The sequence below is a fragment of the Pithys albifrons genome, chromosome 20, assembly GCF_047495875.1.
Source record: "Pithys albifrons albifrons isolate INPA30051 chromosome 20, PitAlb_v1, whole genome shotgun sequence".
NCBI lineage: Eukaryota > Metazoa > Chordata > Aves > Passeriformes > Thamnophilidae > Pithys > Pithys albifrons.
The window spans coordinates 10653001-10713948 of NC_092477.1; the positions used below are offsets into that span (position 1 = coordinate 10653001).

Below are 60948 nucleotides of genomic sequence, written 5' to 3' on the forward strand. Positions count from 1 at the left end.
AATCTTGGCACACTTTGGCTTTTCCTCCCAAGGACCCATTAGTCACTCCCCTGAATATAAACCAGGCTTGCGTGTAGCAAACCAGCCAGTTCCCTCAGTCTTGCAAAGATCCCCCACATTGTAATTCCAAAATAACACCACACTTCTTTAATGATCAATAGCAATTACTAAGTCATTTATATCCAATAAAGGCAGCAGCAGGAGGTCTGTGTGATACATTACTGTATAAATTCACACCATGAAGCAGATTAACAAAGCATTATGAAAAGCAAGCTTATTATTTGCATGAACACGAGGCTCAAGAGCTAATTGAAGCAATCCAGCAAAATGTCAATGAGTCCTTTTGTATATGAAATATTCATTAAAGGCGAGCACTTATTCGTGAGCGATTGTTTATTTATACCTTTTCATTTGCATTCTGCTATAAAACTGCCTGTCCTTCCATTAGGGCACAGCCAGCGTCGCTTTTCCGTGGAATCACCAGGACTTTGAAATTGCCTCCTGTCTAGTGAGAGCAACGGAGGATTTTTCTTAAGCAATGGTTGCATCAAATGCGTCAGGGCTGATGGGGAGAGAAGGGGAGCAGCCACAGGAGTGATGAGTCTCTTTGTGCTTCCTCATCCTCCCTCTGTCCTCTTCCCAAGAGCTTCATTTGGTGGCAGGTTGGACACTCAGACCCTCTACGGAAAGCCCTGGGGGAGCTGCCAGCCTTGCAATGTTCACTGCACGTTGATTTCATGTTTTTATGCATTTATTAATGTTAATGAGCATCGTTTGACCCACACAACAGCAAGCAAAAACTTGGTGAGGGACCCACCTGCTCCCTTCAGACCCTCCCTGAGCACAACCCACAGTGATGGATGGACATCCAGGCTCTGCTGTGCTGCCCTCAGATCTGTGCCCACTGAGGGCCTCATGGTGTCACCCCTTCTTGTCACCTCCCTGCAGGGTGAGCCTGAGGCTGGTGTGGCACAGCTCAGAAAAAGAGCTGTTCCCCTTCCCTCTCCCTGTTTGGGTTTTTATTGCTCTTGGCATCGTGTCCAAGCACCACAATGCAAGCACTGAGTGGGGGGCAGCTGAACAGGGAAGCCCCTTAAAACTATAGGGAAAAGCTCCCAAAAAAGAGGGAGAGCTGGGGGCACATCCCTGTTTCACATCCCTTGTGCCACATGTCCCCAGGGAGGAGGTGCAGAGGGACACAGAGGGTCCAGCCACTGTGTCCCCTCCCCACACTCTCTGCTTTCTCCAATTTAAGTCACAAATGAAGTTTTTCCCAGCCCATCCATTTGCGAGGACAGCTCTCGGGCCACAAATCAATGCGCCACCGCATCTTATTTGCTCTGCAGCCAGCTGAGCAAAACAATGTAGCGCCAACAGAGACATGAATCTCCTTCATTTATCTTTGCACTAGAAAAATTTCAAGGCTGGAGCTTTTTTTTTGGCTATTTGGCAGCACTGTCAGGAGTGTGACGTGTTACAAATGGCTGGATGGGGGCGCAGTATTTGTTTTCTTCGTGATTTCCTTGGGCTAAATTGCAGTTTTACCAACACACGTCCCCAGGTACCAGAGACAAATGTTTGACCAACAGCTTAGGGCAGGATGTGGGGATCAATCTTGCATTGCTGCCCAGAGGGAGGCTGTGAAGGAGATGAAATTATAATTATCCCTAATAGCACCAAGGGGAAATGTCTGTGCAAGACCCCAGGGCTGAGGACTGGCTCTTGGGGACTCAGGGTGCCAGGGGGTGCAGGGGTGAGCAGCCCCAGGTGAAGTCCCTTTCCCTCCCCTGAGCAGAGTTGCTGAGCTGAAGCTTCACTCTCTTCCAGACCACAATCAGGACCTGTAGCACCTCACCCCAAAAATCCCATTGGAAAATCCCTTCCCAGCAGCAACTTTTAGGATTGCAGCTACACTCGTTTTGTGGAGTGTTTTGCTGCTCCCCTGAGCTCCCTTCCCCATGGAAGGGGTTTGCCCAGACCCCATCCCACCACTCATTCACCAACAGGAGAGAGCAGGCTCTTGGCTGGCCCTTCCCAAAGCTCTCAGCACTCAACCAGAGCAGTGGAACCCCCGGGGACCCCCCTCAGGGACCCCACAGCCATATTGCACAGATGTGTCTGGTACCTGCAGGTGGGAGCACAGCCTCCAGTCCTGGAGCATCCACAGGAAACACCAGACAAACCCAGGCTGCTGGTCCAGCAGCCCCCACACCTCCATCCTGCCACTGACAGCAGTGGTGTTGTTATTGCCACTTTATTAGCAGAGATACCATGCAGCAGAGACTTCATTTCATTTTTGAAAGTGCCCAGAGAGCCCTGCTCCATTCTCTCCACAGAAGTGACACTCAGGAAGGCAGAGAGTGATGGAAAAATACCTATTTCTGTCTTAGAAGCCAAGCCCTGGGTGCTCCAGCAAGCAGAGCCAGCATAAGGATGCATGGGATGAGCCTGCCTGAGGATGCATGGAATGCACATGCCCAGGCATGCAACAGGCTCTTCCCTGCATGGCCAGTTCATCTCATTCCAGACCTCTGGAATTTCCACATGGTGTCAGAGGCAGCACATTCCCCAGGGCTGTGGGAAGGAAAGGATGTGAGAGCTGCTGAAGCAGCGAGGAACGAGCAGCACCGGGAAACTGCTGACATCAGTGCACTGGCTGCGCCCTTAATGGCTTTTAAATCACGGAGGTTCAACAGGAAAAAAACAACCCCTAATGTTTACTCACACTTGTGCGGCTTCTTATTTGCATATAATTGCTTCCTGTCACCACCATCCAGAGCCACTTAGTCCCAGCAATCAGGCAGAGCCCTGAGCAGGGAATGCCAGCAGCAAGTCCTGTGATGCCTCAGGAGCCATGGCCATGTCCTGTGGCAGTGCAGGGGCCAGCGGGAACATCCCAGCAGGGGATCAATTATAGAGGAGCACAGAGAAAAAATGAGGCAGGTGAAAACAGGAGTTTTCCCTTTTGTTTTTTTATTGATACCTATCAATCCTCAGAATGCCAAAGAAACTCACTCCCAGAATCCAAGCACAGCTCACTTTCTGCAGCAGACCTTTCTTTTCCATTTAGTGTGTAAACCCCTATCACTTATCTTCAAAAGTGCATAAAAACTTCCCAATAATCATGGAATCCCAGAATCCCCTCACAGGGAAGAATATCCCATCTAACACTGCCCTCTGCCAGCATGAAGCCATTCCCCCTTGTCCTATCACTCCATACCCTTGTGAAAGTCCCTCTCCATCACTCTTTAGGTACTGGAAGGCTGTTAATTTAATAACCACATTAAACGGGGGTGATTTAATTGACCTGCTGCATGACCTTGCTCACACCCACTGCCCGGACCAGCACCAGCACCCTCCAGCCCAGAGATGGCTTTGATGCTTATTTACTGATGGGCTGGGCCAGCAAGAGGGCTCTCAGTTCCTCCTCTTTTACAAATTAAAAGATAATAAACACACTGCAATGCCTCCCAGGACTTTTGCAGGAGAAATAATCACTGGATTGCCCCTGAGGTTGGATTTGAGGTGAGGAATCGATGGCATGGGCCAGCTCAGAGGATCCAGGATGTCCCAGGCAGTCCCAGTGCCCAGCGCTGGGGGGAGGAAGTGCCTGTCCTACTTTCCTGCTCATGTGATGGTGCTCCTGATGCACTCACAATGCATTTTTTAAAAATCCAACTCTGTCTTGAGGATTTAACTCCAGAGACATTTTCTGAGGATGATGCCAGAGATGTTGGAAAACATTATTTCCAGGGAGGGCTGAGAACCAGCTGAAACCAGTCTTCTGTGGATCTCTGAAGCTCTTAATTAGACAAGAATTAACCACCTGGGAAACATTTGATTCCTAACAAGGGCAAATCTCTGTTTCACTGGGATTAGCATCACCTGCACTGCTCAGGCTCAGTAATATCCTTCAGTACATATATCTGCTTCCTCACTTGTCCTGTCACTACCTGCCCATGTAAAAAGTCTTTCTCCTTTCCTATAAGTACTGAAAGGCCTTATGAGGTTTTAGAGCATCTCTTGAATAAAGCTGTGAATATTGTGGTGCTCCGTGTATGGTTTCTTCCCATGTTCCTTCAGCTTGAGGGAGGAACCACAGTCCCCAGACTTCAGCTTTTTCCTGACAGGCCACTGATTATGCAGGGACCATGAAATTTTAACTGAGTTCTGTGTTTTGCCAAGGCAAGCTCTGGTTTGGCAGTGCAGGAGGAGGGCACGATGGATGGGCTGGTGAAAGACAAACAAGGGAGCAGATTTAGGCTGACATGTTATAGGAGATGGAGATCAGCTAATTATTTCCCTAAAAAAGCTCTTGGGGGCAAAATGTGCCCTGTATTTTGTTTTATTCCACTTTATTTCTCCTTTTTCCAAGTCCCACACTCTTCCCTCAAAGACGTCATTGCGGGCGAGCACATGTGTTGGCTCCCATGATTTATTCAGGAGCCACATCAGCTCTGCCTTCCACTCCAACAATCTCAGGATCTCAATATTTCATATGGAAATCTCCAGCTCTCTGTCCCTATTTCTGCCTAAAGCTGCTGGTTCCATGTGCTCCTCTCCGGGGTGCAAAGACGTAATATGTGCAGAGCTCCTCTGCTGCTCCAAAGTTTATTCTGAGTTCTCTGGATTCTTTTGAATCTTTCCCTCCCCTCGGTCTCTGCAGCAGCCTGGCCTGTCAGCAGTGTGACAGAGCATGTGACAAACCCGGGATGGCACTGAGTCCCCTGCCAGTGCCACCATCCCTGTCTGTGCCTGCGGTTCATCCACAAGCTGCTTCTCCGGTGACAGCCACAGCACGGCAGCAGGTCAGAGCCATCCGAGTTCATGCCTGGAATGAACCAGGATTTACCCGGGAGTGACCCTTGTTTCAGCTCCTGGGTAAAGAACATCTTTCCAGAAGCTGAAATCAAGGTCTTTTCCAGCATGGATGCAGGAGGAGGGCAGGGTTTGCCTTTTTCTGCCTGGGATTTGGGTTGTGTTGGGGGATGTCAAAACCACAGCATTCCTAGAGCTTCCAGAACCGCTGTCTGACTCCCACAGTCTGGCCAGCACCTTGGACAGAGAGCTGGGCTCTGATGCCACTGGCAGTGCCACTTCCCTGCCCAAAGGTGCAGCAGTTCCCACATGGTGCTTTGCACACTGGATTGAAAACTGCCCCAGGAAACACGACAGAGAAGCACATACAACCTGATTTCTCCTAAGGAGAGGGTAACAGCACATACAACCTGATTTCTCCTAGGGAGAGGGTAACAGTGTTGATTAATATTGTTCTCTGTGAGTGGTTTTAATCAGCCTCATGGAAATACTTGGCAGCGGCGCCACATCACCTGTTGCCAGGGATGAGTTGTCCCAACTCTGCCTAAACTTTGGGAAGAGAAGCGGGAATGGAGAGGTCAATGGGTGAAGAAGTTTGATGGAATGAACTGGTTCCTGCCCTGAAAACCATCACAGAGTTCAGCCCTGCTGCCCTGTGCTGATACAGAGCGAGCAGAGGGCCTGAGACAGTGTCTTAAGACCCTTCTTAAGGTGGAACTTGGGGACTTTTTAATTTTAAAGGCTACACGACTCCAAAGATTACTCTCTTTTCCAAGGCAGTTACAAGCCCACCCCAAATCCTTGTTTGCTCAAGTCACCTTTTAAGCTTCTTGGTACTTTTTCAAATTTTTCAACCCGAATTTGGGGTTTGGTTGAAAGGAATGGCGTCAAGAAGTTTGACCAGACCAAGAGGTTCAGCAAACTACTGTTCTCCCATGGAATGACTCAGGGATAAGGGGAAGAAGGATGTGCAAGGGGCAGGGATGCCCTGGCACTGTGTGCACACAGCTGATTCCTGCGCTATACTTACAGCCCACTGCATCTCACACCATCCATATGGAACAGAGCCACTAAGGAAACAGAAGAGAGACACCAGAAAGTTATGGTTCAATTGGAGAGAATAAAGGAAACAACCAAGATGATAAATTAATTTCAAGAGGGGGGGAAATTCATATCTTTTACTGCTCTCCCAACAAAAACATAAAACACAAACAAACCAAAAGGCTGAAAGTGCTTCCAGTCTGGGACATGACCTGACTGAACAACAGGCTTTAATGTGGAGGGAGCTCCCATGAGGATTAAACTGCTGATAATAAATTATTGAGAAATATTAAGCAGCGAATGGGCCTGACGCCAGATTGATTCACAGCGACGGCCATGAAGAACAAACGTAAAAATGCAAAAATAAACCGAAAGCAAAGCAAAGCTGTGGTGAGACTGTGAGCTCTGAGCTGAGAAAAAGGAAGCAAAAGCATCACCCAAAGGCCCTTCTGGGGTGCAAAAGTGACCTGGATGGAGGCTTGGATGCAAATGGGCAGCAGAGCCCAGATGGGAGAAAACTGGAGATTTTCCCACATCCTCATCATCTTCACCGTGGGCAGCCCCAGATTTTCCTCCAAGGGTGGCCATGCCCAGCCCTGGGCTCTGAGTTCTCCTCAATTTGTCTGGAAAATTTGCTGAGTGTCTGTGGTGCCACACACATCCTGGAGGCAGGAGCATCCCAGGCTTGACCCTGCCTGCTCACTGCCTGCCTGCTGTAATGAGGGGAACAAAGGAACCAGACACAGACATTAAAGGCAGCTCAATGAATTTAATTTAATATTTTCTTCTATTAATGCTGTTAATCACCGTAGGCACACGTCAGGAGCCTGATGCATATTTAAACTGGGCCAGGAGCCAGTGGTTTCTTCTATGCAATTTTCTAATGTTAATAATGTTTCCATTAGCCATATTCAGGAAATCTGCCATTTTTTGTCCCCTTCTGGCCTATACTTTTTGCTTTTAATTATGACCCAGTGTCAGCTATTGAATAGGTTGACGCATTTGAAGCGTCTGCAAAGATTTCTTTTTAATAATGCAATTTCTTGGCTGTAATAGCCTTATAACAGGAGTAATTAATGAACCACACAGGCAGTGTGCTCTCAGAAGCTGCCCATCCATTCACAGCAAAACTTACTGGTGGAAAAATGCTCCAAACCAGGAGAGATCCAGGAAAAATCCACAGGGACTGTTGCTATCCCCTTCTTTGGATGAGGAGGGCTGGGGACCACTGGAGCATCATTGCAGATGTTGCTCCAGCTGCAAAGAGGGGGGGGTCTTATCTATCTCCCCACCACTTACTGCCCCAGAGGATGGTCCTGCTTTGTCTGGAGGTGTCTCACCCACACAGCCCCCTGAGCCATCCTCATCTATTGATGGGACACTGGCAGCAGCGTCCCCTCGCTGGCAGTGCCAGGGGAATGGTGACAGCTGTGCCAGGGGAGCCAGCCTCTGGCACACAGTGTCCTTTCCTCCCCAGTCCCACATGACTGACTGAGGTGGAATCAAATGATGCCAACAGTCCCTCCTGGTTTTAAAACCCATGGATCTGGGCTTCAAGGGATTATTCCTCAGGAACTATGGGGAGCCATAGCTCCCTGTGGGATTACACATCACTTTCCTGCTTCTCCCATTTCTCTCCCTCCTGCTCAGCCGTGTGAGACAGCTCATTACAGTGGCTGCAGATTTGAGCAGTAGAGATGATCAAGTTGTATGGGGAAAAAACAAACCATTTAAAAAGTATCTGGTTTGGGTTCACAGCTCTCTGTGGCATTAATAATATCATTGCAACCCCTTCACAGTACCTGGAAATGCTGTCCTCTCCCAGGTGCCCCTCCTGCCAGTCTGCTCCCTGCTGATGGGTAGAAAAACTCTGACAAACCATGGTAGAAAAACTCTGATAAAACACATCAACCATAGGGAGAGGCAGCTCATGTGCAGGGCTTGTGCTGTGCTGAGCATCCCACTGGGTCCCACATCCCACTGAGTCCAACATCCCACTGGTCCCTGCATCCTATTGGGTCCCGCATCCCACTGGTCCCTGCATCCCATTGGGTCCCACATCCCACTGAGTCCAACATCCCACTGGTCCCTGCATCCCATTGGGTCCCACATCCCACTGGTCTCCACATCCCACCTGGCACCCGCATCCCACCATCCCCAGCACCCAACCCACTTCCGTGGGTCTGATGGAACATGACAGCAAACGTAAAATTAATCTTTGGGAAAGTAAATCGGGTTTTTGCAGTGAAGAGCCATGAATCAGCCTCCTTGTTTGGAGCTATTAGTGTCTCCCTCGCCCTACTTTCCAACACTCCATGCTGAACTCCATGGCAGGAAACACACTGGATGTGTGTTACTAAACCAAAAAGCACGTTAATAAATAAGCACCGATCCAGGTTCTCTGCCTGAGCTATGGCTTAAAAAGGAGCTGGGTTTGCAGGGCTGAGGTGTGTAACAAAAATACATCCCTGCCCCATGTCTTTCCTCCTCTGTCCCCTGAGCCAGAGCACCACCCCCAGCAGGGCCAGGACTCCTCTTGATGGCAAATTTGGATGAATCAGGAAATTAGCTTCAGCAGTGCTTCAGACACTCCACTGCTCTGCTGCTGCCCCAATGCACTTATCTAATAAATGTTTGCAGGAATTTAAGTGTCACTGGCAGCAATGGTAGAGCAGGGACAGCTGGGAAAGTGCCACAGGAAGCTGCTGCCTCTCCCCAATGCCACAGTGATGGGCACAGGGCTGGGGGAAAAGGTCTCCCGTGCCAGGGAGGATGGAGAGGCCAATTATGGGTAGGACAGGCTGGGGCATCCCATGCTTCACATTTGGTAAGAGGTTAATTTATCTGAAACATGGAAAAAATATAAGACACACTCTTCTTTTTAGCAACCAAATTTCCAGCAGGAAATGTTTAGCCATAAGATAAAAAATCCCCTCATTGTCCTGTCAGGATAGAGCCCAGGGAGCTGTCCATGCCTCAGGTACCCTCCTTTACCAGGGCAGCATCCAATGCACAAGGTGAGGAGAAGAGGGGGATAAACCCCACCTTGCCCCAGCATCTGGCTCTGCTCCTGGCTGATATTAAAAAGAGAGTGAGAAGGGAAATGAAGACAGCTTTGAGAAGCTTGAAAGGTAATTAAGGTAAAACTCGTTAATATTTCAAGCCAGTGCTGTGCCTATTACAGCAAAAGGCCTGGCTGAAGCCCGGGAAGTGACGGGAAGAGCTTGTCTCATTGCATAACAGCACATTATGGGATCAAAGCAATAAAACTTAAGAAACCTGCTGAAAGCTCTTGCAGGATGAGGGGGGAAAATCCTCTGGAAAAGCCTGAGAGAGCAGAAAATAAAAAAGCTGCCAGTTCTTGTTAGACATGAATATCACGGAGAAAAATTCCGCACGATCCTCTTAGGGCTCTGCTAAAGCTCCTCCAACCAAGAGGAGCCTGCACAAGGCTGCTGCTCCTGGGCTGTGATGGCTTTGTCAGGAAGGAGCTTGGGCCTGGTTGGTGCAGGGGGTCCTGGGTGTGGGCAGAGCCAGGGGAACAGGCCAGCAGCTCCTTGGGACCCTCTGTGCTGCCCATCATCCCATTCGGATGAGGAGCTTCTGGGGTAACCCCCATGCAGGTTTGGGGGGGCTCTGCTGAACATCAGGGTTGGAGGGGCTCAGTTGTTTTTTAGGGTTGGAGGGGCTTGGCTGATTATTGGGGTTGAAGGAACTCAATTACCAAGGTTGGAGGGGCTCAAGTTAATTATAAGGGTTGGAGGGGTTGAATTAATTGTCAGGATTGGAGAAGCTCAATTAATTATCTCTCGCAGTCATTGCTATTCCGGTGGTGGTGGCAAGGGCGGCTCAGCTCTCTGGAGCAGCTCAATCTTTGGTTTAATCTCCTCAAGGAGGGGAGGGGAAATGTGGCTTTTTCTCTGCTTTAAAATTTTCCAGCAATCTCCTGGGCACTGCTGTCAGTGCTGCCTGCTCAGCTTCTCTGACACCCTCGGGAGGGGAGATGGCAGCAAATCCTGGGGGTCCCCAGGCCCTGGTCTGGGTCCATTCCCAGGGCTGAGCCCATCCTTGTCTCTCCCCAGGGAAAGACCTCACTTTGCAGAGGAGTAGAAAAGCCCACAAAGACTCAGTGCCTTGGGCTTTCCAGGGCCACCACAAGGCTGAGGACAGCACAAAGTCCCATGGAAGGGTTGGGGCTGTAAACAGAGCCTGGCACCTCCTGGGATGGTGCTGCCCCACAGGCAGTCCCGAAGCTCCATCCAGCTCCCGTGCGATGCTCTGGATGTGGGCTGTCCTCCAAGTACTGGATTAGCAGATATGAGAGCAGGGACTTGCTGAGGTGTGGAGTGGATTACAGCACTCCAGTGCTCTGGTGCCCTGTAATTAATGTCCTAGATTTGCCAAGAACACATCAGCAAATGTTTGCCTCTTAAGCAAACAAACCAAATAAATATTAATCCGCCATTTCATGCACCTCCATGCAAGGGTCCCGCTGCAGATGGGCCAGGGATGAGGGATACCCACATCCATTCTGTGCCATACAAGGTGCTATGCAGAGCTGTGAAATTCCCAACATGTCATGATTTATTGATGCCAGAGATCTCCACTCTCCTCCTCTGCGGTTTCTCTGAGCAGAATGATTCCCAAATTAAATTGCAGCATTTTCTATAGCACCCGCTCCCCTGAATACACAAGGCACGTGGGTTTGGGAGCAAAATAACAGAGTTGCAGTGGAGGAATTACAGGATGGTGTGTTTATTGGTGCTTTATTTGTGCTCGTCTCTCTCAGCTCATGAAAGCAGCATGGAGTTACGAGGAACAGCCCGGCTTTCCCACAGGGAAAGAAATCTGGGAGGAAATCAGGCAACTTGGTAGGAGCTGTGGACAGGAGATCTTCTCAGGGAGCTTTTAAGATTGGGAAGAAATTTAAAATACACTGAAAACATATAATGCAGCTTTAAGGGCTGGCAAAGTGGAGCGTGAAGGAATTAAGTGATTGTTGGGAGCCAGCAGCAATCTGGGAGGGGAAGCCCTTTATTCAGGGTCTCCTTCCAACCCTTTCCAACAGGGCAAAGGATCCGACCTCACTGGCCTTGCCAAAAACAGGAAGCTCAGTTCCTGCTGCACTGGAGATGATACCTGGAATATTCTACTTGGATCCCTCCAGCCTCTGCTAAAACCAATTTCCCTTGCACCAGCAAAACTGTGTTTTATTAACAGCAATTTCAGCTCTCAGATAAATCTCAGCAAGCCATAATTCCTGCGCAAATGGCATGTCCACATTGTTACTGCCTCCATGCTCCTCATTCCCAACCAGTTAGGACAACAGTTTCTTCATGAAGTCTATTAAGCAGGATATTTTGGGATGCACAACTGCTGCTGTTAATCCTTACTGGGGCTGCTCATCTACTGGGAGATGGTGCTGCACAGCAGGAGCAGCACAGAGGATGCTCATCCACTATTTCAGGTGAAACCACCTTGCTTGAAGGCTGAATGTTGCTGCCACTGCCCCTTCATGTCCTGATCTCAAAGAAATGTAGTAAAATGGGAGGTGAGTTTAGTGGTGAGCATGGAATCAGAATCACAGAATGATTTGGGTTGAAAGGCACCTTAGAGATTATTTATTTTCAATCCCCTTCCATGGGCAGGGACACCTTCCACTAGACCAGGTTGTTCCAAGCCCTGTCCAGACTGACCTTGGACACTCCCAGGGATGGGGCAGGCACAGCTTCTCTGGGCAACCTGTGCCAGGGCCTGCCCACCCCTACAGGGAAGAATTTCATCCTAACATCCAATCTAAATTCCACTCTTTTAGTGTGAAGCATCACTGGGACTCTGTGGCACCACAAGCATCAGCCATGGGGATGTGGAAAAAGCACTTGGATCAGCTGAGATCCACCTCAAGGGTTCTTCAGGTGGAGAAGAACTGAGGCTAATGCAAAAGTGAAGATTTCCACCCATTTCTTTGCAACCTGGAGGTTTAGGGCAGGGGTTGCCTGCACAGGCAGGAGAGGCACTGCCTTGTGAAAGGGGGACACAGTCAGGGAAGGACTCTTCTAACTCCCATTCCACATCCAGACAGTTCTCCCTTCCCTTCCCATGGTGGGTGTGAGCCCCCTTGGATGAATCTGAGCCTGTGGGAGGCAACAACTGCTGCTGCTCGGCCCATCCCAGCAAACCCAGCACTTCCAGGAGAACACGCGGCCGCTCCAGCAGCGCCCATATATCTTTTTTTAATTTGAAGAACGAACAGTTTCCAGGAACTGCTCCAAAGTTAGAAACAATATGATGCTGCTGGTGAATAAGTCATGAGGGCTGGAGCCTGAATCTACATATTTATGTGCACACTCCCTCATCCAGGGGGATGATTTATATAATTTATACAAGTGAGAATACTCCGATGCCAAAGCACAGCAGTCAGAGCTGCTCTGCCAAGGGTGCCTCTCACCCCAGGCTGGGCTGGGCCCCACAAAAGCCAATCTGCCACCCCAAAGTCCCTCTGCAAGGCTGGCACTGACCCCCCAACTTCAACCCACTGCCCAGGTGGCTCTGGGGACACACAATCCCTGCACATCCTGCCCACAAATCAGAGCTTTCCACCCCCAGTGCTGCCAGAGCCACCAACTGGAGCTCTCTTATCAGACAAACTTAAAATACTGCCTGTTGACGATATCTCAGAGTGGGGAAGTCAGCAGAGATCTATTTTCATATACTTTCCATATCAACACTTAGTATTTTTTCCTTTTTGCTTTTTTAATTATTGAAAGTTTCTGCTTCAAGAAGCTCTCCCGTTCTCTGGGGGGGAGGAAAAATATATTAAAAAAGCCTTTTGCTAATCTCTGCCTTTTAATGTGTGGCAGAATTGCGCAGTTATCCTTGGGAAAGCTGGATCCCAGCAACATCAGAAAGTCCCGTGTGCCTCCGGGGTTTGCCTGCCACCTCCCCACTATGAGAGAAAGCGAACCTAATTAAATTGTAAAATTGCAACTGGCACTTTTCCTTTATTTTTCCTTTTTTCACTCAGCGCTCGGCTGTGCCTTTAATTACCACCTTCAATTATGTGTCACTTCAAGGCCTGAGTCCCACTTTTGAAAACGTTTTTGCTCCAGTGAAGGGAAAAAACTACAGAAAACATCAGAGGATGGGGGAGACCAGTTCGGGTGTGGAACAAACACCAGGCTCCAGCTTAACTTAAGCACATGCTTAAGTGCATGAGTGAAGTGTTTGCAAGGCTCAGATCATCTCTGGGCCTCAGTTTCCCCTGACCACGAGGAGCAGGCTCTACCCCTGGAGCTGGGTTGGTCCATTTTTCTAAGACTGGGACCACTGGCATTGTCACCATCCTGCAGGGACCTGCACAAGAACCTGGGACACTGAGTGGGGGGCACACAGAACCCCTCCAGCCCCTGATGCCCTTCCAGCAGTGCTGGAGCTGGTGGACGTCACCACTTCTGTCCTCTCATTCTGGTGCAAGCAGAAGAAATGCCCCCAGAGACTTTTCCCCCTCCAAGGGCTGCCCAGGAGCCCCCTGTGAAGGTCAGACTTCAAGAGGGGAGTTAAAAGCCTCCTCCTGGAGCAGAGATTCCCAAGCGGTGACTTCAAGGTGCCCCAGGAAGGAGAGGTCTCACCCCGACCACAAAAACATCGAGGACTTGGTTGAAGATCAAACACTTTCCCAGACTGCTTTCAAAGACCGCTGGGGCAACGCTAAGAGCCTGGGCTGTCTCTCCCAGCAAGAATCCTTCTCTCCTCCATCCTTCTGAAGCGCCTCCAGGCTTTCATGTCTCTGTCAGTGCCCCCTCCCTGGCCAGAACAATCCAAAAACGGAACTAACACCTCTCTGAGACACTTGTGCTCTTTGAGTCAAGCCCTGGCAGCTGCCAGACCTGCCGCAGGCTGCCTGTCCCTGCACGGAGGAGGCAGGGATGGGGAAAAGCACGATGGCACATTTGGGGGAGCTCTCACCACTCCCCACCAGCAGCAAAGCCAGTGTACAGGGACCATCAGGACCCCAAACTGCTACAATTCCCACCTTGGAAAGGTGCCAGAAGCTCCTGGGTGAGGTGTGTCTGTGCACGAGGAGCAGCCCCTGTGTTGGAAGTGGGGCTGAACACTGACAGTGCTCACTGTCCCTGATTCTCCTGATGCCTCCAGGCTTGGCTCCCTCTCAGCTCCAGTGTCTGTGGAAGTGGGAGGTGGACTCTCCATCCCAACCACCTTGCTGTGCTTCCTCCAGAAACTTAAACCCTCCCAAACCTAACTACCTGTCTTTGGGGAGTGTAAGGTGGCAGATTTTACCTGCTCTGTTTCTTTCTGGAAGACCTAGGGGGGAAAAGGAGAAAAAAGCTTGTGCAAGGAACAGAGAAGAGAAGGAAGAATTTCCTAGTAATGAGGCCTTTGCGTCAAGTGAGGAAGGGGAACTACAAGGATTAGCACAGACATGAAAATTAAGAGTCAGAAGTAATTAAAAGAACCTGGATTGCTGCTTAGCCCCAGAGGAACCCCTGATAACGGTGTGGGTGCTCATTAAAAAGATATAATTAGGACTCTGAAGTCACTGATGAGCCACTCTGCAGCCCCAGCACCACAGTCTCTGCACCAGCAGCTCCTGCTTCCCCCTCTCCTCTCACAGCACAGACAAATCCTTCCACAGCCCAAATCCTGCAAGAGCCTTGTCAGCCTCTCTGACAGAGAGTAGGTTTGACACAGGTATTAGGAAGAAATTCTTCCCTGTGAGAGCGGGCAGGCCCTGGCACACATTGCTCAGAGAAGCTGTGGCTGCCCCATCCCTGGAAGTGTCCAAGCTCAGGTTGAACTGGGCTTGGAACAACCTGGTCTAGTGGAAATTCTCCCTGGCTATGACAGAGCTTGGGAAGTAGATGACCTTTAAGGTCCTTTTCAACCCAAACCATTTCATGATTCTATGATTAACCCTGGGGGCAGCCCAGCCTTGCAGGAGCAGCCAACATGTGGCAGAAATAATTGCACAGGTCCCACTCATTCCCCAGCTGGACACGACCCTTGGGCTGCCAAAAACTGGCGCCACAAAGATGCAGTGAATTGTTGGAACACATGATGAAAACCCTTGGGTGAGCTTGAACTCAATGGGGTGTTGTGAGGCTTAATTAATTTATGTCCAAAAGCACTTTGAGGGAGTCAGATGAAAGAGGTTATTATAGAATTGCAGAGATCCTTTATCCCACAAGACGGAAGTGGGAACAGCCCCGGCCGTGCTCCTGCTTTAAAGAGCACGGGCTATTAGCACAAAGCCCGGTGATGAATAGGAGCTATTTAATTTTTTTACCTTATGGAAATGATCCTGCAGCTTCTCGTGATGACACATCATCCTGGCATGAGAGGGCATGGAGGGGGAGAAGTTCCTGGTGAGAAACAGGGAGCTAATTATTTCTTCCCCAAAGCCTGCAATGAGCAAATGAGCTTGGACCCAAATGGTCTTTTCCCTGCAATGTCCCCGGGGAGCACTCACTGAGCTGATTTGGGGTGTCCTGAGGGTCTCCCACCACTGCCAGATATTTGAGGAGGGAGAAAAGGATCCCTCAAAAGGCGAGGGGAGTCTGGGAGAGCTCTGCCTCACTGGCAGTGGGCAGCCCAAGGGACTCAAGCCCCTGTCTCACTCTGGAGGGTTCCAGAGTTCCCTGAGCTCCCACAGTCCCCCATTGCCACATGCTCCACTGACACCTCCCATCCCCATCTCCTCCTTTGGGGTTTTGGAGCAGAGAGACATTTTGGGTACCCTGGGCTGGGGACAGCAGATGTCACCAACTCAGGAGCTGTTAGTAGGTGTTTGCTGTGAGATGGCCAATGGTCAGAAATTGGGATTTTCCCACTGGGATGAGCAAATGGAGTAGGATCAGCCCTGGTCCCACACACACGGTTGTTTTCCCTCTGTCTCCTTCCTCAAACTGGTGGGTCTCTGACTGTCAGGGCAGGATCAGGCTCTTTTATATCTTACTTCATGGCTGTAGATCTAGGGAATTGCAACCTGAAGAACAGATTCCTTCCTAATCACCCTCAGAAAAACCCCCAGGGAATTAGAAGCACCCCCACACAGCAGCTGAAAACATGCACAATTCCCCCTTGCACTGCTCAGAGGGGTCAGCAGCACCATCCTGGAGGAGGAACAAGGAGCTCAGGAGACAGAGGAGCTGGCACAGGGACAAGGACAGGGACAGGACAGGGTGGGAGCTGCACAGGTTTCCCATCACACTGGAGGAGGTTTGTTTAATTGCAGCTCCACAGCACAGATAATTTGTAGGTATAAATGTCGTCCTCGTGGGCGTTCATTTTTGTTGGCTGTTTATGGGAACAGGGGGAGCTTCCACTCCCAGGTTGATGCTTCCTGACTGCCAAAACACCACAGTGAGGGCACACATCCAGCTGGGAACACTTCTCCTTTGCCATGGGGAGACTATCCCAGCCACCCCTGCACTGTGGAGCCCACCAAGGCAGCACAGGGCAGCTCAGGGATAGATCCTCCTGCTTCTGCTGTGCCAGCGAGAAAAGTCCCACTAAGGGCACAACTTGTTCATGCTCTGACCACATTCATTGTTAAATAAATCCCACCTACATCTAAGCTGGTCCATCTTCTTGCTGGGATGGGATTTTCTGAATATTGCTTTGCTTTCTGTAAAAAAATCAGGAATGATAGCTCCAGGTGGCAGTGACTCCACACAGAGAGAAAGCACAAGCACAGCCCTCTTCTGACCCAGGCTTGCAGGGCAGGTGGTGGTGGATCCTGGACTAGGAAGGGGAGCCCTTGCTGCTCCAGGATGAGCTCACAGGATGACGTGTTCATGTGGCTCCATGGGACCTTCAGCCACAGCTGGGACAGGGCATAGGGGAAGGTCCAAGCAGCTGAAAACTGGGGGGGACACTGGGAGAGAACACTGAAGGAGACACTGCATTGGTCTGGGACACTGTCCCTAAAGGACCAGATTTCAGAAATGATGAATATCCCGATAGCAAAAGGCTTCCACAATGACACAAACTGCCTCCCTGAGGGCACTGGCTGAACACCCCATTCCACAGTCACTCGAAGGCTTGTCTTCCACCCTGCCATGAAACCCAGCCCCAGATATATCTCTGCACCAATTTATGCAGCATCACAACGTGCTCCCTCCATCTCCCCGAGACACCATTTGGCAGATCTGTGCTGTGAATGTCACAGCAGTCTTTCATAATAACTTCTCCCACCATCCCATCAAGTGCACTGAGATGGCTGTACCATCTGCCGGGAGCCGCGGCGCCATGTGCTGCATCCCTCCCTCACCAGAGAAACCCAGAACCCCTTCCCTGGGTCCACTCAGCCTGTCTTGGGGTGTAATAAATCTGCACTCAAGTCATCCTTGTGTTTCTCCCTGGAGGGTACAAGTGGGTCTTTTTAGTTCGCCCCACAGATGCCCCTCAAGTCTGCAGTGATGATCCTGTGGGTGAGAGGGTGACCAGGTCTGGGGCTTAAAGCACCTTCTCATGTGTCTATAGTGCCCAGCTCTAACATCATCTTCCAGGGAAAAAGGTCGATAGGATTGTCTCCATCTACAAGACTCCTTCCCTAAAACAAGCAGCCGCAGCAGTTTGAGCCGTCACGGATAAAAGACGCCCTAATCTGATTTTCTCAGGCAGGAGCATGTCACTCACCAGGGGAGAAAGATTTGATAGCTTTGCTGAGACAGGCATTCTTCCCAGAGCCAGCAGCCTCTGTGAAATAGGAGCCGCAAACGGGCAGTGCCAGGGAGAGGTGGATCACCTGGAGATGATCCCAGTCCTGAGCCCATCACTGCTTTGGGCTCTGCCTCCAGCCAGTGTAGCCACCACTGCCAGCCCGTGTCACCACTGAGGCCAATGTTCCCCAGGGACCAGCAAAGGGAAGGGAAGGGTCTGAATCACCAGGAGCTGAGGGTTTATCCCAGCTTTGAAACGCAGACAGGACAGGGAGCAGCAAGTGGAACAGAGCAGCTGCATCCACAGCTGTTGATACAAAGAAAACCAGCTTTCCAAATGCTTCTGAAAGCCGATTAAAAAGTGTTTCTTGAAGAAAACACCTAAACAGGAGCTTTTTACAGGAGTGCTGAGCATTGTTGGGGCAGCAAAGCAACAGCAGCACTGCAATTTTTACCTGTGTTTGCACAGGGGGTGGGAAAATCCAGGCTGGAATGGCAATTAGTGCAGTGAAGAAAAATCTCTGGGCACTTCAATACAATTGTGTTGATGTTGCACTCAGTGCGAGCTTGGAAAGGCCAGCACAGTCCTTGCCCCTGAGGAGCACACGTTTTCAGTACTTGGATAATGAGAAAAAGTGTTTTCTGAGAGTAAAGAAGTGAAATGCTTCTCCTCTCGTGAGGCACTTGCTTTCTTTAAGCTGCTTGCAACATTTTTCATAATTAAAATACATCCACAACGTCACTCTGTGCTTTTTTGATGCTTGCTCTTTGATTTGGATCAATGAAAATGTCCTGGGAGCTTGTGGCAACAATCTCGCTCAGCATTTTCTTCACTTGAAAGAAACCCAAGAGGAAGAAATATTCGTGGCTGTGCAAGAAGAAGGATTTTCCAAGAGTTATTCCCCGCTCTGGAAAAAAATAAAAGCGGTAATAACCTCACTCCTGAGGTTCCATCTAGGCTGATTTGCATAATTGGCACTAAAGTTAGTTGTTGATCTGTCCTTTAGGGCATATTTCAAAGAGAACCTGGTGAGACCAGACTTTTGCCCAAGGCAAACTGGGTCCCCTTCACCATGTCCCCAGGTCATGCAGCCACAGGTCCCTGGCAGAGTCAGGACCAACTTCATGCCTTGTGATCCCCAGCCCCGAGCTCAGCCAAAGCCTGGCATGCCCAGGCACTCAAACAGCGCCCAGAGCAATGATAGTAGCTGTTAGATTTGAATTTGCCTTGAAAATACACTTTAGTCAAACCTTATTGGATTAGCATTGAAATCTGAGCATTGCTGGAACAGGGAACTGCTGCTGCTCCACCTCAGAGTTCTCCTGGCTTTTCAGCTGGGTTTTGTTTGGAACGTGCCTGTCTCCAATCCACAGCAATTGTGCTCAGAATTGAATAATTATGAAAAAGGACTTTGGTGCCAAAGCAAAAAATAATAAAACTCCCCTCCAGTCCCCAAACCTGTGAAGCTGGAGCTGCACTCTCAACAAAACAACTCTCAACTTCCCCCCTCTCGACAAAATGTCAAAAATGTACTTAATGAGAAGTTCTCCTCTTACAAATGAAGCAGTAATCTGTCAAAAGAGAAAATCTGCTGTAAACTTCGAGCTCATCCCCTGACTCCTTGCCAGCATCAGCACAGCGCTGGCAGCCAGGCAGGTGGCAGGGCCGGAGTGCCATCTACAGTGGTCTGGGGGAACTGAGCCATCCCAAATGCTGCTGCTGTTGTTTTTTGGGACTATTTTGCAAAAATAAACAGGACGAAGCTGCAGCTGGCAGAGCTGTGGGAATCATGGCAGGGATGCAGAGCAGGCCCTCAGCAAGTTAATGAGCTCTACAGCAAAACCCAGAGCCTTTAAAAGAGTTTATTATGCAACTTGTGCTCATAGCAGAGATTTCTAGAAACTTGCCCATGTTATGGGGCAGAGGGAGTCCCTCACGTGGCTTCTTCAGTGGCGTGAGGAGGAGTCAGTGCACAGGGCTCTCTCTGCTCCAGCTCAGGGACTGTGGATGGCACATGGCAAAACACACCCTGGCAAGCCGACGGCACTGGGAGGGGGAGATCCAGTCGAGAGCCACACTATAGCAGCTCCCAGAAAGATCCACAGGAGAACATATGGTGTGTTTTCAAAGGCACCCATAACATTTATTTAAAATACAGGCTCTAAAGCTTGCCAGCAAAGCTTAATGGAAGGAAATCTTTCTTTATGTTGGAGTCTCTCCTATTGTTTCACTCAAATCATTAAGCTTTGTATTTATTTGTTTTGAGCCTAAACAAATGTAGAGTACTGCAGGGAGAGCTTTCCAGAATTCCCCTGCCTGCAGGATCCCAAATCCAACTTGCTCAGCTTGCTGGTCCTCACTGGCTCATGGGAGCTGGTAAACCCAGCAGAGTTCAGCCTGCCCTGACACAATCCCTGAGCCATAAATGCCCTGCTGCAGTGAGGAGATATGTCCTACAGGGAATGGTGGCCTTGGAGGAGAAGAGCATCTCTGTATGTGTCCTTCTCGCTGCCATCAGGTGGGCAAAGAGGTTGAACTCCAGGTGGGATGATGAGGTTCAGTGTGTACCAGCCTCGAGTTGTCTGTTCTGCCCAGCCCTGTGGGTTTGGCAGCCACATCCCTTCTTTGCCTGGAGATGAGTCAGGGGATGGCAGGAGAGCAGGGTTTCCAACCAAAGACTATGATGGCATTTCAGCTCCTCCAGGGAGCTTGGTCTGTGCCTGGCGTAAATGGCAACAGCCCAACTGTCATGAGGCACAGGGTCACCCATGGAATCTGTCTCCTCTCGTCTGCCTTCCGCTGCACTCTGCCAGCATCTCCCCCGGGCACTGCCAGGACATGCTCTGCCAAGGACAGAGATACCAGGAATAGAAGCAGGTGGTTTTCTCATTCCTTCAGTCCCACACGGCTCCGTGTCCATGGCTGGCAGAGTAGTGATGCTCCACAGGTACCTGGCACAGACCCTCAGGCAGGTGACATGTTGGGGGCTACACCCCACAGCACACATCCTGCCGGTGGGAGAGACCAGAAAGGGTTGTGAGGAAACTCCAGGGCTGGCTGCACCCCACATTCTGCTGCAGGGGCTGGGGTCTGCCTGCATCTCCGTGCCTCATTGGTGCCCAATGGCAGCTGCACCATCTAGAGGAGAAACGGGTTTGCGAGCCGAGCCCAGACTCGGGCAGGCACAGGGACAACAGGAAAAGGATGAGCAGGACAGCCTGGTCATGAGTGAGCTGCAAATCCTTCACCAAGGCACTGTATGAGTGATTTCAGGGTCTCACGATGGAGCCCAGATGGCCCATCTATCCCAGAGAATGGGAACAGGGGGAATAGGATTCAAAGATCCTGTCTGTGCATGCTTTACATGTGACTGATTTCTGCTGGCTGCAAGGAACAGGGCAAAGGAGAGGGGAAAAATAAATTAAAAATCTCCAGTCTGCAGACAAGCTGACCGCACACCCCCGAGCTGGGAATCAACAGCCCTGAAAGCAATTTCAGCGCTCAGCTGGACCTGTATTACTTCTCTCTCTCTGAACAGATGTGCCAGTGACACTCATCTGAATTACCACAGTAGAGATTCGAGTGGGTGATGAAAAGCTCCCCTCCTCCCACTCCAGGCTCCCCCTTCCCCAGGGTGCTGAGGCCAAGCCACTGTCCAGCACTCCAAATGACTGGCAGGTTTCTGCCATTAGCAGCACTTGTCTTGTGCTGGGGGCACCCCCAGAGAAAGATTTGAGAACCAAACCATCAGGGCCAGACCTGCAGGCATCCAGAGGAAAAGGAGGCTGCACTCCATGGGGTTGGGTGTGCTGGCAGCACCTGCCAACCATGGATGTCCCAGATTCCAGGAGCAGGGGGCTGCTCTCTGCCACCACCAGCTCACCCACCTCCCACCCTGCAGCAGGTGAATGAGACCATGCTTGGATTTGCACAGGGTGTGAGGGCCTCACCCTCCTTTACAGCCCTCTGCAGCAGAAGGGAATGTAGGAGCTCCATTCCCCCGGTTTTGCATTTTCTTTCCGTACCACTCAGGCCCCTGCCGACTGTGCAAGCCACAAGGAAGCATTGATCACATCCCTAATACAACCACTAACACGTCTCAGCCTTCAATCTGCCTCGTTTGCTGACACCCAGTTTTCTCCTCCTCCTCCTCCCACTTGATCCTTGCAGCCGGTTTCTTCCTCCCGATCTGTGGCACGTACAGCTCCAAGCTGCTCCGGCTTTCCCATCCCACGCGTGGCTCCAGGCGCACACGGCTCGCCCGAGGCAGTGCCGGCAGCCCAAGGTGCTGCCTCCGCACCTTTCCTTCCATGCCCATGGGTTTCCCGAGCCTCAGCCAAGCTGGGAAGCAGGCAGGGAAGCCTGGCCAAGGGGCAGACCCAGCCGCTACCCTGCATAGCATAGGATGGAGCAAGCAAAATGCAAAAAACAGCAGGGAGTGGGAATGGGCTTTTGCTTCCCTCCAATTGTCCCAGGCCAGTTGGGCAGTGTCAGGTACTGGTATACTGTTGGACTTTCTCTGTGAGCCACGTTTTGGTGAAGGTTTGTAGCCCCATGGTGCCATCTCAGCTTGGCAGTTCCTGGTGCCATAGAGCCAGAGGCCCTAGGGATGCTGGATGGATCAGAGAGGCTTTGGGTCATTCCCCAGGAAGCAAAGACCACTGCAAGGAGATTCAAGATCAGAATTAGGAAACACTTTAAAAGGAGTGTCAGTGCCAGCAGCACAAGGCCCATCCAGGAAAATGTGCCCCCCTAAATACCATGTTTTATTAACACTTACTCGAAGGACAGGATTTGATCTCTTGCTCTGTTTCCAAAGCCATTATGGATCTGTTGCACTGAAGGCATTTTCAGTGCCCAGTCAATACTCCTCCATCCCTGACAGCTCTGCAGGGTGGGAGGGTGAATCTCACACTGCACTTAGTCCAAAATTCTCATCACTGGACATGTGCCATGCCCTAAAAGCCCCACAAAAAGCAGGAGTATGTGTGAGTGTAAACATGCAGTGTGGGCAGCTGCATCTTGCACAAAGCAGGGGTGGTCAGAGCTCCTGTCCTCTACATCTTCAGGCTGGAGCACTGGGAGGTGCCTTTGGCCCAGTGGAACAGGACTAGGAATAAATTATTTTTTCAAATAACTAATACCCTGTTTTCCAAGTGCTGCTTCAATCAGCCTGAAAGTGCTCCTGGGAGGTCCCTTCACCCTCCAGAGCAGTGGGGAGCCTTTGGCTCTGCATGGCTGCTCTGCTGAGCAGGATTCATTCCGTGCTGGTTTGCTGGAGCAGAACCCAAGCCAAAGGATTTCACAGACCCCCCTGTCCAGTGTGTTTTTCAGTCTGATGAAAATACAGTGGTGATCTTTGTTTTGATCCAAAACTTGTTTAAGGAAATATTTTGGCCACCAAATGGAACAGCAGTTGTTTGCAAATCTGTAACCAAAGCTTGTTTGTGCAAAGAGCACTTGGCAATTGCAAAGGTGTCAGTGGATGAGATGGATGGGCTGTGACCCCTGGCCCTTGCAGGTCCCTCTGCCCACCCATGGCAGCATCCCGTGGTGGCACTGTGGACTCATCGTGCTCCACGGGGACCTCAGGGACAAGTTGCTTCCTTTGTGCCACACTTCAGACAGACACTTTGAACACCTGCCAGTGCCCTGTTGTGAATTCACCGCAGAGAGGTTTTGCTTGTTTGCAGCCAAGAGAGACCACAGATGCTAAAAATAGAGCACTCCTTGAAGGTGATCTGCAAAGCTTTCCTATATGGGAAGAAGCTTTTTAAAAACTTTGGCTTAGAGCTAGTGGGGGCTGGGACAGAGCTCAGGATGGCTCTGCTGAGATTCAGGAGTTGCTCCACAGAGGTAATCCAGCAGACCTTTGGCTCACAGAGGGCTGCAGGGATGCTCCTGGGCAAGCAGCCAGTCAGAAAAGGTACTCTGCAAATGCAGGACCTGATAACTGCAGATGGACAAGTCCACGGCTGTGTTGGGACTCCTCAGCAGGGGAGTCAGAGGAGCAGTAATGAGGGGAGCTGGAGCATGATGTGTTTTCTTTCCCTACCCCAGCCACCTTAAAGCTCTCAGAGATTGCAGCAGAAAGTCAAAGCAGAGCAGTTTCCTTTTGAAATATACAGCAAGTGCAGCATCTCTGTTTCATTCTGGTTTTTGTTCATGCAGCAGGGCAGGTCTCTATCCCACGGTGCATCTTTGATGTTGCCCTTTAAATAGGTCCTTTTAAAGTTCACAGACCCCTTTTCATCACCACCCACCTTGGCTCATGGCAGCTAATGCCTGTGTTTATATCCTGGCTTGTGGCTGAAGTCAAAGTGTTGCTGTGGGAAACTCTGCACATGGTTCATTAAAAAGTAAAAGAAGACTTTCTGTCTCTGAATGAATCCACGTGTGTTCAACACTGCTCCCAAGACCTGAGATGTAGGAAATACCTGAGCTGCCCCTGCACCTTGCACTCATGTTGCTGGCAGGACTTGGCACTAACCATCAGCACTGAATTCCAACTGCTCATCCCAAGAGAATGATGGACAAGATGGAAAGAGGCCAATCACTACTCTGGTAGTGCCTTGGTAATCCTGCAAAGCCAAAAGCACAAGGAAAGAGCTATTGCAACAGGAAGAGCTGACCTGAGGAACGCAATTATATGTGATCTAAAACACAAACATGCTGCAAAACCCAGCAGTTTTGGGGCAGCATTTGCTGCCTGTGTGTGCTCATTCTGCAGCACTGGGATGAGCAGTGGCTCTGGAGGAATCCCAGCTGGTAAAGGCCAGCAGAAAGTCTCCTTTGGTGGCCCAGTGAGCATTCAGTCTGTCAGTTCTGGGTAGGAACCACAGGCAAGAGGGCAGTCTGCACCCCAGACAAGCCACACCAGCTTTGCCTTCTTGTATTCTCATATTCTCCTCAAAAATCGCAGAAACTGGAGACTGAGCCGATAAGAGTCTGACACCTAATGGGCACAAGCAGAATTGTGACAAGCACAGGATCCAGCTGGAAATGTCCCTGTGGGAATACAGACAGCATTGCCTCCGAGCAAAGCCTGCGGAGGTGGACAGAAAGGGAAGACTTGTGTAAAGAAAACTCTTAAAAGCTCACACGGCCCATGTCCATGATTGTAAACATGAAAAATTTATAATTTAACCTAGATAGGAATGAGTCATACAAAAACTATTATTAGGTTCCAGGTACAGAATATGAGAGAGGTGCTATTACTTAGAATCATAGAATTGTTTGGGTTGGAAGGGACGTTAAAGCTCATCCAGTCCCACCCCTTGCCATGGGCAGGGACACTTTCCACTAGACAATGTTGCTCCAAGCCCCATCCAACCTGGACTTGGACACTTTCAGGGATGGAGCAGCCACAGCCTCTCTCAGTAACCTGTTCCAGAGTCTCACCACCCTCACAGGGAGGAATTTTTTCCTATGATCTAATCTAACCCTACTCTCTTGCAGTTTGAAGCCATTCCCCCTTGTCCTGTCACTACAGCTCCTGATGAAAACACCTTCAAAATTTCCTTTGAAATTTTAGAGGTCTCTGCCATATGATAGCAATGAGAAGTCAGGGTTGCAATCAAACCTCTTGGCATTAAATTGTGTTTCTCAGGTTGAGTTCTTATGCCAGATACTCTGGGAATTACTGTGGAAAACGGACACCTTCCAAAGCAATGAGCTGTGTCCCACAGAGACCTTCATCTACACTTTGTACAGTGGTCAGTGATGAATGGGAAGTTCATCAGATGTGATTCAAAAACAATAAATTTATTCTCTAACCTGACAATAAATTTATTCTCTAACCTGCCTCTGAACTATACTTGCAATTTCATTTGCTTCATGGAGTTGGTGGGTTTCTTTCCTTTTAAAAAACCTGTCAACCAAAGGCCATTTACAGCAAGGATGTCTTCCAAGACAAAACACAGCAGATCTTCCTGGGACCAAGCTCTACCAAGAACTGCCCTCAGGCCTCCTCCTGCCTCTGGTGCTGCTTCCTTGGGCAGCATCCAGCCCTGCTGTAAGGAAGCTCACACCATCTCTGCTCCATTCAGAGGGTAAATAGAAATGTTCAATATCCAACACCGATTCCTGGCAGCTTTCACAGACATCCTTCTTCCTTTTTTCCTAAATTAGATCTTTCTATTACAACTTCAAGGCCTCATGAGTCTCCTTGGCATTTATTAAATAACAACTAAACACTTCAATTTACCATGTTACTACATGATCCAGTTGTTCTCCATTTAAGATGTTGCCTGAGATCAGACTGAAGGAGCTGGATGGGGCAGGGGGATGTTGGAGGAGGGCCAGCACTGGGTGTCCTGAAGTGATACACAAACCCCACATTCAGAGGGTCAGGGAAAATCAAGGTTCAGCCTGGACTCCATCAACCCCCTTTCCCTGCTGCTTCTTCCACCAAAACCTCAATGGTCACACAGGATTGCACTGTTGTGGATCAGATTTGCCCCAAAACTCAACTACGCACTTTGGGAATGCAAAACTGCCCTCAGCAGAGGAAAGGGTTCACAGAACCCAAGGTTATTGATTTCCCTCATGTCCTAGACATGGCTGTGCCTCATATTCCCAGGGAAAAAGCAGCACAGCAGACATGCCCAGTGTTTTAACACAGCTCATTGTAGAAACTGTAACTGGCCACAAAGCCACAGGTTACCTGACAACAAAATCTGCAAGGTGAGCCCTTTTATTCCTACTATTTTGGTTTTAATCTTGTCCTTTCTTTTCTGGGAAAAAAAAAAAAAACAATAAAAGCCATCACCTGAGCTCTGGTTTCAACTTCTGATAACCTGCAGCCTTTAAGGTATCCTAAGCCACCTGTAATGAGCACTTGTTCCTACCCCCTGCAATAAGCTGCAAATGGGATGAGAAGATCTGGAGGTCATGGAAGATGTTTCATTTTGGGAACATGAATGTTTCCCTGCAATTCCAGTCATCCTAACAAGGGGTCCAATTAGTGCTCATGACTTTGCCATCAGTCCAGTGGGGACGCAGGGAGGGGGGCCCACTGCTCTCATTTCCGCAAAGATCATGGATCAGGAAGACAAATCATCCCTAAAGGAACCTCGGGGAGAGGCTCTGCTCTTCTTTCAAGTCAAAGTGGCACATGGGGGCCACTTGCTCTGCAGAGCCATGAATGCCACCTCAGCTGGTGACAGCAGAGCTCTCCAGCAGCATCCAGTCTCCCCCTTCCAAGCAACTGCATGTGCACAAAAACATTTATCAGGCTTCTGGCCATAGCTTTGACTTTAATTTTATTTTTAAAGTGCATTCACATGTAAATTGACTTGGCCCGAGAGGATACACGAATACAAGAGCCCTTTCTTTTCTCTGCCGTGGCATTGGGAGGAACATGGTGAGCGGAGCAAAGTTTCCTCACCTCCAGGCTGCAATTCTGCAGCAAAGGAAAAGCAAGTTCATTGTTTCCTTCTGCACACAGATGCTGGCTCTGCTGTTTTCAGCAGCCTCGTTCAAGCAAGCCAGCTCAGAATACAAAAGCATGTTACATATCCCAGGGTCAAGAGCACACAGGCAAATGTTTTATCGGCTCTGTTTTATCTGTTGTAAGAGCAGGAGATAAATTAATATGAGTTTGTAACTGTGTCTGATGCTTCGGAACATGGTCCTGTCCCACAGCCCCAGGGTCTGACTTGGTTTGGTGATAGAGGATTCCTGGAGGGGGAAAAAATTAGAATGTGAAGCCGGAGACCAGGAAAGTACAGAATTCATCAGGGCATAAAAATACACATGCTCCCCAAGAATCTCTGGGATAAAAACAGGTGGAAATGTGTTCCCCAGCACTGATACATCAGCCTTGCATCTTGTGATGCGTTGCCACAGAGTGGCACAACACTCTCAGTCACCCTATTTTCAGCCTGAGACCCTTCGTACCTGCTGTTCTCCACTGCCATTCACTTGAAATCTGCCAGCCTGAGCATTTTCCCTCTGATTTCCATCCAAAAGATGCTGGTTTCCTCTGCAGCATCATAAGTGTTCAAGCCCTACAGGGGGAAACAATGCACTGACAAAGCGAAAAAGGGAGGCATTTGGGGTTGAGGCACCGCATTTTTGTTTGCCAGAAACCAGGAATGGAAATGCTCGTGCAGGTTTATAGACTGAGAGTTATGACTCAGTGTGTTTCAGTGAACGAGCAGGTTGAAACGGGTATCCCAAAAGGATGCTGGCACAGGGATGACAGGACACGGCTGGCAGCACATCCTCGGGGAAAGTCTTCTCACCAGCAAAACAGGGATGAATTAGAGCACTAAAACTTTGCTTTTTCTGTTATGTGAAAGCTCCAACAACTCCACGAGACTGAGCAGCTGCTGCGAGCAGAGCCCTCGGCTCTCTGCACCTCCACTCTTAGTTCTGCACAGCCAAACTTCGCGTCTGGGACAGTCAGCGTTGCATTATGCAGATATTTTGAGTTTTCCCCACTTTGGCACCCCCACGAGGATACGATGGATTATCCCCGACTCTTATCTCAGCCGCGTTTCGTTCTTTCCCCTGGTGTTCCCGCAGCCCCTGAGCACTGCGGTGCCGGGAGCCTCCGGGGGCGCAGAAGGCCGCGGTCGGCGCTGCCCCTTCTTCTCCCGGGCGGACCTTCCGTTACGATCGTTACCGAGCTCCGGCGGCCCTCCCTCCTCTCTTCCCTTCCCTCCCGCCTTGCCTTGCCTTGCCTTGCCTTGCCTTGCCCTGCCCTGCCTTGCCTTGCCTTGCCTCGCCTCCCCTCCACTCCCGGCCGCAGCGGCCGCTCCTGCCTTTGTGCCCCGGCGCCGGTCCGGTCCCTCCCCGCGTCGCCGGCGGAGCCCTGCGGCGCATGCCTCCCTTTCCCCGGGGGCAGGCAGGGAAGCGCCGCCCGCGCCTGCACCAGCGCCGGGCAGCGCCGGAGCGGAGCCCACAGCCCGGCGGAGCCCGCAGCCCAGAGGAGCCCACAGCCCAGAGGAGCCCACAGCCCAGCCGCCGACCCCTCCGTCCCCTGTCGGCCTCCTCTCGGCAGGTGAGCGCGGGGGGCGCGGCGGGGCCGAGGGGAGGCCGCGGGTCCGGGGCGGCGGAAGGCGGGAAGGGGCAGCCATGGCGGCGCGGGCAGGGCCCGGCCGGCCGCGGGCAGCGGGCGCGGCGCCCCGCGGGGGTCCCGCGGGCGGCGGCTGCGGGTCCCGTCACAACCCGCTTTGGGGGCCCCCCGAGGTGGAGGGACCCTCATGTCCCCTCACACCCTCTCTGGGGGTGCCCCCCGCGTGGGGGTGCCCTCATGTCGCCTCACACATTGTCTGTGGGTGCCCCCCGAGGTGGGGGGACGCCAGAGTGCCCCTCATACCCGCTCTGTAGGAGCCCCTCGGGTTGGGGTGCCCTCAGACCCCCTATGTGAGTGCCCACAAGGTGTGTGTGGCCTCATGGCCCCTCACACACTCTCTGTGGTGACCCCCTGAGTGGGTGTCCCCTCATGTCCCCTCACAGATTTCCAGGGGTTATCCCTCTCCTCCTGAATGTGTGTCCCCTCAAATCCTCTCACACTCTCTCTGTGATGTCCCCCGTGTGTGTGTCCCCTCATGTCCCTTCACACACACTCTGTGAGTGTCCCTCAGGTGGGTGTCCCCTCGTGATGCCCCTGGATGTCCCCTCACAGTCCCTCAGGTGGGTGCCCTGGCCTGGAGCAGTGCTGGCTGTGGCACCAAAATTCACCCTAACCCTTGTAATTCTTGCAAGACAACCACAATCCAGGTGTGAAATAGCAAAAGGCACCTGCCCCTTCCCTGAAAACTGTGGAAATAGGTTAATAAGAAATACGTTGTGGGTGGGGTTTTTTTAATGAAGCCGGGAGCTAAAGTGTGTTAATTGCGTTTCTTCAAGATAATGAAGTATTCTAATTTCTGTCTTTTTGATCCTTAACTGCTTATTACAAGGGAAAATGTTTTTAATTTATGTTTGCCCTAGTGAATGTGCTGCATTAGAAAGTGTGTTCAGCTACGTGGTTGTGAAAGTGAGGAGAGTTCTGAGGTGCCTTCAGTTACTTCATGGTCAAATATAAGTTCTCTTTGGAGCTCTGGCTTTACTGGTAGAGCTGAAATACATCAAAACTATCTTCAGATGACTAAAAGGTGGATGTTAAAACAGCATCTATTGTTGCTCCAGGTACCCCCCAGGGAGGAGGGATGGTCTTGATCACTGTATTTAAAATTTTAATTCTTTGGGGATGATGTTTTGAGATGAATTATCACAGAGTAAAAGAAAGAATTGTTTTCCCTGGTTGTCTGTTATCTTACTCTCAGTAGTAAATAGAAGTTTTAAAGAGTTTAGAATCATTAATTCGTTAAAATATTTGTTGTCACTGATTAATTTGAAACCAGAACTGGAGAATAATTGACAAGGGCAAGGTCAGAGAGGTTTCAGAGGGAAAAGTGTGTCCCTGTGGGTCGGCAGAGTCCAATGCTGCTCTCCAGTCAGGGCTCACTGCAATTGTGTGGAGTCTGGGCTTGAAGAGCCACCCAATTGCTGTAGTTTTTTGGGAATTACTCTCTGCCTTGTGCCAACCAGATACTGGTTTTTAATCCTACCACAGGATGCTGCAGGTGAAACCTTCAGCCATCGTGAGACCATGTGGAGGTGGTGAACTCTTTGGGGTGTTATCTGGAGTTCTCTGGATGGCTTTTTCACTCTTCCAAAGAACAAAGCTTTGTTCTGTCTGGGGTTTCTACTCTAACACAAAGAATAGTTCATAATCTCCATCCTGCTTTTGCACACTCCTAAAGGTCTGTGCTTGCCAAGAGCTTTTATCCTGCAGTGAGGCCAGATGATTGATGTCTTGGGGTTATTGCTGTATAGTGTGTTTCAGGAAGAAATAAGTTCCCTTTCCTTCTTTCTGAGCTGCCCCAGGTCCCTCAGCTGTGTGTGTTTAATGTCAAGCCAGAACTAGTAAAAGCTGTTTTGGGATATTGTTTTCACAGAATAACAGAATATTCTGACTTTTTTGGAGTCCAGCCTCCTGCTAGCACAGTTACTCTTTGAGTAAGAGTTGGCTTATCCCCCACCACCTCAGATCATGGTCCAACTCGCTCCACACCCACCCATCCTGTACCAAGTGGGCACAGCCAACGTTGCTTTTGTTGAAAAACCAAAAAGCTGAGCTGTGCATGGCAAGAGTTCCTTAAAAAGGGTAGTTATGCCAAAGAAAACAGGGAGCAGAATATTTTGCTGGGTACTCCACTCTCACCAATTCCACTTTACTGCGAATGATTTCCTTAAAATTCTTTCTCTCTTGCCACAAAGTTCCCTGCAAAATTCTTCAGACAACCTTGATACAGGAGGGAACTGCACACACTTATGAGCTGAGTTTCACCAGGGTGGTTCTTTGTGGGTCTGGGCAGTAGATAGTTGTTTAAGAGCAGATGCAAAAGAGAGTGGAAAGTGCAGGAAGACTTTCAGAAGTGGAGGTAATTAATTGAATTGGATTATGATTGTGCCAGAAAATACTGCAAACCACAAATGATGTGTGCTCTGTCTTAGCCATAATGGCAGCAGTGACTGATTTACCTGTTTGAGTGATGTTGACTCTGTGATTATCTGGCACAGGAGTTCTGAGTGTTAATAATTTGCAATTTGTGTTACCAGTATTATCACATGGAACTTGTAGAAGGTACATGAATAATAATAAATATTTTCCTTTTCTTTTCTTGTAGGATGGAAGAGAGACCAGTCTGAAAAACTGTTCCATCTTGGACTCCACTGTTGCCTGCTAGAATGTTCCTTATGAATGCTCCTCCTTTGGTAGCTCTTCAGACAAAATGGGAGTCCTTTGGACAAGCAAGGAATTGTAGATATCCCGTTTGCTTCCCTGAATCTGACGGGGACATCACCAGAACCTCTGTAAGTGCAAAAGTTCAGATGATCATAAACAACCTGCAGAGTCAAGAGACTGCCCTGGGTATGAACAATGAGTGTGGCTTTATTATGCAGAAGAAACAGAAGAGAGAAAAAGGCACCAGTAACAGAGTCACATCCAGCACCGCGTTGCTGCGGAAGCAACCTCCGTACACCAAGTGTGGATGCCCTGATGATTCAGATGACACTGAAGGGGAAGAGAACGTGGAGTTTGGGACTCTCCTGCTTGATTCTGACAGCGATGACTCTGTGGACCGAGGTATAGAGGAGGCCATCCAAGAGTACCTGAAAGCAAAAAGCAAAAGTGACCAGTCCTTGCCAAGGAATACAGAGCATCCTGAGAATACAAGCAGAGACAAAAGGTTTAAAAGAGAATTCTCGCGGAACAAAGCGGCTGGTGACCTCCTGCCTGTGAAATTTAAAGCTGAGTTGCTCCCACAAGAGTACCTGTCTGACCACCTGGGAATTGGGAAAAGACTCCAGCCTGCTTCCCCTCAGAGCATCAGCAGCGATGACTCTTTTGAACAGAGCATACAAGCTGAAATAGTGCAGTTCTTGAATGAGAAGAAGCAGCAAGAAATTAGTAAATGTGTTACGGTGACGGAGAAAAAAGATTCCCGTGTGAGATCAGTCCTGAAATGCAACAAAGAAACAACAAACAGAATGAACTGTGGTGGTATAAAGCAAGGTTGTAACACGCTGCTCCTGAGACACCATCCCAAGCTGCAGAAATCCAGCACACAGTCCAAGGGTTTGCAGTCAAAAATCCAAACAGAGCCCAGTGATTTCAGCCAGGTGAACCAGGCATATCTAGAAATGGCCACTGCCAGCCAGCCCTGGCTCATGGAGCAGAATGAGGGAAGTGGAGCTCATTACTGGGATCCAAGGAAAGCACTTACCAACGAGAGCATGCACTCATCTGACTCGAGCAGCGATGATGGCATTGAAGAAGCCATTCAGCTTTACCAGCTGGAGAAAATCAGGAAAGAGACAGGTCATGCAGCAGACTGTGTCCCTTTGCAGAGGGAACAATTTGATCCAAAGGGTATGGCAGACATTTCTGCCAGCCTGACAATTAGCTCCACAAAAAGTGCCTCGCCAGAAATCCATAAAAACCCTACAAGCAACAAGAGAAAAGAAATTAATTCCAAGTCAGCAGGATTAGAGAGCACCAGCAATGACTTTAACAAGCTGTTTAAACCACTGAAAAAAGCCAGACATTTTGCGCTTCCAGAAAACAAGATTGCTGCTTGTGAGCTCACATTGCAGGCCTCTTGCAGAGCAGATACATCTGCAGAACTCATGTGTGCAGAAGCTATCCTTGATATTTCCAAAACAATCATGCCATCCCAAATGGGAAGTGACAATAAATCGCTGGCTGCAGATTCCTTCTTTTCTCCTCAGCTTCTCTCCTCCTCCCGTTGTGAAAGTGACAGCAGCCTTGTGGACAGTGATGACAGTATAGAGCAAGAAATCAGAGCTTTTTTGGCTCTGAAATCACAGTCAGAAAACCTTGGAGCAAAACCTCCAAGCCTGTCACGCTCAATCCAGATGCCTTTGCCTTCTGATCAAAACAGTCTCACCAATACCCTTGAGCCTTCTTTTCCCAAAACACTGAAGGTATCACTGAGTCATAAAAAGAGACTTAAAAGGGAAGGCAGAAGAGCAAAACAAGGTCCATCAAAGACACCTGAACAGGTGGAGATGGGACTTGCCCGACCAGGTAACTATTCAAAGTTTCCCATGTGCCGTGAGGACTGTGCCCTGAGCAGCCCCACAGAACCCTGTGGTGCTCAGACCCTCAGCAGTAAAGAGACAAGGCAGCAGCAGCTGCTGATGTCTCCCAGACTGTCTGGCTCTGATGGCAGCTGTGTGGCCTTGGACTCTGTAAACCCTTTTCTGCAGGTTCAGAATAGCACAAGAAAACTTACAAAAAATACCACCCAAACTCCAGAGAGGGAGGGGTCGGGTGATGAGAGCAGTTCTCTGGACAGTGACGAGGATCTTGACAGTGCTATCAAGGACCTTCTGCGTTCAAAAAGGAAGTTGAAGAAGAAGTCCAAGGACCAGAAATCTCAGTGCAAGAAGAGAGTGAGATTCAGTGAGGCAGAAACTCGGCTGCTGGATGATTTCAGTAGCCTTCAACAAAATGAGTGGAAATGTAAAAGTCCTGCACTGCTGAAAAGCTGCCTCTCAAAACCCAGGAAATCTGTGAGAGAGAATGCAGTGAGGAACCCTCCAGACAACATCAAACTTGCCAGTGAGAAACCAGAAACTGTGAAAAACTTGGAGTTTAACTTACAGCTTAAAAAAGGAAATAAACCTAAACAAGTTTCAAACCAGCGGGTGGCTAAAAATAGAAAATGTAGTTTCCCAGCTGTGTCTGACACTGATGACAGCAGCTCAGTGGACAGTGATGACAGCATCGAGCAAGAAATTAGGAAGTTTTTGGCAGAAAAGGCCAAAGACTCTGCAAGCAATTCAGAGGTACAAAAAGACGATGCAACTCTGGACCTATTTAGGGTGACCAAACAAACTGATAATAAAGGAAAAGCGAAGCAGCAGCTGGTGGAAAATGAGATCAACCTGGTGCCAGGTCAAAGTAAAAAGTCTGAGGTACCTCAGCAACCTGAGGAGTTGAAGAACTCCCAGGGAACGGAAGGGAAAAGTGCAATGTTACATAGCAGTGGGAAATGTGCTTCCTCTGCAGAGAATGCTCATGCTACTGGTCAGTCAAAAGCTAAGCAAGGTGTTAGGGGGGTTAAAGGTGGTGCTGTTGGTGAGTTACCTGGAAATGCAACAGGTAAAAAGAATGTCCACAAAACAGAGCCACCTAAACCCAGCAAAAATGAAGGTTGTAAAGTACGAAAAGTAATGAATGCAAAGCCCAGATCTAAAAGAAAGAATACCTTTCACCTAAAAATTTCCAGTAAATTTATTGCAGGTCTAAAATATGCCCGGGACAGGAAGAAATCAATGCTTTTGAACAAAATGCAGAAAGCAGAGGTTTTGCTTGCCCAGAACAGCACATTGGGAATAGAGGCAACTTCCAAGGATACAGATGTACTTAACTCCTTGCCAAAAGGTGAATTTACTGGGGAGAGTACAACAGCAATAAAAGCATCCAATTCTCAGAAAGTCACTGTGGGAGTTCCAAGTCCCCATGTAGCAGAAACCTGTGCAAGAGCTGAGGCTGCTCCTTTGTGTATCAAAGAGGAAGCCGAGGGTTGCAGGAAAGCTGATGCTTCAGGAGATCAGTCACATTCTCACTCGAGTCTCCCCCCTCGGGAGCAGAGCGTGGCAGCAGTAAAAGCAGATAAGGTTTGCAGAGGAACATCCAAAGCTGAGAACACACAGATGTGGATTGAGGAAGGAGATATCCACAAAGGCAGCTGGGCTGATTCAAATGTAGATCCCACACACCCTGAGCACGGTGTGGCAGCAGGCAAAGCAGATAAAATGAGCAGAGACACAGCTCAGCAGAGTGCACAGGCATGCAGTCAGGGAGGGATTAACCACCTGGACAAGAGGCCAGACCCAAGTTTAGCTTGCCCACAGCAGGAATTAAATGTGACAGCAGCAGCAGTGGATAGAACTAGTGAAGGAGCATGTGCACATAACAGTGTGCAGATGTGCAATAAGGAAGAAAAAGGTGACAGGCAGGAAGAAATTCAGGTATCCAGCTCCAGTATGGAAGGAAAAATACCTGTCCTGCAGAACAGGGAAACTGCTAGTGAACTGCACCAAGGGCAGGAAGTTTTAGCCAGAACCTGTGCAAACTTCACTGACCTACCTGCAGGGAACTGCTCAGATTCCCTCTTGGAAAAAAAGGTTTCAGATATGTAAGTACACTTTTTTTACAGTAACAGTCTTTAGATAATATCTGTTATGGTAATTACCTTGATAAAAGTTGAGATGGGAAAGGAGAGACTGTAGGAGATGCTGATACCTGTATGTCATACACACACTAATGTGAAAATGCTTCTATTTAACAGGGATATCATGGATAAACATACACAGTTTTTGTAGAATTTTGTAAATTATTTAAAGTGCTCTAAGGAAATATTTTTATAATGATTTTTAGGGCTTGCATTACTACAGGAACCTGTAGTTACTGTAGATAAGATACTGGCTAATCACACTTTAAATTATGAGGCCTCTAATCACCTATCAAAGGGAATCCTGTTTGCGCACAGAATATATTTGGCAACCTGTTCAGAGATCCTGGGAAAACACAGCCTTGGATGGCAATGCAGGTTATCTGACACTGGTCACATTCCAGCTGCCTTAGAACAATCCTGTGTCACGTGTTTGTGCTGGGATCCCAGCTGTCCCACCCTGAGCACCCAGGGGGTTGTTCCCTAAGCAGAACTCTGGCACAGCCAGCACAGCTGTGGCTGTGGAGATCCAGCCTGGAAGATACAAATGCAAATTCAGGTAGAGTGGATCGGTCTGTCTGCACGTCCTGTGTAAAGTGATCTCAGCAGCTGCTGGAAGTCCTTTTGAATACCCAAAACCTTCTGCTAGCATATGATTCCAAGCACAATTGCAGTCTGAGACAAGTGAAGGAGCATTGTCTGTTCAGACAACATGATTTCGCTGGATTTCTCTGGATTTATGTACTCTTGGGCCTGCAAGGCTGAAACAATTCCTCATTATTCTCAATTGATGCCCTGCAGTTACCCAGAGATGGCTTTTGGTTTCCTGAATGAACTTTCTGGAACTGAGTGCCCTTACTTTCCCTTTTGAAAAGTGGTTTCTAATATGTTAATTTCTGTGAACTTTTCACTGACAGTTTTTGTGCAATAGAGCAAAGCTGGGGTTGCTGTAGGAAGTCCCAACGTAAAAGCCACGGATATTTCCAACACTGTTCTTTCATACTGGCTCTTTCTCTGCCTCCATTTCCAACAGCCAGAATAAAGCAATTTTTCACTACTATGTTTTTATTCCTACTGACTTTAAATGGGATTGAAGTAGCACATACATATCACAAGAAAGAAAAGTGCCCTCACACTGGTTTCACTAAAAATTCAAAAAAGTGTGAACTGGAGCTGTTGGTTGTTCTTTCATTTGTGTGTAGAGAAGTCCTTTGAGGAGTTTGTTCTTACATCTTGTCCTTGTGAGTTGATCTGATACTCTCTTTGTCTAGTCTTCTACAGAACTTCTCTCAGCCAAACCACCACTTAGCACTGCTTTGTTTCTCAGTCACTTCAGTCTTCCTCAAGGCTGGCCTTAAAATTGCAAACTGGAGCAAAAGCAGACAAGAGCAGATCCAGTATCACGTGGTGTCCCTGGTGTGATGCAGAATAGTGGCAAAATGCAGCGTAGCATAGAGTAGAACGAGTAACTGTGGCATGAAGAGAAATAAACGACATCCTTGGTGTGTTTATACTGTTGTGCAGATACATTTTAAACATGTTTATAGTGCTCACTTGACATTTCTTACTGTCTGGCGCCTTTTTGTAGTCCTTGCATTGGTTGGTCGGGTTGTTTAAAAGATCAGTGTGTTAAATCATCTCCATTTTGTGGTAGGTTACCTTGGCAAAGTGTTTTTTACTTAGCCCAGTGCCTGCAGTCCCTCTGCATAGGCTTATCCTTTGGTCTGCCTTGATTCCCTTGCAGGATTTGGGCCTTTTGTTTGGAATAGGTCAATAGGCTGGTATTTTAAAATAGAAGTTTTCTGAGTACCTTGCTTTAAAAGGATTAAACTGTATACTTAATTTTCCTAGAGATGGTGAAAGCACTATGTACTGTTTGTATAAAAAGCTGAATGTTTCTTCTCAAAAGTTTTCAGTAAATCAACATTAAGACTTAAAAGGTGTCTCGTGCCCCTGTCGCTGTGTCTGTGTCCTCAGTACAACTCGTGAACCCATCACTTCCAGTTAAGATGCAATTCCAGTTACCTTGTGCTTTAAATAAAACCTGATTTCAAACAGCACTTTTTTTTAAATTGATAAACTTGATTTGTATATAGGAAATGGTGTACATTGCTGAGTTTATAATGTTTAATAAATGGGCTTCTGCCCATGGACTGTGAAACCAGAGTGCTCCTATGGTTTATGTCATCGTCTTGTGTGAGTGGGATTTGTGTGTTCCCTTCTTTCCCTTCCTACCTTTATTCTGAGGATGTAATTAACTCCTTTATGACAAAAAAATTAAGAAGAATCTAACAAGTACACGGGCAAAACTAAGTGGGGGCTGTTCTGGGAGGTGAGAATGGTGCTTGTCTTATCAAAACCCCTACAGCCGTTTTCTTCCTGGTGTTTGTGGTCAAGAAATGGGAGACTTTCCTTTGTAACTAAATGTGTGTCAAGGAACATCTGTGGAACTGGGGCAACAGCCATGAGAGTGCCATGGCCACTGGTAAGTTATGTCCTGGCTGTGGTGCCAAAGCACTCAGATAATTCTGTGCTTGTGCAGGACTTTGAAAATAGTTTTATTGCTTTATTTTTACCCCAGTGACTGGTTTTCTGTGCTTTGGGAGCAACAGTCTTCAAGGATCCTCAAGAGACCACAAGAACTACCTCTTTATAAACATTCTTTGCTGCTGTTTTAGGAACACGTGTTTTGACATGTAGCTGCTTTTTATACCAGGCAGGAAAATACCATCCCTGCCACCCTTTCTTTTATTAATGTATAAGCTTTTTAATTTTTCAAACCTTCAGTTTCTGATAGTTCAGCCTCACATAATTTTACCTGCAAACATGAAAATCTTCCTTTCAAAATACAGACTAGAAAAGAGACTATTTCAGGGAGATTCTGTGTGGTAAAATGTGTCATGTTTAGGATGGTATTTTGAATTTGTGCAGGTATTTCTTAAAGAAAAAAAGAGTGTTTGGTCTAACATCTGAACACTAAGGTACATTGCATGTCAAACTTGTCAAAGGAACTGGTTTCAGTTCAAGAATAAAAGGGAAGAAATTGAGGGAAGGAAGAAAAGAGGTGGGTGTTTTCAGATGAAGTGGGAAAATATGTGACAGAATTCACTACATTTATATTTTTAAGAGGCAGCCTTATCCCTAAATTATGCCACCTGCAGAAAAATCTATGGATAAGAATATATGTAAAATTGTCACAACTATTTATATTAATTTAGCACTTTGTTATTTTTTTCATTTCAGGAGAAGAAAGGGAAGTTATAAGAAACTCAAGGTATTGTCTAGGGTCTAATGGCAGAATTAACAGAGAACAAAGGAGTTACTTATTTATTTTCACATGTTGATAAATATTTCAAAAGTTAACTTTTCAGTCCTATTTCTGCTCAGTTCATTTATTTGTTTCAATGTATTGGTGTGTTTGCAGCAGGGGAGATTTCACCCAGCTATTCCAAATGCCACAAATTATGGCATGTGAGGAATATCAGTTGCAGTGGTGCTTGAACACAGAATTACACCCATTGTTTATATTTTTAGCATAGACTAGAATAGTATGTTCATTTTTAATGGATACTATCCCTGTGTTACAGCTGTAACATGGGACTGTTTCTCAACCACAAACAGAATAGTTTCAACAGTAGTTTCTAAGCTAAAAATATTAAGGCATTCCTTCAGAGCAGTCATTGTCCAACTGCTGCAGTTTCACCAGCTGTAACTACAGTTGTTACAATAAAAGTTAACAAAACATTTTGATTTCTTGTCATTATTTGAGTAATTCCTTGAAACTTTGTAGCTGTGAGATAGAAGAAACATGGACTTTCTACAAGAAATCCAAAAGGTTAATGAATACCTCTGGAGAACTTGAAGATTGGTTATTCATTGAATAGTAGAAAAGCAGTTTAAATTCTATGTTGTACATGAGCCACAAGGATGACTGGGGACAGAGAATAATTTAGGAGGATATATGTTGTTCTATATGCTGCCTATAAACTAAATGAAATGGCTCATATGAGCTATTTAACTGACATTTAACCACATTACATCTTCATAAATTACTATATTATTCCTAATAACATTAGCTCTCTGAATTAGTAGGTTCATCTCAGCAGCGTGTGGTTTTCCCAGCAGGAGAAGCTGCAGAGGCTCCGTGCTGCCCATCCTAGCCCAGGTCCCTGCAGTGCGAGGGGCCGCTGGGGTTGTAACTGGGGTGGAAATCCAGGTGCTCGTACGCGGTGATGAAGTTGTCGGTGCCCGTCACATGGCTCTTCTCCAGCGAGGTGTTGAGGCTGTTGTTTCTGTACATGCCAGACGCGCACAGATGATCAGAAAACTTGTGCGAGATGACGCGGAAGCAGGTCTGGGGTGGGCGAGAAAAGAGGGGAGATGTTTAAAGTACCGCCAACGAAAGCACCTGCAAAGTTTGGATGCCAAGTTGGGCTTCATCAGCCGGGGACACCGCAGAGGGCCAAGTCTGTCCGCGCTGACGCCGAGAGCCGCTCCATCCATCACCTACCGGCAGCTCGTGCACCGTGGGGGCCCTGCTGCCGTAGGTCTGGTTGGTGGTGCGGTACCGGGGGTGCGACGGCGCCGGCTGCCTGCGGGGGAGAGCACAGGGTAGAGCGGGGGCAGAGCACGGGGGGCTCGGGCGGCCGCACCGCCCTCCGCGCTCACCCGTATCCGCGGTAGAAGGCGGGCTGGAGGAAGCGGCCGGGCAGCTCGGGACTGGGGACGGACATGGTGGAGAGCGCCGGGCCGCGGGCACCGAGCGTTGCCCGGCGACGAGACGCGGCGGGCGGGGAGCGGCAGCACCGCGCTCCGCCCCGGGGAGGCAGCGGGGCCGCTCCGCCCCGCAGGAAGCGGAAAGCGCCGCTGACCTTCCTCCTGCTCCTGCCCGTCTGTACCGTGCCCGCCCCGCTCGGAGCATGGCGGTGCCGCGACTCCTGCGGGCAGGTGAGTGGATGCTGCCCAGCCCAGCCCAGCCCGCTCCGCCCCGGCCCGCACGTGTGACCCCCGTGTTTCTCTCCCGCAGCAGCCCCGCGGCTCTACAGCACCGTCCTGGTCCCGGCCTCAGCCTCGGCCCCGGCGGCGACCCGGCCCAGCGGTGAGTGTTTTCCCTCCCCTGCGGGACACTGGTCCCCTGCAAACCCGGTCCGGGCCATGAGCGATGCCCCTGCAGGTATCGCCTCGTTGCAGAAGGTGCTCGTGGGTGCATCGGGGTCCTTTCTGCAGTTCCAGCTCGCCCCCCAAAGTGCAAGAGGGGACAAGTGATTAATTGTTTACCTTCTCTCAGCTGTGGATGACAAGCTGCTGTCAGAGCCTCTCAACCACCCCGACTATTTCAATGTGAAGGAGCTCTTCACCCTGAAAGATCTCTTTGATGCTCGGGTGCACCTGGGCCACAAAAAGGGATGTCGGCACAGGTGAGTGATGCTGTTTCGTGATCCAGCACTTGTTGACATCAGGGGTGCTTCTGTAAACCATGTCTTTGGGGGCTGCACTAGATTAGTCTGAGCCTGGGTCTGCCCACACAGGGCAGATTTACAGGGACCCCCCAGTGTGGGCACTGCAGGAGGTGTGAGACCCACAGTCCCCCAAGCCCAGCTGGAACAGACACAGAGTTCTCTGCAGAAAGCACCTCTGGTAGCAGGCATGAGCTGGAGTGAGGGACAGTTCCTGTGGGGCCACACCACATCCAGAAGTGCTCAGTGCCCGCACACCTCGTCCCCATGTCCCCCACGTTGCCCTCCCTCCATCCCCACAGGTTCATGGAGCCCTACATCTTCGGCTGCCGCCTGGATCAGGACATCATCGACCTGGATCAGACCATGCAGCACCTCCAGCTGGCCCTCAACTTCACTGCCCACATCGCCTACCGCAAGGGCATCATCCTCTTCATCAGCCGCAAGCGCCAGTTCTGCCACCTGGTCGAGAGCACGGCGCGGGACTGCGGCGAGTACGCACACACACGGTTCTGGCAGGGCGGCCTCCTCACCAACGCCCACATCCAGTTCGGGGCCGGCGTCCGCCTGCCCGACCTCATCATCTTCCTCAGCAGCCTCAACAACGTCTTCCACCCACACGTGGCCATCCGGGATGCTGCCAAGATGAACATCCCCACGGTGGGCGTGGTGGACACGAACTGCAACCCCACTTTGATCACCTACCCAATCCCCGGGAACGATGACAGCCCCTCGGCTGTGGAGCTCTACTGCAAGCTCTTCAGGATGACCATCATCCGTGCCAAGGACAAGAGGCGGCACAATGAGGCTGCTGAGGAGCTGAGGAGACAAACTGAGGGCAATTAGAGCCCCAGAGATGGGCTCAGTGCCTTGGTGGTGGGCGTCCTGCTCCAATTCCATGGGACTGGCTCTGCACCTGGAGCACCAGCTTTCAGCAGGGCTGGTTGTGGAAGGGACCCCCAGCTCTGCTCTGTGCAGAGATCCCATGGTGGTAACAGCCACAGACGGTCTCCAGCTCAAAACCAAATTGTCCAGAGCTATGCAGGAGAAGTGGAACCAGGCCAGAGCCTGCTGCACTCCTTGGGGTTGTCCCTGTTGCAAGGAAGTCCTGTGGCCTTCCTGTTCTGAGCTCATGATCTTACCTGAAACCACTTGTATCTCACACCTCTTCTTAGCAAATAAAGGCGTTTATCCCTGTGATCCTTTTTGTTTCCTCTGCTGTGAAATGGGGAGGGGAGTCTATAATGCCAGGGGAGTCAAGGCAATGGGAGGGAAAGGGATGAAAGGTGTCCCCAACCTGGGGGACATTGCAGGGTGACTGGTGCATTGCAGGACTGGAGGGGCCCTACTGTCTGGTGCATCGAGAGGATGGAGCATCCCCATTTTATCCCAGGTTACACTCAGAGCCCAACCTCTGCCATCACGAGGGAGCTGGGAACTCCAGGGAGCAGCTGGGAAAGGGATATCTATCCATCTCCTAGTATGCCTTGTGTCTCCATGGGACGTCCTAGAGCTCTCCTGCATCGTGAGGAAGAGCCCTGGGAAGGATTCTCTGTCCCTCGCCCGTGTCCTGTCCCGTGTCCCGTCCCGTGTCCCCTCTCCCTGCTTTGCGTCCTCCTGCCCAGCAGAGGGCGCCCTCGGGCGCAAGCGATCTGCGCATGCGCTCCCGTTCCGCCCTATATAAGCGGGAGCCGGACGTTTCCTCGCCCTTTTTCCGGACGCGGAGCGGAGAATGCGGAGCTGTGTGTGCTCCCGCACAGACACCGGGAATGCGGCCGGGAGCGGCCCTTCCCGGCCCGCTGACGAGAAGCTGAGGGCCCCTCGATCGCAGGAAGCCGGTGCTGGCCGAGCAGCGCCCGCCGGGGCAGAGCCGCGCTGCCCAGCTCGCCATCCCGCGCCATGTCGTGGCGAAGCTCCGTGAGGGCCCGTCCCGCTCCCCGTCGGTCCCGGCGGGAGTTCGTGAGGGGGAGAGGGAAGATACGGCGGCTCCACCTCGGCCACGCGGCTGGACCCGGCCCGGAGCGGCCTGCGGGGCTCCAGGTGCTGCCACGTGCGCGGGGAATGAAGGAAACTCGGCTATAGGAATGGGCTAGGATTATTATTTTATATATATATTAAATATATATAATGTAATAATGTATATATGAATGCAGCTGTATATATTTTAATATATAGTCTTCATTGAAGGAGGGGGAAAAATTTTTAAGGCTGCTGCGTGTTCAAGTTTTCAGGAAAATATTCTTTAAAGATTTAAGGAACTAAAATTAGCAAACATTCACTTTTTTTAACTGTATTTTAAATCTCTGGTTTTCAGTTAAATAATGCATTTCGCAGAAAAAAGGCGGTTATGCAATTTGCCTAACACTTTCGTGATACTAACTGCATTCTCTTATTTGTCTGTCTTCAGCCCGTCAGCAGAGAAAAAAATGAAGTGACAAAGATTGTGATTTTGAAGAAATAAAGGGCGATGGTTCACACAAAGGCCGCCCAAGCAAGGTTCAACCATCTTTTTAACTGAGTAAGTGTTGCGTTACATTTAGTATGTGCACGTGCACCAAGTACCTTTATAAGACTGCCTTCCAAGAGGTGATACAGTCTTGTTCTTTTAAATGCCATAAAATCGTGCAATAGTTTGAATTGGAAGGGAACTTAATGCTCATCTTGTTGCACCCCCTGCCATGGGCAGGGACACCTTCCACTAGACCAGGCCACTCATAGCTCCATTCGGCATGGCCTTGGACACTTCCAGGGGTGGAACATCCACCCATAATTACCTTTTTTTTCAGTCTTTATGTTTTTTGTTTAAGGGGTTTTTTTATTTCCCAACCTGCCACTGGCGTTGCAGAGATGGCTGTTGTGGCATCTTTGTGTCAATAAGTGGCAAGAGAGACAGGCTGTTCTACGCTCGTTTGTTCTGCAACCCGTGAGCACTCAGAGTGATTGATAGCCTGACATCATTAATAAATCAGCTGCTTAAATAGTTTTTAATTGCCCTAAATGTGAGACCTGTATGTAACAGGACAGAAAGCTGTTCTGTTTGACCTGCAGGGGGGCTGCATGTGGGTTTACCATTTCAGCCTGAAAATCAGATCCTGTGGGTAAATCCACTTGTGTTACAGGGAATGAGTTAACATGATTAGTCTAAAGCCTCGCAGTGAGTTGGTGACACCATTGGGAGCATGTCCTGAGAGCCACCAACCCTATTTCTATCCAAAAATCAAAATACTGTGTCTAAATGCTGTGTACATACCCATTTTCCACATCTTTTCCAGACTGAGCCGTGTGACTGGCAGAGCAGGAGGTGTCCCAGACCCGAGGTGAGCCTCAGCAGAGTGAAGGAGTTCCCCACGCAGCCCCTGCCCCAGCTCGTGTTGCAGACGTGGCTGCAGTGCCACGTTTGTGTCATTCGGTGGCAGAGAGGAAAAGGCGACTGTCTTCCCTGGTGCTCTGACCCCTGTGAGCTCCCAGGATTGCTCAACAACCTGACATTATTGCTTTTCCTGTTCGGGGTTTTTTTTCCTTTAATCTTAATCTGAAATGCTGAAGGATGGACAGGATGCAGCAGCTGACCCTGTCCTTAATTGTGACAGAGTCCTTCTCTTAATCAATACCTTGTTCATGGGACAGAAATGCTACAAGTGATTTCCCTGCTGTCCTGGTCCTTGTTTTAGAAGTAACACGTGTATGTTTTGCTAACATCATGTGCTACAAGCTAATTCAGATTTCTTTCCTTGTTATAGAGATTCATAGGTATTAAGTGAAGCATTTTCAGGTTCTGCTAAGGCAGGGATTTTTGTAAGCATTCTTTAATAATTAACTTTTTATTTTAGTTCCTCAAACAGCCTTTCTCAGCTCCCAGAGTGCCTCCTTTTGGGGGCAGCTCCATCAAGACAAGGCACTTAGAGAGCTTTACCTTTTGTATGCCTGAGATTCTCAAAACAGACTCTGGTGCTGCTGCAACGTGACACAAAACTGCTGAAATCCTGCTTGTGTCACAGATGTGCGAGATAATGAGATTATCTCTTAGATGTAATGGAGAAAGAAGTAAAAATACTGATTGCAGTAATCCAAGTAAAAATTTTAATGCTGAAACTTGAAGTATTTTAAAATCCCTCAAGGGTGATTTTAAGTGCAGCAGTTGCTTTCCCTTGTTTCCAAAGACAAGATCTCACTCCTTGTGCATCATGTTCTGGCTGGTAAAACATCAGACAAAAAGTAAAAATGTAATTTATTTGAGCACAGTAGGAGTTTTGTTTATGTGCTGTCATGATGGCAAAGGAATCTCCAAGGCAGTGAGCTGGGAGGGAGCACAGGTATCCATGTATTTAGTTCTGTGTGTCACTGTCCTTCTTGGGTGACATATGGGGCACATGAGCCTCTCTGAAAACAAGTGGTGCAAGAAGCTCTGACCACACAGATTGTGAAACTGAGGTTTTGCAGCTTTAACAGACTCTGGCAGAGCTAAATGGTGGGAAACCTCCTCATTAAATGGGCATTAGAAGGGCCAGAGGTGCTGCAGAGCATGCAGGAGGTGCTGGCTGCAAAGTGAGCCCTTTAATTGGGAAGTCACTGCCTCCAGCAGTGGCTTTGGGAAAGAATGCTAATAAGGTTGTGGGGATGTGGTTATGCCTTACAATGTGACTCTTTTATTTAAATTTCTTGACTATTAACCTTAAAGTACATGTTTAGGGTTTTTCATCAGGCTTTACTCTCATCAGGGGTCCTGCATGGGCAGTGAGTGCTAATGAGTGTCTTCAGAACTTGACTGTGTGAGACACAGAGTAACTATTAACATTTTCCTGGTAGCATTTGCTGTGAACCACCTTCCCAAGCCTGAACAGCACTCCTGGCCCATGAATCTGGGTTTACTGAAAGAATACCTGTCTCTCCACTGTGAAAAAGAGAAATGTTTTGTATTAAAGTAGTTTTGAGAGAAATTAAAAAATCTTTCTGCACATAACTTAGCCCCCTTCATCCTTTAGGATTGGTTTATGTCACGACTTTTAAGGCTGGAACAAGCCCAGTGTTTCCCTCCCTGCACTATTAATAGCTTGGCTCTGCACTGAGGTTGGCAAACTCAGCTTGGATTTTTAGGGAGTGAAGGAATAACCCAGAGCAGGCTCCAGCTATCCTGCTCTTAAATTAGGCCTTTTCTAAGCTCACCCAAGTGCACTGTGCCCAGACAGATATTTTTCCAAAACCTTTCTGATGAACTGGCAGAGAATTTCTTCTGAATTTGTTGTCATCAACTTCTGTCATGCTCTGAGTCCTGAGCCACACAGATTTTTAGGCAGGAAATACAGGCACTGGGATTTAAAGTGTTCTGTGGTTCTGGACTGAAGGAAATCACTTTCTGAGTGGTTCCCTGTGAACCCTGATAACTGAGCCTTGCTTCTAACTGCCCCAAAATTTAGTTTCACTTTATGAAGCTTTTTTATTTCCTTGGGGATGTGAAAAATCGTTATACAGTTCCAAGAAAACTGAGGGCAACAGTCTCTGGGTGGCCGGGGTTAATTAGCTCCTTAGTATTGACATTATTGCTCCCTTTTCATGGCTGTATTTGAACTTCTTTGACATCCTGCATCTATTTTTTTATTTGCAGGGCATGGCTTGAGTTTCAGAATTTCTTAACAAAAGTGGAAACAGCAGCAGAAGTGATTGGCAGTGTCTGCATGTGAAGATTTGTAGATTCCTTAAAAGCTGATCCATCTGTGTTTTCTCTACATGGTTAAGGATTTTTTTTAAAAAACCTAAATAAAGATGCCACCTACAATAAGTCTGAATTATGCTTGTGTATTTGTAGCACCCCAAGTAATACTATTTTTTAACCATTCTAGGATTTAAGACTTTATTTGTAGATCTAAGAACAGGAATGGTTTTAAGGTATTTCTTCTCTCCATCCCCTTGGGCACAGATCTCTGCTGCAGAAGCAGCAGCATCCAGTGAGATGTCATTCAAAGAGATTGTCAGTCCTTTGAGTGTCCTGGCTATTTTTCCAACCACTGGGAAATCTGGAGGAAGCATGAGTGTAAAATAGCTTTGTCTTTTCTCATTCCCTCCTGTATTCCAGTGTAGCTTGTAAGCCATGAGCACGTGGCTGCAAAGGCTTTGTACTTTTTATTAGGGATGAAGGGAGCAAAACTGCTCTTGGGGTGTGTGAGTCATCAGTGATTCCTGGAAGTGTCCAGTGCTGTGGGATGTGTGGATTAATGACATGATGGGACATTTGTTGTCAGAAGTGTTTATTTCAATAAATCTTGCCAGGGCAGATCTGTCAGGTACAGGGGCTGCCTCCTGGAACATCATAAATATTTAGAGATTCTCTGATACTGAGAAGGAAAAACCCCTTCCCAGGTGCTTACCTGTTATTTTAACACTGCTTTTGGGGGGAGGAGCAGCAGGAGCTCAGTGGGAATATCTGGACAAAGTTTACTAGTAATAACAAAAGGGAAGGTGGAAAATGGCTTTTCTGACCTGAGGAGGGGATTTGCCATGGGTGTATTGGATTCCTTTGCTAATAGCAGAAGGAAATTTGTCAGTGGAGCTGGTTGCCATGGGGATGCAGGACAATGGATGAGCTGCAGTGGCTGCGTGGAGCCTCTTACTGAATTCCAGTGAATTCCAGCCCTCCCCACATGCTCCCTCTTGTGCAGGTGAACCCACACCTTACACAGGGCCCTGCTAACCTTGGCAGTGTCCATACCCAATCCAGGGTGACTCGAAGGGCTGAGGAACTTGTCACCCTCCAAATACAGAAACCTTAGGATTGCTCAAGCTTTCCATGGATAAATTACACTGCAGGGACAACTCCTTGGCAGGAAGTGAGCTCTGAGCTGGATACAGAGCATTGCTGACACTGAAACACCTCTGAGAGGTGATGAGCATCCCAAAGAACTAACACAAGGCAATCTTGATCTCTCCTCAAAGGACTCCTAAATGTGCAGCCGTGGCAGTGCCAGTTGCCTTCCCAGGTGCTGCAGACTGTCAGGTGTGTTTTCAACTGTGATTGTACGTCAGCTTCACGCTCCACTTCGCTTAGGAATTGTTGGCAGGAGAAGCACCACATGGTCCAGCAGCAGGAATACAGCTGTGCTGGGAACAGAGCAACCTTGGGGGAGTTTATAGACACTCTTCCTCCCTACCCGTAGTTTTAAGATTACTATAATTGGGCATTTAAAGGAAACAACTATAGTTAGAGCCCTGGTAGTAACAAACACAGCCAAACAAATGTCTTGAGACCTGCTGAAAGATTGCCTGGAAATTCACTTTAATAATGAGAGAAGCACTGGATTATTCTGGTATTAACCTTCAACCTCTGCAGGGCAAGCCCAGCTTAGTTTTAGGAGAATTAAACTGAGAGCTTGGTTTATCCCTGCTCTGAGCGAGGTGGGAAGGGACACACGGAGCACATTAATGGGTCAGAACAGTTCATGTTTAGCCCTTTGCCTTTAAGCTCTCCTTGGCTTTAGAGCTTCCAAAGCTGACACAAAAGGGAATGGCCTGTGCTGCCAATTTTGGAGTGGGGGCAGGAGCAGCTGGATGGGAGCCTCACACAAGCCATGGCATCACTCTCAGGGTCAGGCACTTAAAAATGGAACCAAAGAATTGCCAGGATTCTCCACCGTGGAACAGAATGCTTATCTGCTTCCTATGTTACAGCTGGATCTGATGGCAGATGACTCAGACACTTAAGGAGAGATTTTTGAATCAGGAAATCTACCTTTTCCTCCTTTTTAGATCACAAACAAGCTGATACTTAACAGGCTGCTGTTTCACTATTGATGTACTGGTATGATTCACGTAAAAGCTGTTTATTTACATCAGAGACGTTCATCAAAAGAAGATGTGACAAGAACAGCATGAATGATTCATTCCCATCACTCTGCTCTGCTTTCCTGTTAATCAAGGAACAGTTAGGTGGATCCAGCTGGGCTCTGCTTCCTTATCACTTCCTGTGTCATTTTCCTCCCCCAAGCCTGTCCAGCCTGGCTCCCAGTGTACCAGCTCTGCAACACTCCTGCTGGCTGATCGATGATCCTGCTGGGCAGTGGAAATCATGAAGCTTGGTTTTCCATGGAGAAGGGGTTTCAGCTCTGCTGAACTCCCTGTGCAGGGTGTATTTTTCCTGTGGAGGAAAGGATGGAGAAACAGGCATTCAGCCCTTGGACTTGACTCTGAGATTGTAGATCCTAAACTCCAGGGCCGTGCTTCCCCCATTAAGAATATTTGGTGTTTGAAATCTTCTTCCAGAGCAAGGTCTTGAGGTTGTTGAGCACGAGGGAGTGGTGCACTTCCATCTGGCTGGCCAGGCCGCTGAGGGTCATGCAAGTTCGGAGCTGCTTCTGCAGCTCTTCCTTCAGCTCCAGCGGCGCCCCATACAGCAAGTAGTCCTGCAGCAAACCACACACCTTGGCCAGATTGGGCTGCACCATGTCACCCTTGCACTGCTTCATGAGCTTGTCACACGCTGCCGTGCAGTCCCGCCCGTAGGTGCAGTCCACGTTCTGCTCACAGTGACGCCCCTTGAGGAATCCCCTGATTGTCATCTCCGTCGCCACCTTCCTCAGGTTGACCATTTTGAAGTCGAACTTGTCGTTGTAGCCCACGTTCCTGAAGCCTGTCTCACAGATGTAGAAGTTCCCGTAGGTCCCGTGGAAAATCTCCTCCACGAACTCCAGGAGGCCAATGGCGATCTTGGCGCGCCGGGGCCACGCCGGCGCGAACCACTGGTGGATGAGTTGGTGGACAACAGAAGGCAGCAGCGACTGGAGGAAGGGGGGGACATCCACCCCGTAGAGGGAGGTGTGGGGGATCTTCTCAGTGACGTACAGGTCCCCACAGTGCCCCAGCAGCTTGGCAGTGTGCTCCTTCTCATGCAAGGAGAACATGAGGAGAAACTCATTAAGCTGAAGCAGCGCCCAGATGGATTTGGCCTCGGCCAAAGACACTTTCCCATCACGGTTCACATCTGCCATGGTGATGATCCGGCTCACCAAGGCTGGGAGGGATGGCTGATCTCCCAGCTTGGACTGCAAACAGGACAAGAGGTGGCATCAGAACCTCAGAGCTCTCTGTGTTTGGGCATCATATCAAAACTTAACTGGGACTGCAAAGAACTGAGCTCCACTCCTTCCCCTTCCCAGTGTGACCAGTACAAGGAAGGAATCATTTCTGGCTCCAGGAGAGGAGGAAAGAGCAACTATGCTCCAGAAAATCCATGGTGTGCACAGGTTCAGCTCCAGCAGTATTTTACCAGCCTCAGGGCTGCTCTGCAACCTCTGGCTCTTGCCAGAGCTGCTGCCCCACCACTGCCACAGAAGCCCCACACAGGGGTAACTACCAGGGCCAACGTGGGCTTGTGAATCAGCTCTGCCCAGATGTCACCCACAGCCATGGCACAGAGGCCTCCAGGGCTGCTGCTACTCAAGTCTCAAAAATAAGAACTTCTGGGAGAGAATGGAGGTTTTTCTCCACTAATCCAGTACATGGCAAGGACCCTCCCCAGCACCCAGGAGCAGGTGGGAGAGTGTGGGCCAGAAGAGATCTCATGCATGGGGAAGGAAAGACACAATTAAGTCTTTCCAACTTGCACATGGCATCCCGGGCCCGTGGGATCCCACAGGACCCCTGCACTGACCTTGAGGAAGTTGAGGAGCATTTCTTTGAACTCATCCATCGACGTCCCTCGTGTCGGTTTGTCGAAGAGCACCACATCCCTCCTGGGCACAGAGTCTGGGTGGCTGTCTGCCCTCAAGGCTTCTCCAATGCCACATTTGATGATCACCTCCCTGTCTCTCCAGAGTCCACTGTAAACCTGCAGCACAGGGAAGGGGACAGGACAAAGGGGAGGAGAACAGCAAGTGGAAAAAAAACCCCAAAAGTGGGTTCTGTTCAGCTGAGGGCAGGAACCAGGATGGGGTGAGGGGATTTCCTGGGTTTGGTGCTTCTATCTATCCCATGCCACGTTGTGGCAGGGGCAGAGACTTACCTGCTGGGTGGGAGAGGAGGAGAGGCAGTGCTGGAAGAGGAGGCCACGCTCTTCACACAGGTCCTTGCACGTGGAGCCAGAAATGATTCCTTTCTTGTATTGGTCACACTGGGGAGAGGAAGGAGAGAGGTTGGACGAGGATGAGGATGCACAGGCTGAGGCTGCTCAGCAAAGCAGCAACCTCTGCTGTGAGATGGGCTGGCCCTGGTCCAGGTGGTAGGACAGACACTGGCTCTGATCCGCGGCTGGGCTGAGAGCTGGAGACATCCCTGGGTAGGAGCGGCTGCAGCTCTGCAGCTGCTCAGCGAGGGCACAGCAGCCTCAGGGCTGGAAGCAGGAGCTGCAGATATTCACTGCATCTCTTCCTTTTTTTTTTCCCCTGATGTTGATGGGAATTAACCCTTGGACCTGCTCACAGGGGACATGGCCAGACACGGCGTCTGGAACCCCGAGCTCAGGGCAGGAATTAGCGCCCAAGACCCCGTGGTCGGAGTCAGGCAGAAAATCAAATTAAACGATCGTCGCTGTTGTTATGGCAATTCCTGCCTCCCTTCTCTGCTGGGGGATTGATCAATGAGGCGTGTTCTGACAGAGCTCGGCATCCCCCTCCTCCCCTGGGCTGGGCAGGTGACCTGCTCCCCTGCCATGGGCCACACACAGCGATCCTGGGGGGATCCTACTGAAATACCATGGGGAACAGGCTGCACACCACAGCAAATCCCAGGCAGGGAAAAACACACCAAGCCAAGCTCCCATGATGATTTTACTCTGGTTCTTTCCTTAGGGCACATCAGCAATTACAAAGAGGTACCCACGGACTGGCTGCTCCCTTTTTTCTCTGGCTTAGCAGAGCCTGAGGAGGGTGAGACGCGATGCTGTCCCTGCCCACAGATCCTGCTCACTGCCCTCATGTTCCAGCTTCATCTCCACAGACATTAATCTGCCCACGTCTGCCTGGCCTGCCCTGGCCACTTCCCTCCAGCATCTCAGTAAATTGTTTTGTCCTGGCAGGGTAAGGTCACCTCTCCCATCCCAAGCTCCCTGGGATGCTGGCGACACCACCAAGGAAGCAGCAGCCAGAAGGGCTCCGTGGCCCAACTCTGGGGGTTGATTGGCTGGGAATGGGGCTCCCACAGCCCTGCTCACCCCAACACCCTACACTGGTCTGGCAGGGCTGCCACTCACGATTATCATCCGGCAGACGTGGCCACGGCAGAGCTCAGAGTAGGATGAGTAGTGCATGTAGGCCACCCAGCTGCCCACGAAGATGCCCAGCCACACCACCAGCAGGTACTTCACCTTGATACCTGGGAGGCGACCCTGAAAGCGAAAGGAAATGCTGGTGAAGGGCAGGGTTCTGCCCAGGGTGGCAGCAGCTGGACAAGGACGACTTCTGCTATACAAACTGACCTGAGCATTGCTGAAACCTTCAGCCTTTTTTATATATATTCATCAGTCTATTATGCAACTCCTGCTGCAAGTAGGTCACTTAAAATTCCCTAAAAGCAGGGGGATTACAGCACTGGGCGGCAAGAGCTGGATGCTGTGCATCCCCAGGAGCTGCAGCCATGAACACCCACACTCCTGCCCTCTGCAAGCCCCGGGTTCCCCATCAGGGCTGTGAGAGGCTCTGCTCCTGTTTGGGGGGACCCTTCTCAGCAGCACCCTCCTTGCAAAGCCCCATAGGCACAAGTGGCTGCCACCACCAGCTCCTGCCTGAAAACAGGCAAGTAAGGACCCTGGCAGCACATGGCTGATGCTCCATGCAAACAACTCAGAAGCTCACAGCAGAATTCTGCTTTCTTGGCTTTGTTTCTTCCTCCCTGACCCTGCAACAGCAGCGCTGCTGCCATCTGGCCTCCCACAACAGAGGCTGCTCACCTGTCTCATGTCACATGGTGCAGATCCCTGGCAGTTCTGAAGGGCAGGGAACATATCCTTGCATCAAACACCTCATTCCCTCCAGTTTTCATTGGTAATTCTATAGAGAGCCATTGGCCTGTGGCCACCTCCAAACCCTCCTCCCTCCTCACACCGGTGAGAGCACAACCTGCTGCTGGAATAGGGCTGGATCCAAGTGGATGCAGCACTGTTACAACTGCCAGGGATCCTCACTTGGCTCTTGTAGCCCAAACCCACTCCCACCTCCTAAACGCCTCCTCCCTGGCCCCTCTCCAGGTGCTGCAGGGGCTCTGTCAGGGCAGTACCAGGGGCAGTGAGGCCTCTTGCCCTCCTGGCTGCAGCCAGTCCCTGGCACACCCTGGCCCTGGGAGTCACAGGAATGGGCAGCCAAGGGTGAGAGCAGGCAGGTCTGCCTTGAGATCATGGCATTTCTCATGTTAATTGGAAACCCCGAAATGTGAAGCAGGCCAGGGTGCCTGGTTTGCCTGTCAAGCAATGGCACTGCTAATTAACGTGAAATTAAATTAAAGAGAACCTAACCACAGCCAGGACTTGGTAAAGACAAAGGATAGGTGGCTGCTCCTGTGAGATGAGGACCAGCTCACGACCCTGAAGTCAGACACACACCATTGTGACCCCAGAGATCCTCCCCAGCACGGCAGGCCCCCCAAAACTGCCCAGGTGTGGGTACATGACCCATCAGGCTTCTTGCCCTCAGCAAAGGAATTCTTCCCATGGACTTCCCACTAGAGACGTGGGAAAACTCTGGAATGGCCAAAATGTCCCTTTTTGCTTATTTCAGACTTAGAACCCGTCATGTTACTGCAGCAAGAGGGGGATCAGGACTGAGACCCGAGCACAGGATGAGGAGCACTGGTTTCATCATCCCTTAAATGGTGGGAAAAAATGAGAGGGTGGGGGATGCATTTCAACCAGAGGTTCCACTGGGCTTTAGCTGGATTTTGGAGGCAGAGCTGGTGCCAAGGGCTCCTCCAGGGCCTCAGTCTCAAGGCATGGGAGCTTCCCTGCCCACTGCCTTCCCTGCACCAAAGGGTGTCACCTTTTGTTTGTGAGAGTTGCTGTGTTTAGTTTTAGGGTGACTCTGGAGGAACTGGGAGTGACTTTGAGCTGGAACTGACTTCAAAGGCAAAATGGATGCAGCACCACAAAATCCTGCTCCATCCCTGTGTCTCCCCTGCAGCACCTTGGGAACACGAGGGTTGCTTCATAGCAGCCCCAGCTCTGCACCCACCTCCTGCCAGCATCTACTGTCCACCAGGAACCCTCTCCCATGTCCCCCACTTCCCCTCAGGGAGAACCTCTCTGGACCTTTGCCAGAGTCAGGGTTTCTCATCCCTCAGCTGCAGGGATAACACCCAGGGCAGCATCCCTGACATCCCTGGCCCCAGCATCTCTGGTTCTCAATGTCCCTGGAGCTGTGAGGCAGGTCCCCAGTCCCCCAGGCAGCTCGGAGATGGGAAGAGGAGGGGAAATAAATAAAGAAAAGGGAAGAGAAGGAAGGAGCCATCCCTGCCGTGCTGCATGGGCTGCCGAATGGGCTGCCCTGATGCTCCGAGGGCTCCAGCACGACGGAGCGCGGCGCGGGTTATGCAACGGGCTGCGGCTGCCGGTGCCGGTCCAGATCCTCCCAGTGCCTGTCCAGACCCTCCCGGTACCTGTCCAGCTCCCCTCGGTGCCGGTCCCTGCCCCTCCAGCTCCCCGCACCGGCGGCGGTGGGACCGCGACGAGCGTTCCTTTGTGCACGGCCGGTGCCAGGATGCGGAGATGGGCACCGCCGAGCCCGCATCCCCCCATCCCAGCGCATCCCCCGATCCCAGCGCATCCCCCGTGCCAGGGCATCCCCCCGGCCCGGCGCATCCCCGAGCCCGCATCCTCCATCCCGGCTCATCCCCCCTTCCCGGTACCTGCAGGCCCTTGGAGAAGGGGCAGAACAGCACCAGATGCACCAGCCGCCGGATCCTCCGCATGCTGCGGGCGCCCCGCGGCCGCGGGCCTCAGGCTCCGGGGGGCATGGCCGGGGTGGCCGCGGCCCCCGCCTCGCCGCCGGGGCCGGGGGGGACCCGGGGAGGGCCGGGGGCGGCCGGGGTTGGGGCGCCCAGCCGCGCCTCCCGCTCGCTCCTCCGCAGCGCCCGGCCCGGCCCGCGGGGCTCGGCGGCTCCGCCCGGCGCGGGGCGGTGCGGGATGGCGGGGCGGTGCACGCAGCTCCCGCAGCACAGGGAGGCAGGGGGCTGCTGCCTGGCACGGCTTGGCTCGGCCCAGCAGCATCAGCCCCCACCCCACAGGGTCCACCACCCGCCGCTGATGACCCTGTCGGGGGTGTTCCATGGAGATGCTGATGCCCCCTGACCCCCCCAGCACTCGCTGCAGCTCCGGTTTTATTTAGAGCTTTTTTGGGTGACATTGCCAGAGCCTCCCTGGTTACCCACAGCAGGGCTCAGGGGCTGCATCCCGCCGGGGCTGTGACCCGCCACCACCCCTGCTCCTTTGCCTCCTCTCTGTCGCCCGTCTTCATCCTGAAGCGCAGCAGCAGCACTGGCTGCACTCCCTGTTTGCACAGCGGCTGGGCAGGGAAACCTCAAGGCAAGACAGGGGCTGCTTTGTGTCAGACACCGACAGACAGCCCAGGGACAGCCTCATCCAGGGGCATGTGGTGTACACAAGCAAGGAAGGGGGACGAGGAGACAAAAATATGATGGAAATTGTTCTAGGAGGGTCAGTCATGAGGTCATCGTTGAGATATTCTTTGCTCCCTGTTAGATCTTCAGATTATCCAGTTGTCCCCTAATTGTGGTTCAGACTGCCCCTTTCTCTTGAATTCGGCTCAAAATGACCTTTAAACACAAGCTGGTCACTCCACACCCAGATCCTCACACAGTGTGTGTGTCAAGCTCACTGCTCAGTGTCAAGTACCAAGTAGCCAGGGACTAATGAGCAAAAGCCTTTGCTGGCCTAATCCAGGCAGTGGTGATAAATAATGAGCATCACACAAAACTGATCTAAGCCCCCAGATCCTACAATGTGTTTCTGTCTGCTTTTAATCCTAAGGAGGTCCCTGCTGCTCTCATTCTTTGCAAAGCCCACACAGTAACACAAGCTGACACTGCCCACGGCGCTGCTGCGGTGACAGGACCGGTGAACATCACCTCAGCTGCCCAGAACTCCTGTCCTTCCTTCACCCACTGAAGCCAGGGTGGTTCTCTGGATCTCCTATAGCTTATTCTTAGTCTTAATTAACACAGTAAAAGAGAGAATCTCCATGATTTATTTTTATTTTTCACAATAGGGTTGATGATTGGAAAACAGCAGGGACAGGAAGGTGCACGGCTGGGTGCCCTGTAGCTGAGCCAGCTGTGAGGATGAGGAAGGTCCTGGTGCTGTAGTGCTGTTTTCCTTCACATCTACAGGGCAATAGCTTTTCTCAAGCATCAATAGATTACTTATTTTCCTCCTAGCTTAAAGATGTTTTCATGCTCACCTGAGCTTTCCTCAGTGGGATTTCTCGCCCACCACCCTCAGTGCTGTCTCAAGGCTGAGCAGTGGAGGCAGATTTCCTGCCCTGCCCACCCTGGACCCCTCACCTCCACCCCAACTCCTGCCTGCCCATTCCCATCACAACTGAGCACAGAGCTGCCTGTTGGGATCTGTCCTGCCTCCAGTGATGTCCCCTCTGTTCCATGGCCTGGGCTCAGCAGTATCCCACACTCTGCTCACTCTCCTGATGCAGCTCCCTCCGCCTTGAACTCTGATTTTGGGGGTCAAGTGTGGTGCACACAGGCGGAATGAAACGCCCATTGGAGATGGAAATTACATGCCTGGGGCAAAGCTGGGGGAGGCTCAAAATCCACAGATCTCTGCTGTGGGGCTCTGCAACATTCAGAGGTGGATTGTCCAGCAAATCTAATTAGGGATGAGCAGACCTTCCCAAGCTGTAATATGCTAAGTAATTAAGTGATTAGTATTGATTGTTGGAATGCCTAATGAGCAGTTATCACTGAATGATTAATTAATCCAATCAAAAGAGTAATAAAAATTCTGCAGGTGTGATTCTATCTTATATTCAGTGTGCAAGGGAAATGAGATCTCTGCCTGCAGTTCTTGTCTCCCATTTCTATCCCAGGCACCTGACATTGGGCAAGAAGCAGCTCCCACAGCCTGGGATGTTGCCCCTGTGCAAGGGGTCTCTCCTGTGCCCAGAAATCCCCTGGCACTGCCAGGATGGGCTCCCAGCAGCAGGCAGGCAGCCAGAGCTGAGCTGTGTGGCTCAGAAGTGGGGAAGATGCTCTGCCAGGCACCATCCAGAAGGTGCTGAAGGCAGTCGATGCCGATCCCCTCCCTGTGAATCCTTTCACAAGCTCTCTTGATTAAGTCGCTTCAGTTTCTCCTGGTCAAAGCCCTGCTAATCCCAGCTAAACCCGCAGCGTGCCTCACACTGGCCTCTGATCACTTCCCAGCCAGGCGGTGGCTCTGTGGGCACGTCCCCAAGAGCACTGTGCCCTCGGGACAGGGGAGCAATCAGGGCAACCACAGCACTGTAGCGGGTCATTTGCTGGCCCATAATATTTACCCGATTAAATGATAATGAATAAATTATCTTCCCAGGTAGTACTAACAGCAGTGCAGAGCAACTCTGACTCTTGAGCATGGACCCTCAGGCACAGGCCCTTCCTCTGGGTGGGATGTTGGGGTTGGGTGACAGTGGGGACAGCACAGCCCAGTGCCATTGTCCACAGTGCCCAGAGCCACTGCTTGGCAGGGGGTACAGGACTGAGAACCAAGAGAGGACCATGTGCTCCCCCCCACCCACATTCTCCCCTTCAGCCCTATGGCCACGAGCCAGAGGGATTTGAGTCCCAGGGAGCTGTGGTGGCACACAGCATTCCAAGGCGCTGCCACAGCTCCAGAGATGATGGATCCAGGCTCTAATGCTCTTTTCTGTGCATCCTTTAAGGATTTGAGGCTGATCGCCCGCGCTTCCTGCGTGGCATCCACAGCTGGCTCTGCACAGCCCGTCAGCTGCCTCTGCTGCCTGCCGGGCGCTGCCAGGCTGAGCACAGCAGTTATAATTAGAAATGCTAATCAGCTCTTGTGTTTCTGGCTTGACAGGCCTGCCACCCCCAGCACAATCTTCCCTCCAATCTGTCCTGTGCTCGCCCCCTCCGCTTCCTCTCCAAATCCCTGCTACTTGTAATTAAGCCCAGTGGAATTAGCGGGGGTCGAAAGCTGGGGCTGCTGGGGCTCACTGGGATGCTTTGGGCAAGGTGTGCAGCCCCACAGAGCTTGTGGGTTGATTGGAAATGTCTGCGGGGTCTCACCTCCACTCATCCCCTTGGGCTGGGGACAGCCCATGGATGCTCCTGCACCTGAACCATGGGATGGAAGAGGGAGAGCCCAAGGGCTTCACTGGTGGCAGTGCCAGGATTAAATGCAAAGGATGGTGGCTGTGGCTGGGAGCCCTGTGGCTGTGCCAGCCCAGTGGCTCTGGAAGGGGAACCACTCTTATTGGGATTTCTGTCATGTGCCAACTGTGGCCACTTTCCGCCTGAGGAGTAAAAGAACTTGCAAAGGAGCTTGGAGAGGGAGACTGAGCAAGCAGATCCCTGCAGAGGATTAGCTGGTTATAGAGTTATTCATCATGGATGTCACTGGGAGACACAACTCAGGGGATTTCTCCCCTCACTGGTGCCCACAGACAGCCCCTGCCAGGTCCCAGCCCCTCCACATGACAACCTGAGCCAGAGTATTCCTGTTGCTGTAAGACCCAGGACATGGTTTCCACCCTGGGCATTTGGTTCTCAAAGTCAAGCTTAGCTGTGGGGACATTCCTTGGGGCAGGCACAGGGCTCAGCTGGCCTCAGAGGAGACTGAGGTGCACAAGTGGGATGAACAGCTCCGGACAGGCCAGTGAGCCTGGAGAGGGACAGACCCCAAACAGAAGGTGGCTCAAAGCCAGCAACTCAGCACTCCTCTTCCTGGAAAACACAGGCTGTGGCATCACAGCGTGGCACAGGCCAGGCAAAGGCTGGTGGTCCCTCACCCCACAGGTGCTGTTCAGATGCTCACAGGTGCCTCTGAGGCCTCCTAGGGTTGTGCCCAGGGTGTTGATGTGTTAACAAGGGGTTAGGTTCTTCCAACTGACATCTGAACAGCATTGAGTAACCCACAGCATTGGGACAGCACAGCTGCACCAACATGGAGCAGGAAATGAATTTTATCTGGAGCTGCAGCCCATGTTCCCACCTGAGATATCGCAGCATCTCTAAGTGGTGCTGTGCTGGAAGAAAACACACGCAGAGAAAACACACAGAGCTCTCAGGTTTTTAAGTCAGTTTTCATCTTCCAGGTGCTCCCTGTTTATCTGCCACAGTGCAGGAGAGAGGATGCAGTTTGGAGGGTTGACATGCAAAAGGTTTTCAAGAAGACAGTGGCTGTCTCAGGAAGGAGGACCCCCCCACCTCCTCTGGCCAGGACTCCCATGTGTGGCTTCACCTGAGACACATCTGCTCACTGCAGCACCTTTCAGCATGTGAAGCAGCAAAGGGCTCCCCCTCCTCCTCACACACAGAGCACTTCAGTTTCTGGGGAAAGGGAAGTAAAAAGGGAGCAGGAGGGACAGGGCATGGTGGCTTCGATGAGATGCACTTGCTAAAAGGCACCAGCAGCACAGGCAGCTGACTGGGAAAGCTCTGGGTAGAAGTCGGCTTGGATTTGTCATGACTAATTGACTCCCTCCAGCACTGTGGTACAAGTTTCACCATCACATGAACAGGGTCCTGAGCATCCAGGAATTAATGAGGGTCTGACCCTGACTGCACAGCCACTTGAGTTTTTCCAGTGCAGACAGCTGGCTTAAGAGGCCCCTTTATTCTTTACATATCAGATCAATTGGGATAGTTATAATCTAGTCCTGGTGAAAGCTCAGAGTCAGACTTTATTGCCCAACCAGCTCAAGGAGAAAGAAAGCAAGCAAGAGGGAGAGGTCATGCTGAACTATCGATTGCACAGGCGGTGGTGCTGCTCCCGGGATGGCCTCTGCAGAGAGCTCACCAGCACAGTTTGCCTCTATCTCCTGCTAATGCTGCCCCATTGATCTTCCATGACAGGCAGCAACTCCAAGAGGTTTTTTTGCCAGAGTCATTAAGAGGCATTAATCAATAACAGAGGAAACGGAGAGAAACTGTTTGTTTCATGAAGACATATTCCCCGTGTGGATTTTAGATTTTAGCCTGCTGAGGTGTGCATGGTTTATTTCTAGGCAGTTCTGCCAGGAAAAGAGTCCACCTTGTGATGGACTCTGGCACTTTGAGGAGATCCTGAGCCAATTGCAACACACTGGCAGCTCTGGTCAGGCTGTGCAATGAAAGGGGGGCAGCTGGGGAGTTTGTGGCATCCAGTTCCAGGTACCTCAGAAGCACAAATCACCCAGACCATCTGTTCTCACATAAGTACTGCAGTAAGAACTAGGTACAGATTTCACATGCCCAAAGAGGTGGGGGCTGGTTTCATGTTGTGGGTCTACTAAAAAAAGCTGCTGCCTGCCAGTGGTGCAACAAGTCCTAGCAGCCTGCTCAGTGATCCAGCCCTGTGATGTCAGCCCCAGACCAGTGGTTCATCCCGTGGCTGAGTTCATTCCTGTGGCAAAACTAGAGTTGTTCACAAGAGAAATGGTCTTTGTGTTGAAAGCACCTCGGGCTGCTTCGCTCCCTCCCGCCCTTCCCAACGGTGTCAGTACATTTCCATTGCTCTGTTGTGGCAACACCCCTTTTAATTCTCTAACAACTCCCATGCTCAGCTCCAGCAAATGTCTGTGCAGGTGGTAGAGTGCATTTTCCCCAAGAGAGGCAGAGAAAGGGGCTGGAAATTTGCTCAGGAGCAGGAGGATGGGATCACCTTCAAAAGTGACTGAGAAGAGAGCTGGCAGCACTGACACTGGCAGAACAACCAGTGGTGCCAGGGCAATCTCGGTCTAGGGAGGTGCTGTGGCTCCCCATGGCTGGGCTCAGCCCCAGGAACAGCCCCGTGACTCAGAAGCTGAACTGATGTTTAATTGCACTCATGGACTTAGCCCAAAGGCCCTTTAGTTCTGCTGTGTGCCACGGCACAGTGCCAGCAAGTGGGCCTGAAGGAGCTCAAATGCTGCAGCCAGATGAGGTGCTGTATCAGAGGCCATGTCCTGTGCCAGGGACACTCTCCTTGCACTCAGAGCCTCTCCTGGGGCAGATGGTGCAGAGAACATCAGGTGCCAGGGGATTTCCAGCCTGTGGTATAAACACAAATG

The 60948-nt window shown here is 50.2% G+C and overlaps 4 protein-coding genes, 1 long non-coding RNA gene and 2 other non-coding genes across 8 annotated transcripts; 5 read left to right on the plus strand and 2 right to left on the minus strand.

Moving 5' to 3' along the window:
- Positions 1–28398: 28398 nt before the first annotated feature.
- Positions 28399–37525, plus strand: PPP1R26 (protein phosphatase 1 regulatory subunit 26). Its single transcript, XM_071574347.1, has 2 exons — positions 28399–28549; positions 31227–37525. The coding sequence occupies exon 2, from the start codon at positions 31288–31290 to the stop codon at positions 35272–35274; it is 3987 nt and encodes a 1328-aa protein (XP_071430448.1). The 5' UTR covers positions 28399–28549; positions 31227–31287; the 3' UTR covers positions 35275–37525.
- Positions 37526–37979: 454 nt separating this feature from the next.
- Positions 37980–40160, minus strand: PIERCE1 (piercer of microtubule wall 1). Its single transcript, XM_071574350.1, has 3 exons — positions 39975–40160; positions 39817–39898; positions 37980–39660 (listed from the first exon to the last, which is right to left on the minus strand). The coding sequence occupies exons 1-3, from the start codon at positions 40037–40039 to the stop codon at positions 39463–39465; spliced, it is 345 nt and encodes a 114-aa protein (XP_071430451.1). The 5' UTR covers positions 40040–40160; the 3' UTR covers positions 37980–39462.
- A 5-nt stretch (positions 40161–40165) lies between these two features.
- On the plus strand, positions 40166–41956 carry MRPS2 (mitochondrial ribosomal protein S2). 2 transcript variants are annotated; one of them, XM_071574348.1, is made up of 4 exons: positions 40166–40253; positions 40333–40404; positions 40594–40723; positions 41065–41956. In XM_071574348.1, the coding sequence occupies exons 1-4, from the start codon at positions 40226–40228 to the stop codon at positions 41606–41608; spliced, it is 774 nt and encodes a 257-aa protein (XP_071430449.1). In that variant the 5' UTR covers positions 40166–40225; the 3' UTR covers positions 41609–41956. The 2 variants fall into 2 exon arrangements, with proteins under 2 accessions (XP_071430449.1, XP_071430450.1); XM_071574349.1 differs by having other exon boundaries at positions 40195–40253; positions 40336–40404.
- A 528-nt stretch (positions 41957–42484) lies between these two features.
- LOC139681092 (uncharacterized) lies at positions 42485–46539 on the plus strand. Its single transcript, XR_011699466.1, has 4 exons — positions 42485–42802; positions 43170–43280; positions 44035–44079; positions 46365–46539. It is a non-coding gene; the product is annotated as an uncharacterized lncRNA (long non-coding RNA).
- On the plus strand, positions 43589–43718 carry LOC139681383 (small nucleolar RNA SNORA17). Its single transcript, XR_011699522.1, has one exon. It is a non-coding gene; the product is annotated as a small nucleolar RNA SNORA17 (small nucleolar RNA).
- Positions 44118–44244, plus strand: LOC139681382 (small nucleolar RNA SNORA17). Its single transcript, XR_011699521.1, has one exon. It is a non-coding gene; the product is annotated as a small nucleolar RNA SNORA17 (small nucleolar RNA).
- A 2005-nt stretch (positions 46540–48544) lies between the features above and the next one.
- On the minus strand, positions 48545–54739 carry DIPK1B (divergent protein kinase domain 1B). The gene is made up of 5 exons (XM_071574230.1): positions 54578–54739; positions 51936–52070; positions 50751–50858; positions 50400–50576; positions 48545–49791 (listed from the first exon to the last, which is right to left on the minus strand). The coding sequence occupies exons 1-5, from the start codon at positions 54638–54640 to the stop codon at positions 48979–48981; spliced, it is 1296 nt and encodes a 431-aa protein (XP_071430331.1). The 5' UTR covers positions 54641–54739; the 3' UTR covers positions 48545–48978.
- Between the last annotated feature and the right edge of the window lie 6209 nt (positions 54740–60948).

Excerpts from the sequence above, each read along its gene's own strand:
- PPP1R26 (XM_071574347.1), top strand. The coding sequence starts at position 31,288 with ATGTTCCTTATGAATGCTCCTCCTTTGGTAGCTCTTCAGACAAAATGG.
- PIERCE1 (XM_071574350.1), bottom strand. The coding sequence starts at position 40,039 with ATGTCCGTCCCCAGTCCCGAGCTGCCCGGCCGCTTCCTCCAGCCCGCC. Across the intron at positions 39,899-39,974 it reads GCCTTCTACCGCGGATACGG|GCAGCCGGCGCCGTCGCACC; the intron begins GTGAGCGCGGAG and ends TCTCCCCCGCAG. Across the intron at positions 39,661-39,816 it reads CCACGGTGCACGAGCTGCCG|ACCTGCTTCCGCGTCATCTC; the intron begins GTAGGTGATGGA and ends CGCCCACCCCAG.
- MRPS2 (XM_071574348.1), top strand. The coding sequence starts at position 40,226 with ATGGCGGTGCCGCGACTCCTGCGGGCAG. Across the intron at positions 40,254-40,332 it reads GCCGCGACTCCTGCGGGCAG|CAGCCCCGCGGCTCTACAGC; the intron begins GTGAGTGGATGC and ends TCTCTCCCGCAG. Across the intron at positions 40,724-41,064 it reads AAAAAGGGATGTCGGCACAG|GTTCATGGAGCCCTACATCT; the intron begins GTGAGTGATGCT and ends CCATCCCCACAG.
- DIPK1B (XM_071574230.1), bottom strand. The coding sequence starts at position 54,640 with ATGCGGAGGATCCGGCGGCTGGTGCATCTGGTGCTGTTCTGCCCCTTC. Across the intron at positions 50,577-50,750 it reads CCTCCTCTCCCACCCAGCAG|GTTTACAGTGGACTCTGGAG; the intron begins GTAAGTCTCTGC and ends CCTGTGCTGCAG. Across the intron at positions 49,792-50,399 it reads TGCTCCTCAACTTCCTCAAG|TCCAAGCTGGGAGATCAGCC; the intron begins GTCAGTGCAGGG and ends TCCTGTTTGCAG.